Source organism: Geotrypetes seraphini, chromosome 18 (genome assembly GCF_902459505.1).
Source record: "Geotrypetes seraphini chromosome 18, aGeoSer1.1, whole genome shotgun sequence".
NCBI lineage: Eukaryota > Metazoa > Chordata > Amphibia > Gymnophiona > Dermophiidae > Geotrypetes > Geotrypetes seraphini.
In genome coordinates this window covers 5,418,980-5,482,378 of record NC_047101.1, presented here as the reverse complement: position 1 = coordinate 5,482,378, position 63,399 = coordinate 5,418,980, and the positions used below count along the sequence as shown (strand labels likewise).

Below are 63,399 nucleotides of genomic sequence, written 5' to 3'. Positions count from 1 at the left end.
GCAGGAGCGTCCCTTCCTTCGCTCCAGCCCATGCAGAGCTGCTAGCTGATTGGCTGCCATGAACTCATGGCAGGAAGGTCGCTTCTGCCCGTGCAGAGCTGCTGATTGGCTGCTGCAAGTTCACAGTTCAAAATTTGTTTTTTTAGAACTGGCTGGGACAGGAGGCGGGAGGGATCCTTCCTGTCCTGGCCACCTCTGGACCATCAGGTCTCATGGTCTGGCAGGCTTGGCAGAGGCCTGCAACAGGTTCAGGTGGGGGCGGGCCAGCACTGACCTGAATATAAACAGACCCCCCCCCCATTTTTGGCCCAAACGTCTCAGATTATATTTGAGTATATACAGAAATTACATATGGTTCTGCGGAATGCAAAACAAAGCCAGACCCTCCGAAGTGACCCTGCACGGCTTGAATGGACATAACAAGAACACAAGAGAGATTATTCTTTTGTTGTATAGAATAATCTAAAGACCGACAATTCTACCCTGTATATATATATATATATATATATATATATATATATATAAAATACTGAAATATTTTCCAAGTAAAACTCACAAAATTAGTTACTGTATTGCCTTCTAGAGTATTTGCATATACACAGAACAGACGGGGTGGGGGGTCTTTCTACCCCTGCTGAGTCCTGCTCAAAAGGTTGAAACACCCCTCATCCCCCCCCAAAAAAAACACAACAAAAACCCACAACAAATTCAAGCCAGAGATTCAGCAATTCTGCCTGACCACGTAGACAAGGCCAAGCATCCTTCAAGGAGGACAAAGCTTCAAATCCGTTAACCCTTTCACAGCATGGTAAGATTACAATATGAATGTTAACACGTCATCAAGCTACTGTCAAGTTATAAGAGATCTAGTCTGTTCTGCTTTCACCAAAACGACGTCATGCAAAGTCTGTACACAACTACTTTGTCTAACCCTGTAAAAATCTATTTCCAACACTTATGGCTACAAGGTGGACGTTTCATCCCCCCCTAAAGTGGTTCACTGTGCTTTATGTATCTATCTGTTGGTGTTGAGGTATGATTGTGCATGCATCGATGCCATCAAAAGACTGTGGAATATATCTTTTAAAAAATAAAACTCAAAGAACTTCAGTGCCCCATCTAGAAACAAAATTGACTGCTTCAATCAACACACATTTTCTTCGGCTGTACATCTCTTCACCTTCTCTCACCTTATTCGCAAATTTGAGAACTATGTCAACATTGAAATGCATTCTGAAGGGATTTGGTGTGGCATATTTTGTGCAAAAGGAAATTAAATAAAAGCCTTTAGAATTGTGGTTCCCAACCTGTTTGTCTGTGGAACCCAGAGGGGGTGGACATAAAGAGAAAGAAGCGAGAGATAGAGAGAAAGAAGCGAGAGAGAAGTGAGAGAGAGAGAGAGAAAGGAGAGAGAGAGAAAGGAGAGAGAGAGAGAGAGAGAGAGAAAGAAGCGAGAAAGAGAGAGAGAGAGAGAAAGAAGCGAGAAAGAGAGAGAGAGAGAGAAAGAAGCGAGAAAGAGAGAGAGAAAGAAGCGAGAGCGAGAGAGAGAAAGAAGCGAGAGCGAGAGAGAGAAAGAAGAGAGAGAGAGAGAGAGAAAGAAGAGAGAGAGAGAGAGAGAGAGAGAGAAAGAAGCGAGAGCGAGAGAGAGAGAGAAAGAAGCGAGAGCGAGAAGACCTAGCTCTAGGGAAAGGGACTGGAAAGGGAAGAAAAGGAGAAATGGCTGGGGGACAGCAGAAAGGGACTGTCTGGTAGGATCTGGTTTGGAGAGAGCGAGTGCTGAAGACAGAAGGGTAGAAGAGAAAGGTTGAAAATGCTTGAGTACCTGATTGTAAAACCGCTTAGATAACCTTGATAGGCGGTATATAAAATCCTAATAAAAACTTGAAAAAAAAAACTTGAAATGACAGAGTATATGTGTGTGTTGGGGGGGGGGAGGTCCAAGAACTTTCTGGAGATTAATACAAAGTCTACATAACCAAAAGGTTTGGGAACCTGTACTCTAGAATTTAGCAAGTGTTGATGGGTCAGGTATAGTGGTTGGATCCGGCCTTGCAAGTTCCTCCGGATCTCCTTTGCCTTGTGCTTTCCAGTCAATTGTAATGGAATTCTCTTTTGTCATGTAAACCATTTCGATATCTGCCTTTAAAGGGTGGCATTGCAAATGAAAAGAAACGTAAACCTATGAGTTTCATGGCCGTGAGGAAACTGCATCTCTCTCTCAGTATCTGTTTTGCTCACATAAAACACAAAAGGGTACAAAGACACTCATTCTTTGAGGCAAAGGGTCTCCATGAAGACAGATACGGGTAAGGCAGGTCTCGAGACAAATCATTTTGCTATAACTCTATCCAGTATCCAAAAGCGTGGTGTGGGGAGTGCGGATAGGGGCCAACACCTGTTGTGAATTTGGAGCATTTATGAGGGCACTGGGGAAAGGAAGATGCATTACCTGAGGTGAGCAAACAAGTCCCTGTTCCATGTGCTGCTCCCCCCCCTCACAATAAATTTATAGCTCCATTCAGACAGAAATCTTGGCTTCTAAAAATGAAATGCAAGAAGTGCACACTGATTTTCAGATTTCTTTTAAGCTACGGTGCCATAAGATGCACTGGAATTTCCATCTTGGCTGGGTCTAGAATAAGTTTATTTGAATTAAAAATGATCTCTCTTAGAATTAATGGTCCACCTTTCCAAATAACGCTCAAGGTGGCTTACGTAATTTTTAAATTCGGGCACAGGAAGACCTCATCCTAAAGAGCTTTCAATGTACGCAGCAACTTGTAGTGCCAGGAGATATGGTGACATGCTCATGGTCACATGGTGGAGGGCGTGGGATCTGACCTCAGCCTCATGCTCTAACCACAAGGCCTTTTCCAAAATATACAGTACCACGGGATATTCAAGGCTCCTTATTCTGAAGCAGCTGGAGCCCAATTTTGATTCTGAAATGAACGAGTCACATCTGCAAACGTAGGGCCGATGGCCATCTGCCAGTTCAGGTATGGCAAACTATGATCCCAATTACAGCTGGGAATTTTTTTTTTCTCCTTGCAGACAAAGCCAAAACGTTGCAATCACTCACATCGTCCTTCCCTAACCCTCTACACAAGCCCTGTGGTACGGCAAACCCAATGCATCATATCACACTGCTCTGTGTGACTGTCAAATTACACAACGGAAATTAGTGTAACCTCCTCCATTCGATAAATTCCTGAAAGCTTCGTTACTGAATATGTGCCACTGGGTTCTCTTCCTCACCCCAAAAAAAGGGGAGTGGTTACAAGAGTGGATAAAGCATACGTTTTGATCAATGTTCTTTAAATGTAAGACAAAAAAGTGACGGGGAAAAAAATGTATTAAAAAAATAAACCCGATGTGTTTATGATTTAAAACTGGTTTGAGAATGAGCTGGAATGGCGTTGTTCAGATCAAGTGACACAGTTTTCTTGCACCGATGTTACAATCCTTTATTGAAGTAGACCCGGTCACATCCCGGGCTGGTTTCTCTGAGCTTGGCTTGCAGTTCTGGTTCCAGGCGTGTTACCGACATTGAGCTGAGGGAGAAAAGGAGTAAATTCTAAATTTTAAAAAAACCCAAACAAACCAAAACCCCACAAAATGTACTGTTACACCCACCTACCCAAGACAACAATTAAAAATAAAAATAAAAATGATGAACTCATCTTCGGAAGCAACCAAGAAAGGCCAGCTGTATAAACTGTTCATTTCAGTGCGTTTATTTGCCAAATCAGGCGTCTCATAAACAAGAGGAACCGGAGTCTGTTATAGGGGAAAACACCCTCCAGGGATTCAAGACAAGTTCCTGCTGAACCAGGACGTACGCAGGTACAGCTAGACTTAGTCAGGGCACTGGTCTTTGACCTAAGGGCCGCCGCAAGAGCGAACTGCTGGGCACGATGGACCACAGGTCTGACCAAGCAGCGGCAATTTTTATGTTCAATGCGTGCACGGCTAATGGACTCCTTAATAAAGGCCTTATCCCGGTACTTTTTAAGAACTACTGCAACCGGGCACCTGAGGAAAAGGTCCAGTTACTTCAAAGCAAATTTAGCTGGAAATAAACTCTTTAAAATTTTGTTCACATCTGGCTTCCCATTTTGAGAGACCCTGGTCATAAAAATCTTCTCTGTTGGTATGGGTTGACATCTCACCTAACAAGAAATCAAAACCTTGACCGCAATCTACTGCATCATCACCATCTCGTCCACCTTTCTTGGGAGGGAGAGGGAGAGGTGAGCAGACCGTATTACTCGGTTTCTTTTGGGCAACAGCACCGTCAGGGAAATTCTATAAAGGGCAACTAATTTAACTGGCAAAATACCCTTAAGAGGCTCAATAATAGGGGAAATTTTTTTTTTAATTTTGGGACAGTGCCTAACACCTAAGTGAGTGGTTTTTATGGGTGGAGCGTGACTCAGCTACTGAGGTCTCCAGCTAGGATTCTGGCTCCCTCTGGTCAGTAGCAAGCAGGCATCCCAAGCCTGGCCAGTCGATGTGGAGCTGGCCATTGAACACTTCCCCTAAATGTCTCCAGTATCCCCGACCCCAAACTGAAGCCAGTCTCCTGGTATGAAAGCGCAGAACAGCTCCACGGAGCCACAACACTGGTTCCACTAGATCACGTGCTAATTTGTCCTCTGAACTGTTCTTGGCTGCTGGCGAAGGCTAAAACGTGAAACGTGGCAACCTGTTATATTTACAAGATGCTGCTAGTGAAAACTGTACTTGCACAATGCTCTTCAACATCTGAAGCACAGAAAGGCAGATTATGAGGTCATTAAAACGTTGTGTACCTCTTTTGAGGAAACAGTGCACAGCAGAGAGGCGTGGCGAACACCAAACTGTAAGAAAGAGAGAAGCCGATTAGGTAAACATTCATGGGACATGGCGAGACCCCACTCTAAGAAAGGAGATTTTAATAACCAGTTTCCATTCTGTGGTCAGCTAACACTCAAAACTCTCTAGTAAGAAGGCAAATGTTAACAGCAGCTCTTGAAGCTTTTAGAAGGAAGTTTATGCAAGTAAATAAAATATAGGCAGACAACCAGCTAAATCAACTCTTACAAATGTATGGTTGACAGAATTATTCAAATTTGTCTTTCTACAAAACATTTTTTTGGTTTCTTAGCCCAGAAAATTTCCTCCTGCGTTTTTGAGCTTTCTGCTCAACAGAATCAGTTTCTAATGCCCTATGAGCCGACCTGGGATTGCTCCCTACCTCATAAAATGTACCCCCCCCAACCCGAGATCCCAGTCACTACAGCATTGGTCCTTAGAGACCATGGACTGCGCCTTACATTGTAGCAGGAGTGCCCAACCTTGGCCCTTGAGGGCTGCAACCCTAACATGTTTTCAGGATTTCCCCTCATTGTGGAAATCCTGAAAACCCAGCTACATTGCGGGCTTCAAGGACCGAGGTTGGGCACTCCTGCGACAATTCGCTGCTCTGTAGCCTGGTACATGTACAACCAACAGTCAGCCTGTAGGTGGCATTCTTAAGAAACTGCTAACCCTCCCTTCCCCACTTGGCCATAAGTGCTGCTCTTGAAACATCCCTATGTTTTATTAAAAACGTGTTACTCGTATATCGCTTATTCCAAACAAATGAAAGGAACTCCAATATAAAAGAATAAATCAATCAGTCATTCAAGGCCATCCCTCCTAGAAAGCAGAACACAGGAGCACCGAGTGGCCTAGTTTCCAAATACTGTATTGACAACCCTCTCTCTTTCTAATTGGCCTGATCAGCTATCTATCCAGGCGTAAAATCAGAAACATTTTCTTCACAGAAAGGCGATGGATGTATAAGCATGGGAGGCTGCTTACCTCCAGGGATAAGATGTGCCTTTCCCCACACTTACCTTCAAATTTTATGAACTTTCCCTCCAGAAGTCGTCCAAAGCTTTTTTAAACTCAGCTTTGAACAAATCCTCTAGCGATGCATTCCAGAGTTTATGCATCGAATGAAAAAAATATCTTCTCCCGTCTGTTCTAAATATATTTCTCAGTAACTTCACGACATGCCCCCTAGTCTTTGCACTCAAACAACTTCACTGGTTAACCATCCCGTCCCGAATACTCTACGGAAACTCGGCCGCTCCACTCATTCACCTTTTCGCCAAGGCACGATCCACTTCATGGAGAAATCTAACAGGTTACAACTCAACCTCCCCACAATGAAAAAAAACCTCAAGTACAAACGAATATTCCACTCCAAGCTCACCTTTCTTAGGAGTGAAAACTTGGAACGACCTCAAAGAAACCGTCAGAAACAGGACCTAACTATACCACATTTCGGAAGAAACTGAAAAAAAAACCAAACAACTCTTCTTCTTGACCCTTGAACTCCATACGAAACTAAGCCAAAACTCGCTCGTGCTGCCAACACCCTCCACTATCCACGCCACCTCTCGCCAACCAAAAATCTCCGATGAAAATAATTCTCACCACAGGGAAACGTCTCTCTACTACTCACACCTCGTTTTGTAATGGACCAGTGCTGTCAAAATCGCAATTCTCCCCTCCCCCATCTCAACCCTTTAGGGCTCCTTTTACTAAGGTGTGCTAGAGTTTTTAGTGCAGGTACAAAATTACCGCGTGCTACGCTTCTAGAAAGCTAAGGTCTGGTGCACGCAGCGAATTTAGCCTTTGTAAAAGGAGCCCTTAGTGTTGTATTGGGTTTTTTTTCTCTTTCGCTTTGCTGGAAGTCACCTTGACACAAATGTCAGATAAGATTATTTTGGTTCTCACCTGGTTCTGACAACATAAATATAACAGTAGTCACAGAAGCCCAGGCGCGCTTCAGTTACTCTGTTATTACTGGAAAAATATTTTTTTTTTTTAATTAACAAATGCATTATGAGAATAAACAAAATCAAAACAACAAATGATCTTGCTTACCAGAATCCAACTAGTCCAACCTGAATAGGGGCGCTCATCCAGGGGAACCGCTATTTGCATTTCAAAAAAGGGGAGGAAAGAAAAAAAAAAAAAAAAGAAGATTTGTCAGTTTTTTGGATCTTCCCCCATCTACAATTGTGTTGATCATGCCACAATATATGTATCAGCAAATACATTTTCAAGTTTATTCTTTTCTTGATATACCAACTACTTGGGGGTGGGAGGGGGGCGGGCCAAGCTATGCGGTTTCCAGTATAAAATAAGCAGGATGGGGGGACAGGTGTCATAGACATAGACATAGAAATAGACGGCAGAAAGGGCCACGGCCCATCTAGTCTGCCCACCCCAATGACCCTCCCCTACCTTTCTCTGTGAATAGATCCCACGTGTCTATCCCATTTGGCCTCAAAATCAGGCACGCTGCTGGCCTCAATAACCTATTTTGTTATTCTGAGGGACTTCTCCGAGACTTAAACACATTTTCACTGGTGATCTGTTCCAGGACAGGACCCAGAAAATCAAGAAAGATAGCCCCCCCCCAACCCAACCGTTTGCCAACAGAACATATTATATACATAAAAAATAACAGATATGCCTATTATCCCTTCATTCTAGTTTCCAAGTTTATTCATGTCTTACTATCCCACTCCAAGGGTAAAAAATCTTCTGGGTGGTGACATTCTAAAATCAGTTCCAAAATAAAATCACATTACAGCAAACAAATAAGGTTAAAAGCAGAACTACAATCATTAGATATTTCCTCTTCCAGAGGCCAATTGTGATGCATATCTTAATTCAGGTATATTCTCTCCCGTGTTGTGTTTATTTGGCGGTATCTTGGGTATAGTTAAGAGTAGAGAATGACACGGGGACAAATTTTTCCCTGTCCCTGAGGGAACTCATTTTCCCGTCCCAGCAAGTTCTTTTCCCTGTCCCTGCCCCATTCCTACAAGCTCCGTCCTCATCGGCACAAGCCTCGAACCCTTGAAAATCCTAAGTAGCAACATTCTAGAGCTCAGACTGTGATGTCATAATGCCTCATCCCACCAATGCCTAAGCTCCGTCCTCATCTGCATGAGCCTCAAACCCTTTAAAATCCTAAGTAGCAACATTCTAGAGCTCAGATTGTGATGTCATCATGCCTCATTCCACCAATGCCTAAGCTCCGTCCTCATCTGCACAAGCCTCAAACCCTTTAAAATCCTAAGTAGCAACGTTCTAGAGCTCAGATTGTGATGTCATAATGCCTCATCCCACCAATGCCTAAGCTCCGTCCTCATCTGCACAAGCCTCAAACACTTGAAAATCATAAGTGTTCAAGGCTTGAGCGGTTAAGGCAGAGCTTACAGGAAAGGGACAGGGACAGTGACAAAACTTGCAGGGACAGGATGGAGAAATTAGGCAGGGACAAATTTGTCCCCGTGTCATTCTCTAGTTAAGAGTTAAAGGAGATCAGAGGTACAATGACTACAACTGTTTTTTGGAATTGTCTTATAGCTCTTACCAGGAGGACAGGATTAAAAATCCTGCTGCCATTGTTGCTTATTACTGGGGTTGTGTGAAAGGAAAGAACATAAAAACAGCCAAAGTGAGTCCGACCATTGGTCCATCTAGCCCAGTATCCTGCTTCCAACAATGGCCAATTCAGGTCACAAGTTCCCAGCAGCAACATCCACGCTACCAAGCAGTGGCAACCCCAATGTCTGTCTCAAATAGCAAACTATGGAGTTTTCCTCCAGGAACTTGTCTGAACTTTTTTTTTTCTTAAACCCAGCTATGCTAACCGCTATTACAACATCCTCTGGCAACAAGTTCCAGAGCTTAACTATTCATTCTGTGAAAAAAAGTTTCTTCCTATTGGTTTTAAAAGTATTTCCCTGCAGCTTCGAGTGTCCCCCTAGTCTTTGTAATTTTTGAAAGAGAAGCGTCTTACCTTCAGGAAGGCTTTCTTTTCCAATGTATTCATTATAAAAGGAGGAATGGCTGCAACAGAAGACAATATTTCAGAACCCTTTCGCACTATGTTCTACACTGATGCCAGCGCACAACCAGGTCAACCTACTACATATCACTTATATAGCGCTGAAAGGCGTAAGTAGCGCTGTACATTTATCAATGGTCCCTGCCCGGTAGAGTTTACAATCTAACATGGACAGACAGACATGACATACAGGGCTGGGGATGCAGAACCCAAGGTGAGAGGAGTTAGGAGTCGAAAGCACTCTCTTGAACACTGCCCGAGACAGAGCCCGCCATAGGGATTCGGGCAGCTTGTTCCAAGCATACGGCGCAGCAAGGCAGGAGGAGCGGAGTCTGGAGTTAGCAGCTGAAGAGAAGGGTACAGAAATTAGGGACTTACCAGCTGAGCGGAGCTCACGTTGGGGGTGGGGTGGATATTATAAGTGAGGGGCAGCTGAATGAGCGCATTTATACGTCAGCAAGAGGAGTTTGAATTGTATTTGGAAACGGATGGGAAGTCAATGAAGTGACTTTAGGAGAAGGGTAATGTCAAACTTTTTTTTCGATTCATTAAACTTTCCAGAGCTCTGTGTTCACTGCAGGATTAGCTACAATGTCTGAATACCCAGATAGATTGCAGGCTGGATTGTACTCACAAATTAAGTTCATAGATCTTAGAAAACACCGGAAAGGGGGAGGAATTTGATTCTAGGACAAATTTTCTTTGGAAAACACAGAATATTCAACACCACACAGATAGATATTTGCTGAAATGAACATCAGACAAAGCATCAAGCAGGAAGTATCAGGTTCTTAACATATGTGGCCATTTGCGACACCTCGTCCCCAGCCCTGGCAGTTCATCACGCTACCGTCAGGTTACCCCCCCTTATTTATTTTTTTTATAGTATTTATGAGATTGCAACTGGTAAGAGGCGACAAAGAAGCTGAGGAAATAACACAGCACAAAACTGGAATTAAAAATAAAATTTCTGCTAAAACAGTCAGTGAAATACTGAAACTCACAGCAACACATCCTGCAGAATAGAACCATTACCGAGAAATTCATCTGGGAAGGGGGGGGAAGGGGGAGTGTTAAAACAAACAAAATGTCTGAAAACTATTTCCATATCTTAACGCAGGGCTGCCCACGTCCGGTCCTCGAGATCTACTGGCAGGCCAGGTTTTCCGGATATCCACAATGAATATGCATGAGAGAGATTTGCATACCAAGGAGGCAGTGCAGGCAAATCGCTTTCATGCCTATTCATTGTGGATATCCGGAAAACCTGGCCTGCCAGTAGATCTCGAGGACCGGACTTGGGCAGCCCTGTCTTAACACTTCCCATTAACAAGAACAATGGCCTTCGCACAAATTTTGGCTGCATCATTCATTCCACAGTGGCCTGAATTCCGGTATCTCCATTTGCCATCAGGTGTAAAGCCTGGGCGGGGCTCGAGAAGGGAAGCATACGGTACTGACCCATGCCGGGAGCAGCCATAAGAATCCTGGAGATGACGACCTGAGCGATGGCCTGCTGAGCAGCGCTGGCGGATTCACCTAGCCTGTTCCCATTTTCATCTGTGACGGGGATGCCGTATTTCAACTCCCTAGAAAAGAGAGAGATCGACATACATACAATTCACAGGCTTCTGTATGGGGGGAGGGGGGATTGGTGTACCACCTTTTTATGGTTTTACAACCACATTCAAAACGGTTTACACACAGATACTTCAAGCGTTTTCCTTATCTGTTCTGGTGGGCTCACAATCTAGCTAATGTACCTGGGGCAGTGGAGGATTGACTTTCCCAGGGTCACAGGGAACAATACAGGGTTTGAACCCACAACCTCAAGGTGCTGAGGCTGCTTCCACTGCTCCACACTCTCCTCCCTGTGTAAGCGAGTGCCTTGCCCATGTGTATGCTGCTGCTGCTCCCTTCCCCCCCTCCTCCCCCCTTTATGTGTTTTGCCACTTATGCATCCTATCCTGGAATACCACTTGGGCATCCTGCTCTCATTTTTGCAGGTAAGTAAATATTTATTTGCTGAAATGGCATCCCGTTACATATTTACCCCTTAAAAGCCTGTGCTAGCACTGAAAGAATAAATCTAGGGGTAAAGACCTAGATCAACTGCTTTCGCCCACTACCTACGAGGAATTTAGGAAGCGCCTAAAAACACACCTGTTCCTGAAATACCTAAACAACTGACCTGCTCTTCCCTCTCTCCTCAATAACGGTCCTCCCGACCTCTTACCCTTTTCCTCTCTCCCCTCTTAAGTCCGCATAGAACTCTTGGTTCTGAGATATATATAAACTGTTATTATTATCATATCGAAATTTTCGCTGTACTTTTTAAATTGCACGGCCTTCTCCTAACAGGCCCACTTGGAAATTTCTTCCAATCTGTATTCCTTATACTCTCGCTCAGCAAATTGTATATCTATAATTTTGCTTCGTAAATGTTTCTGCACTCTGTATTTCCTCTGACTATCTGCACATTGTAACTCGCTGAATGTCCAGCTCTCTTGATTGTAAACTGCCTAGAAGTCGCAAGATTGTGGCGGTATAGAAGAATAAAGTTATTATTATTATTTAAATGCCTCATTAATGGAGGGTTCCCCCCCCCCCCAACGTCATGAAGTTTGCAGAAATATAATTCTATTAAAATCAATTCCTGGAGTTTGCGAGAAGCCCGAAAGGCCACAATTTTATTTCTCCATAGAAAGCTGCACGAGGGCCGATATTTTGCACTTCCCTACTGGAATCTAGCCCCATAATTAAACTTTTTCATCTTCACTTGTACCCCTCAGCAGTTCACACTATTATTTACTCGCTCACAGCTTTCTAGAATGCGCTATGTGAGAATGGGGATCTATAGTGTTTTTGCTGGTAATCCTTATTCAACCAATGTGTGTTCCAAGCCTCATTCTGGTGCTTCAATTGCCTCTCACAGTGCATTCCAAGCCTCATTCTGGTGTCACAGATTTTCACCACAGTCCTGCAACTTCATCCTTCCCCACAGAATTCCCATGGAGCTCTCTATTTCTCAGAACATCCTTTCAATATCTGTGAAATAACCTCTTCAGCCCCTCCCTGGTCTTCCAAGTCAATCCCCACCATTAAAGACGGAAAGGAAAAGAAAGCATTAGCCCCCAAACCAAAAATCGAGGTATCACCCCAGAGGGACAGAATTGGGATTTCAGATTTTGGGAATAGGGGAGAGAATAGAAAAGCGGGTCAAATGAAGGCCCTGTCTAACCCCCCTCCCCCATTCCATGTAAGGCACCTTACCTCTGCCTCATTAAAGGGATATTGATGCAATTAGCAGCAGCCACAGCGACAAAAGGAACGAAGCGTCCTATAAGGGGCGAGACATGCTGTAGACAGAATGGAAAAACAAACTCAATGTCTCAGGTCTATAACTGTCTTCTAAACGTTTACATAACGCTTAAAAAAAATAAAAAATAACACATATAGCAGCAATAAACATTTCAGAGGCTAAAACCAAGTGAAACTGCACTAAAACTTGTATTTTGCTTTACATTTTTCCATGCTGTGTCAGCACAGTTTCTTTCCCAAAATCTTAATATCTTTGGACTTTTTCCCCACTGCTGACGATCTCGTGAAATATCTAAGAAAAAAGGGACCATTTAAATCAAATGATTAATTTATGGAGCATGTATGGTTGGACAGACTGGATGGACCATTCGGGTCTTTTATCTGCCGTCATTTACTACATTACTATGATTCAGTGATTTGCAGAAAGTTTTTTTTTTTTAATGTCATCAGCGATTCAGACTATAATGCCAAGTCTGCCCTTTAATGGACCTTCACTCAGTAACCTTCCAGCAACGTGAGATTTTAAGTGCCCAATTTGAAAAGGCTCTTGACATCTTAATTCCAATATACAGTGTTCCCCGGTGAATTTGCAGTTCGTGAATTGCGGGCTCGCAAATCGCGGACTTGCTCATTTGCGGTCTGCTCCGACCGCCTCTTCCTGTAGCAAAGTCAGGCTATGCCAATCAGGAGCTGCGTGCCAAAGCAGTTCACGATTGGTGTAGCCCGACTTTACTACAGGAAGAGGCGGTCGGAGCAGAGCGCGATTGATTTTCTTCACCTACTGGCCCTCTTCTGCCTCCCCTGCCTTTTGACAGGCGTAAAACCACAGTAAGGTTGAGATAAAGACAAGTCTCGAGTATCACAACACAAAATTAAATCATTAGGATATGATAAGAGCATGTGTGCCGCAGCCAGACATAAGCAGACCCAGCAGTGCTAAAAAGCAATTCTATTTCACTGTCTTTCAAGGGCTCAATTCATCCACATGAATTCACGGCACTCCTCCTCCCCCACCACTGCGTGCACGCCTTCACTTCTTACCCATCGTACCTCTAAGCTCCTCACTGGCACGAGCAGCAATTCTAACCTGCTGCTCGCGCCAATGCTGGCTCCCCCCCTCCGACGTCGCTTCCAGGTCCCGCACCTAGTAAACGACAGAGGGAGAGCCGATGTTGGCAGCAAGTCGGCGAGGCTTCTCACGCCGGGTAAGTCAAAAAGGAAGGGGGGTGCGTGCACAGCGGCCCAGGCGCCTCTGATCCTCACTACGCTACTGTATACAGTATATACTAATTTTCACCCACTCCTTTACACAATGCATGGCTGCAGGAGTGTGCAAAAGTGACCCTTGGCGTGAATTTTTTGTTTGGCAGGTGTGTAAGGAAATAGGTTGTCTGTCTAGTGCACGGGTGGGCAACTCTGGTCCTCGAGGGCCAGAATCCAGTCGGGTTTTCAGGATTTCCCCAATCAATACGCATGAGATCTATTTGCATGCACTGCTTTCAATGCATATTCATTGGGGAAATCCTGAAAACCCGATTGGATTCTGGCCCTCGAGGACCGGAGTTGCCCATGTCTGGTCTAGTGCGTCATATTAATATTGTTAAGTGCTCCCGTAGGAACCTTTCCTTGCCTTTGGCTCTCAGCTCTAATGGTACACAGTGGCGTAGTAAGGGTGAGTGCCCCCCTCCCACGCCGTGCATATAAGCCCTTCCCTTTCCCCGTAACTTTTTTTTTAACTTCTCCGGCGTTAGCAGCATGCCCCTGTTGGTGCTGGCTCACCCTTTGACGTCACTTCCTAGAGAAAGCGCAGTTGCGGGCAGCAACCTTGCGCCAGGGACGTAAAAAAGGTACGGGGGAAAGCAAGGGGCGCACATGGCGAAGAGAGGAGTGGGGGATAGAAAGAAGGAGGGGTGCCATGCCCTTAGGAAGGCCGCGCCCGGGGGCAGACTGCACTCCCTCCTGCACCCCTCTTTCCACAACAGAGTTGACTATTTCACCGGGCACTACTTGAGTGCAAAGTCTGCCACCTGTAACTCCATTAGCAGGTCTTTCGCATATCAGAAAGGGATCACAAAGACCACCGTCCGCTCTAATGGAGCTGAATCCAAGGACAGGCTGATCGGAAAACCAGAGTGATTTTTCTAAGTCGTGAGTGTGGCTGAATTGAGCTCTCAGACAACACAACTCACGCGGCTTCTCTAGGTCGGCCATCATGCTTCCATTCTCAATCAGTTATTAAAGCAGAAGATCAGTAATACCTTGGTTAGTGCATTAAGTCCTAGAGCTGTTGCGACAGCCCCTGTGGTGGCAGAAACGTAAGCTGTTCCCAGTTGGCTAAAAACAACAACAGGGAACAAAAAAAAAAAGTGAGAACATTTGCGTCTGCAAAAAAAACCTTCATCTGTGTTTAAAAATCCCACTTGAGTGCAGCCGTTATACCCAGAGCATGCATCGCATCGATTCTCGACCGAAAAAGAAACTGATACCCACTAGACCAGGGGTAGGCAATTCCGGTCCTCGAGAGCCGGAGCCAGGTCAGGTTTTCAGGATATCCACAATGAATATGTATGAGATAGATTTGCATGCACTGCCTCCTTGAGATGTAAATCTATCTCATGCATATTTATTGTGGATATCCTGAAAATCTGACCTGGCTCCGGCTCTTGAGGACCTGAATTGCCTACTCCTGCACTAGACTGCAAGAAGGGGCAATGACGACTTGTCTTAATTCCACCATGCAAAACGTTAGACTCTGTGAACCAAGGGAATGCAAATACAGCCTTACTCTGGGGAAAGACTATAAGGCCCATTTCCCCTTTCTTGCTGCCATCCCACCGACACTAATCTCTAGAATTCCTCAAACCAACGACATTGATTAAAATACAAGAAAACAAGGAGAAGAACCAACCCATCTACATAAGGATCAGATCAGAGAAGAGCACAGACAGCCAAGGACATGGATAAATATGCCATGAGGGTTCTAAGAACAACACGCATTACTTAATTGGGTTTAATTGGTTTAATCGGTGCACTAATTAGATGCGCTGATTTAAAAACAATTAAAACTTTCATCTGGTATGGGGGATTTCATTTGGTGGGAAGGGTAGAGGGGAAGGGGATGGAATCAAGGGGGGTGTAGAAAGGAATGGATTGGTTCATGTGGAAATTTAATTTGGAGGAATTATATAAATATGAATGAATTATTATTATTATGATTCTTATTGCAATGAATGTATTTTTGTATTATCTTATTGTATTTCTTACTGGATTCTTTCAATAAAAATTGTTATAAATTAAAAAAATAAATAAAACGCTATTAAAAAAGGCCACCATTATCCCATCTACAGAGGTGCCTTACAACACCTAAGACCAGTAGTTAATGCATGGTTAATGCCGGAAGTGGCGTAAGGCATTGTATGGTACCTCGGTAGATACGATTCTCATGAAAAGGTAGGTGCTAGAAACGTAGGCCTTTAAAATCCTGGCTTATACTTCCGACACATACCTTTCACGTAGCCGCGATTCTGTAAACTAAACCACTGCATGATTGACACGTGATTGGCAGCTTTATAATTATAGGACAGTTAAGCCACTGACATCACCGATAAGGTTGGCTCTTAGGCATTGGTGGAATGAAGCATTATGACATCACAATCTCAACTCTGGAATGTTGCTATTGTTTGGGTTTTTGCCAGGTACTAGTGACTTGGATTGGCCACCATGAGGACAGGCTACTGGGCTAGATGGACCATTTTTATGTAGGCTATAGAGGCATATTCTCAGGGAGGTGTTTGGATACAGCCACGAAGGTATTCGGATACAGCCATGAGGTAATCATGACACGAATGATTAAGGGCATGGAAAACCTTTCATACACTGAAAGATTGGAGAAGCTGGAGCTCTTCTCCCTGGAAAAGCGGAGACTCAGAGGAGACATGATAGAGACCTACAAGATCATGAAGGGCATAGAGAAAGTGGAGAGAGACAGATTCTTCAAACTTTCAAAACATAAAAGAACAAGAGGGCATTCGGAAAAATTAGAAGGGGATAGATTCAAAACAAATGCTAGGAAGTTTTTCTTTACTCAGCGGGTGGTGGACACCTGGAATGCGCTTTCAGAGGATGTAATAGGGCAGAGTACGGTACTGGGGTTTAAGAAAGGATTGGACAATTTCCTGTTGGAAAAGGGGATAGAGGAGTATAGATAGAGGATTATTACACAGGTTCTGGACCTGTTGGGCCGCCACGTGAGCGGACTGCTGGGCACGATGGACCTCAGGTCTGACCCAGCAGAGGCATTGCTTATGTGCTTATGTGCTTTATAAAAACACACAAGTGGCAGCACAGAGCAAATGGAGAATATTGCATCTTCCTCGGAGCATGTGTGCCCTACTGGGACTTTTTTTTAGGAGCCTATTTCATAAAGAAACATTTTTAATATTTCTTAGAGACGCCCTTTATAAATACAAACGTACCTATGAGGGATGGGGGTAAATAGCACAGAAAACCCATCTTCAGTACACTGAATTCCACCTGGGTGTCATCTAAATAGTCCTACCTTACAGTAATTGGAGCATCTCCGCTTCTGTTCGTGTAATTTACAATTGCATTGAAGGACTGGTTAATCCACTGCCAAAACACGACAGCTGGAGTAGTTCTAAGTAAAAAGCAAAGGACAGTTTTAATCAGAGCAGCTTTCAATTAAGTGAAATCCAGAGAAATTCCGCTATGTTTTTATTAAAGCCTTCTAAAACAGGGCGCTAGTATTGTATTTTCTTTATAATTTGTGGAGAGTTTCTTGTAATGCATTTATTTCTGACTTATTATTAATGTATAATTTTATTGTTTTGGAAACCATTTTAATGTTACATGAAAACGGTATAGCAAGTAACTTTTTGCTTAGATACAAACAAGGATCAATACTATCTCCCCTTCTCTTGAACATTTTTCTTTCTCCACTTCTAAATTTAACCCAGTCTCTAGGCTTTACAACTTATGCATACGCTGATGACATACAATTAATTCATCCTTTAGACCCAGAAAGCCTAGACGATATTACAAGTATCAATAATAAACTCCTCTCAATAAAAGATTGGCTTACCACAAACAAATTAGCTTTAAATTTAGATAAAACAAAAACAATGTTTTTTTCCTGGAAAAGTGATCTAAATTTAATTTCTCCAATTTCTATTAATAATACAGAATTAAAACAGGTTTCCACTATCAAAATTCTAGGCGTCTTATTAGATAATAATTTCACTTACCATGATCACATTAGTAATACTGTCAAATCATGTTTTTTTAAATTACGTCTTATTCGTTCACTTACTAAGTTCTTACATTCTAAATCCATTAATATTCTTATCCATTCTCTAATCATTTCCAAATTAGATTATTGTAATTCCCTTCTCATCAATACCACTCAAAAGGAAAAAAGAAGATTACAATTAATTCAAAACACTGCTGTTAAATTAATTTATAATGCCAAAAAACTCCCCTCTTAATAAAATCTCATTGGCTTCCTGTAAACCACCGCATTACGTTCAAAGTATTACTTCTAGTTTATAAAGCCATAAATTTTAATGAGCCACAGTTTATAAATAGATGGTTAATCCCTTACAATACTTCTCGTTCACTTCGCTCCTCTTCTTCTAACCTTCTTACGGTCCCCTCTTTAAAGGTAATTGGTACTAGGCGTAATGATATGTTTTCAGTATTTGCCCCTCAATCATGGAATCTTTTACCTCAGTATATTAGGGACTTAAAAAACTTAGCCGTATTTAAAAAAGCATTAAAAACTTTCTTCTTTAAAGATGCGTATGATTCTTAAAGTTTTTTTTTTTTTGTTCTTTTTTTTACCAAATTTAACTTCCCCTCCTATTTGTTTTTTACCATAGTTGTAACCCTCTTTTTCTTGCTAAAATATTGTAATTTCTCCCCCATTTTTCCTCACAATTCTTGTATGTACTGTGTCTAAAACTAATATTTGTTTTAATATATAAGTATTTTTGTTTGTCATTTTTTTTTTTTGTTTTAATCTATAACAAAAATCAGTTTTTATATTATCACCATTGTTTATTTTACATGTTTTATGGTTTTGTACATCGCCTAGTAATTTATAATAGGCGATTCATTAAGAATCAATAAACTTGAACTTGAACTACAGGCCCTTCCTTCCGCTGTGCAGTGTTTAAGTGCAGGACCACCTGCACTGGTTACTCTCCAACCCCTAAAAAGTTTGGTACTTGCCTAAGGTGCCAGTATGGACTCTGAACTGGGGACATCCCGCAGTCAATCCCCCTCCCAGGGATCCAAGTGTCTACGTTTATTCGTCACTTGCTATATCGTGGAATACCTAAACAGTTTACAATATTTGTAAAAAGTAAAATTATGCTGAAAAGAAACATAAAAACGATATAAAAAAAAAGATCATAATTAAAATTATTGGGGTTGACAGTCAAATGGCACTCACCGAAACAGTGTGTGTGTGGGGGTGGATGACAGGGGAGTTAATAAATATATCGAGATTGAAAATAAATGAAAAAAGGGTAAGGAGAGTACAATAGGATGGTGCACCGGGGAGGGGAAAGCCTGTTATTTTCCACACGTGGGGCTTGGAGCTGCAGAAACTCGCTTTCCTCCAGCTTCCAACGTCTTGCAAAGGTACCGGGGGGAGGGGATGGGGTTCAGGGGGGAGCCTCCATTGACAAGAGGGAATGGGCATCCCTTCTGCCAATTTTATCTCGTGAGGGGGTGGTGGGGAAGTCATGGCAGGAGGGAGTTGGCATCTCCTGACAATTTTCATTCGTGAGGGGGGGGGGGAATTTCTGGTGCCGCATTTGTCGAGGATCATTGGGGAGAGCCATCATTGATGGTGGTGGTAGTGGACTTTTTATTCTTTTTACTGGGACAGATATTTTGCACGTGTAATACATGCAAAATATCTGTGCCATTGAGAAAAAAAGAAAAAAACCCAGGCAGACCTGTTGGTAAGTTACTGACAGGTCGATTGCCAAAACCCCATGGGGGGAGGGGGGGCGCGGAAATAGCCAAGCAATGTTAGTCCATCAACCACTTGGCTACTTTACATGGGGCTTTAGCTAATTTGCATGGCCGGATCGGAAAATGGGCAATCGAGGGGGAAAACATCGGGTCGGTAAAAGCAATCATCGCTAAAGCACAGGTTTAGCGACAATCGCCGACTTTAGTGCATCTAGCCCAAAGTCCTCTTAGGCTAGGGATTCAGCTTTAAAAAAAACAAAAGCCAGGCGTCACGTCCCCTCCCAAGTGCCTACAAAAATCTGCAGCAGAATTTTTGATTTCTAACGCTGAAGGAGAACCGACACAGTGGGTACGGCCAGGACAGGAAAAGCAAATTAGAAATGACCTCGTGATTATTTCTTCAATTGGGTCCAGAGATTTTGGCCTTAGACGAACCCTTTGTGTTAAAACTGAATTCTATAAGATGCATGTTCTTTGGTCTTGACCGCTTGAAGGTTTGTCATCATCCCCCTCTCTTTATGGTGGACTAAGGGAGAAGAGGGGATGGAAGATAGGGTGGGTAGGCAGACTAGATACAAACGGAAATACGAAGGCAGATAAAGACCACATGGCCTATGAGCGAGTTTAATTCTTTCCTTATTTCTATTCTCTCTATTTAGGACATTTCTTTGAGATAACCAAGGTAATACAGTGATCTGTGTTTATCTAATGTCATTCTGATAACTTTCAGGGAAAAAACAAATGAAATTTGATCAGTGGGATCCCTCACAGATCATCCTAAGGCCAGTCCTTTGGGAATTATTCCACGGAGCCGTCTCAGAGACTTCCTTGAGCAGCTGCTTGAAAGTTAAGACAAAGGATAACTCAAAAAAAACCACACACACGCCGACAACCTCACACACTCTGCTTAATTTCACCGCTATATAAGTGCCGCCTTCACTCACCTATAAAAGGTCATCATACATCCCGTGATTGTCATGTTCATCGGCACCTGAGCAGACATTCGACCAATAAGAATCATTTTCTCACCCGTGTCGGGGTGAAACGCCGAATCATATATATACTTTGCTCTCCACAGCTCATCTTCCGTCAGACCGGGGCTCACAACTCCTTGCCTGGAAGTAAATAAAACCGCATCATTAACGCATCTGTTGGATACACCTATCAAACGCAAAATAGCATGCCGCAACTATTTACGAATCCCCCACCCATGACGCCAAAGCCAGCTTGACCAAATACATCCAGCTGCTCTGCTTCCAATTTTATCAAGCCCGAGAAATATTCCAGGGAACCGCTCCCTTTAATGGCTCCCTGACACGATGATCTATCCAGGTGTGTTTACAGTGTTTGGATGATGCTTGCAGCAGTTGCGTAGTAAGGTTAGGAAGTGCTCGGGGCAGTGGTACCCACCGTGCCCTCCTCCTCTGTGCTCTCTCTCCTTCCATACCGCCATGCTCCCCCCCCCAATACCTCTAAACCTTCACCAGCGCAAGTGGCTTTTCTCTAGCATGCTCCTTGTGCCAGCACTGGATTTCCTTCCGATGTCACTTCCTGGCTCTGTGACCCAGAAGCGATTCAGAGAGGAACCAGGCTGGCATGAGTAAAAAGTGTTCGCTCAAAGGAAAAGTACTATAACTTCCAGGCCTTTGCAAAGCTGAGATAGAGGTTTAGGAAAATGCTCCGCCATTCATAGAATTCTTACGAGCGTCGGCAGCGGCGTAGCAAAAGTGGGAAGCTCCTGGAGCAGTGGCACCTCTCACCCGCCCTTTTCTCTGCCTCCCCCACCTCCATACGCTCCTTCCCTGCCCCTCCTTCCGCGTGCGCTCCACTTCCCTTCCCCTGTAACCCCTGTAATGATCCTGGCGTTGAGCAGCAAGCCCCCAGGCTCTTCCTCTAATGTCACTTCCTAGGTGTAGGTTCAGGAAGTGACATCCCAGGAAAAGCCAACGCTGATGTGTCAACAGCTTGGGGGTTACTGCTCGCTCAAGGAACGTTATAGAGGTACAGGGGAAGGGAAGTGGCATGCACGGGGAGGGGCGCCAAAGAGGACGACACTCTTGGTTTTCTTTTTGCCAAGGTCCCCCCTCTATGGAATTTATTTCCCATTGAACTTCGTTCTGAGTTTTCTTATCTGAGGTTTTGTAAGCTGATCAAGTCCAATCTCTTTACCCGCACACTCAGCTTGGATGATTGAGATTACTGGTTTGTAATCAGGTTTTTATATGCTCCTTCGTAGCTATTTCAAAGAAATATTCTTCTTTTTTCCTTTCTTAACTGATATAGTTCTTTTCCTGTTCCCCAATTGTAAACTGCCTTAATGTTCTACCAGGGACCCCTAAATTAACATAAACATACATTGCACAAGATGTAAACTATGTTGACGAACCGATAATTGTGTACTATTTGTCTCGCGTGGTCCAACTGCTCGTTTGGTAACAGGATATTCCTGGGGTCGGTGACAGTAAAAAAGTGCTTGGCTCTTCCCACAAAAGTGCCCTGATCCCAGCGGGGCTCCTTGATGTTAATGTTTAAGGGGATCGTCACCGACATTTTCTGGACTCTGGAAAGAGAAAGATAGAGAGAGTAAAACCGTGGAACTGGATTTGCTCGCTAGAAAGAGAAAATGCAGCCTGGATTAGGGATGGCCACTTCCTCCCTCATGGGCCAAATAGCTTGCTCTGTATTGTCTGCCGCTTTGCGTCTATGGTGTTGATGGTGGGGGGGGGGGGATATGTATGTTTTAACTGGAAAACTGCTTGGTAACAGGTAGTAAATATGTAAAAAAAAAAAATAAAAATAAACCTAAAAGTTAGCCTAGCTGACACCCATCATGTCCTCTTCCCGAGTTCAAATGTGGAGTGAGCTCAAATGCACTAGAAATATTTTTTTTTTCTTTACGTTACAAAAATAAAAATCATGAATAATTATTTATAAAGCTTTCAGGGGTGGGAAGTTTTAATTGAATAACTATCCAGGCAATTGTGAATTGTATGAATTTTTTGACTGCAAATCAAAATTAATAGAAAGGAAATCAGGAAATCTTTAAAACAACAGTACATTTCATAAAATCTCACTGGGATAAGGCAATTTTTGGGGGTTGGAAGAATATATCTCTCGAGGCTGTAACCAATCTGTTCCATGTTCAATTAAAGATTCCTTAAAAAGATGACCTGAAAACAGTCACCAGTGTCTGCTTGTCAAAATCAGATTAGATGTGTAAATGACACCAGTTAATAAAAGATAACACCCTGTTCTCAGTAGAACTGTGGCACTCCATGGTACCTGTCTGGTAAAGGAAGACAACCCAGAGATGGTTCCAGTTGAGCTGTAACTCCGATTTCCTGGAGGACACCTAATATCTGCAAAAAAAAAAAGCCCACAAGTTAGGAGCAGTTTAGAAAATCATATGTACTTACCCTGGTAAACTCTTTTCCAGGAGATAGGTGAGACATTCTAGACCAGGGGTGCCCAAAAGGTCGATAGCGATTGACCAGTAGATCACAAAGGCAACGTGAATCGATCGTTCTGTTCTCCCTGCTTCCCTGACGCCAGGCCAGGCGTGTACAAGTGCTGGGCCCAGAGCCTCCCCCCACCTGTCAATTCTGACGTCGGAGAGAAAGTTCCAGGCCTGCCAATCGCTGCCTGGCCTGCCCGGAACTTCCTCTCTGACGTCAGAATTGACATTGGGGTGGAAGGCTTGTGAGCCCAGCACTTGCATGGGCTTGGCTTTTGCGGTGTCGGGGAAGCAGGCTTAAATCGGCGGCAGCAGCTTAGGGGCAGGGAGAAAGACAGACAGAAAGAAAGGGGGGCCAAGGAGGGAGGGAGAGAGAAAGAAAGAAATATTGGATTTATAGTCAGAAGAAGGAAGTGCAACCAGACTCATGAAATCACCAGACAGCAAAGGTAGGAAAAATGATTTTATTTTAAATTTAGTGATCAAAATGTGTCCGAATTTATATCTGCTGTCTATATTTTGCACGATGGCCCCCTTTTACTAAACCGTGATAGCAGTTTTTAGCGCAGGGAGCCTATGAGCATCGGGAGCAGCGTGGGGCATTCAGTGCAGTTCCCTGTGCTAAAAACCACTATCGTGGTTTAGTAAAAGGTGAGGGAGTATATTTGTCTATTTTTGTATAGTTGTTACTGAGGTGACATTGCATATTTTAAAGTCATCTGCCTTGACTCTTTAAAAAAAAAAAAATATCCCCAAATATAAATGATAATTAACATTTTCTCTGCGTACAGTGTGCTTTGTGTTTTTTAAAATTTTATTGTTGGTAGATCATTTTGACTTGGTCATTTTAAAAGTAGCTCGCAAGCCAAAAAAGTGTGGGCACCCCTGATCTAGAATGTCTCACAGATATTATGCCCACTAAAAAAAATAAAAAATGCTGTGCCATACCGGCTCTCCGTCCCCTCAATGCTGCCCCCTGATAACCCCCCCAGAACAAAAAAATAGAGGCGGGAGGGATCCCCATTCCCTCCTGCCACTGCAAACTCCTCCCCATGCTATCTGAACTGCCCCCCACACACTGCCCACTCCCTCCTGCCATTGGATGTCCCCCAACCATCTCCCGAACCGCAAATCTGGACAACAGCAGGAGGGATGAAGGGCCTTCCCCTTGCTCGTGCATCCTGGGATGCACAGGAAGCCGATTGGCTCAAACGCCAAAGGCTCCTCTCAGAACGTGATTCCAACAAACCTCCATGCAAATCATTTGCATGCAACCTCGTTGGAACATCGGTCACTGTTTCAAAACTGGCCAAAAAAAGAGCAGTCTTAACGACCGTGTTTGGTGCATCTAGCTGGAAAAGATGTTGCACTCTGTGGTAGAGAGATTCTGCAAACCAGTAGAATAACTTAAGCCACGAATCAGATATATTGGAATATGTTTCTTGTCTCTTCCAAACTAGAATACCCGACAACTAATGTCTGTAGATGCAAAAAAAACTTGCAATTCCCCAGCGGAGAGCTTGATGAGAGCAATCTAGTTGAAAAAGAAACTAATGATCCATCTCTCAAACTACAACGCTTCAAGCAAAATTATGACTGAAATGCTGCACAGGGCAAAACGCGAGATGAACCATTTTACAGATGTTGCTTCTGCAGAAACAGCTGCAGAATTGTTTCCTAAAGAGGCTCCCACTAAAACCATGAACCCAAACAGACCGATATTCAGAAGGACGTCTTAGTAAGACTCCTGCAGCCTCTTCTCACTTTCCTTTCCGACTGATCTCAGTCCCTCGGAGCCGTGCCAGCATCTCTTGCTCTCTGCCACACCTGGGAGGAGCCAATCAAGCTTTCTTTCCATCAGCACTCTCAGATGAGTTGCAGTGAGGCGGCCATTACGTCAACCTTATACAGCACAGCAAAAAAAACAACAAAAAAAAACAGCCTTGCCTTTTTCTAAGAACATAAGAGTTGCCGCTGTGGTTCATCATGCCCTGCAGTCCGCTCACGCAGCAGCCCTCTTGGTCAAAGATCACCGCCCGGAGACTAGGCCTGCTTCCTGCCTGGCTGTGTACGTACAAACAAATGCATTGCAAGTACCCTGGCCCAAACTGGAGGTCACAGCACTCTGGTCCTAGTGGGGAACTTCACAATGGCATAGCGAGGGCGCGTGGAACTCAGGGCGGTGATGCCCTTCCCTCTTAATTTTCCCAGCGCGAGCAGCATTATGAACTTGCTGCCCACATCGTGTGAGCTCTCTCCAATGTCACTTCCGAGGACCCCGAAGCGATGTCAGAGAGAGCCGACACCAACATGGGCAGCAAATTCGTGATACTGCTCACTCTGGGAAAATTAAAAGAGTTAAGGGGGGGGGGCTGGGAAGGAGCAGGAGGATTGAGAGGAGAAAGGGTGCCAGCGTCCGGGGTGACCCTCCTCCCCCTCTTACTAGCCCACTGGACCTTCAAGTCCCAATGTGCCCAGTTTCCCCCCTCCCCAAACCTGAAGCATACCTAAAAAGAAAAATAATCCCCACAGTTTCACAACTAGCAAAGGCAAACCCTCTCGTAGGAATGAGTCAGCCTTGGCTTCTTCCTTGACCTCAACTTACCCTTAGAGTCTAAGCAAGGGGTTAATGAGGGCAGATGAGATCTTTTGCCCCAGCAGTTGCCTCTATAAATTTGGTTCCGGTAAACCCCTAGCAATAAGACTACGCTACTAGCACTATGGATTACCTCAGAGGCAGCCACTACAGCCAATCGGCACCATATTTGAATAAGCGGAACATCACACTGCCAGAGCTAAGCTGGGGGTCCATGAGGAAAGCGGGAGGTAAAGGAATCAGGGTTACCAGATTTTGTTAGCTGAAATACCGGACGCATAGCCACACCCCCATACGAACCTCCATGGCGTCTGGGCAGCATGTGGAGGACCTCCGCTGCCCCGACATCGGGGGACTTCCATCATCCGGGCAAACTGACGGGTTTTAGAAGTCCCTCTGGCCTAACCCTACATAACAGGTGGGACTTCTGTACATTTTAGCTCTTCATCCAGGCTGGACCATCAGGGATTGAAGCTCTTCCTGGTGGAGAGGTCCAGAGGATAGTGGGCCTTTTCGTTTATTTTTACTGTCGCTTGCCAAAAGGACAGCTTTGTGCAATGCTTAGAACATACACTTTTCACCTTGTTTTTCATTTTGTGATGCAACAGTAGGAAAATGAGTCTACGTCCTACTAAAAGTGTGCTTTGGTTTCTTGGTTAATGAAATTCAACTTTACACAACAGAAACCTGTGAAGGGAAAAGTCCAGCAAAATTACTTTTAAGCCCAACACCGATTTCAGAAGATAACAGCTGAGGACTTTGAACGACGTGCAAAGGTTCATGGAAAACTACAGACTCGGCTATTTTTTTTTTTTGCTTCTGATAAAACCCTCCAAGTTCAATTTGCAACTGTTGCTTTGTGGACCAGCCAGTGCAGGGGCTTTTGTAGAGACGGCAACCCCAGACATCACGCAACAGCGACACCTAGGGGTATTTTCAGGATGCGCGCACACAAAAAAAACTGCCTCCATCTGGAAGAGAGGCTCTCAACCTTCCTTCTCTTGCGACACAGACAGACAACGTTCCCCTATGTGACATACTGAACACTAATTCACAGCTATAACAGAAACGCTCCTAAATGCGCTATTGACTCCTTCTTTAACACAGGTACGCTAAGCTTTTTAGCACGTTAAATATTAGCATGCGCTAAACGCTAATGCGTGCAAGTTACCCTATGGACGTGTTAGAGGTTAGCGCAAGCTAAATCCGTGCTAAACCGTTTAGCGCGCCTTTGTAAAAGAGGGCTTAAATATTTAATTGCCGACAGTGATTTAGAATGAATTCGCCCACCATTCAGTCCCGTGTCAAAAAAACGAAGGGTTCCTTTTTACGAAGGCGCGGTAGCGGTTCAACGCACGTAATAGCCAGACGTGCTAGGCGCTACCGCCTCCTCTTGAGCAGGCGGTAGTTTTTTGGCTAGCGCGGGGGTTAGCGCGTGATGAAAAGTCGCGCGCGCTGAAGCCCCAAGAGCGACACATCAGTCAGACTTAAGAACTGCCTGAACCGGATCAGATCTGGGGGGTCCATCCAGTCCGGCGATCCGCACACGCGGAGGCTCAGCCTGGCGTACCCTGGCGAATACCTTAGTCACTCGTATCCCTCAACGTGTCCTGCAAGAAGATGTGCGTCCAATTTTCCCTTAAATCCTAGAATGGTGGTTTCCTCCACCATCTCCTCCGGGAGAGAGTTCCAGGCGTTCACCACTCGCTGTGTGAAGCAGAACTTGTTACATCTCACATAAAGCAAACAAGTATCCAAATTCCACCTCAGTAACAGCAACACAGAATCCCTCCGCTGTCGGACGGTCTGAAGCAACACAAGCCTTGGTGTAACACTGTGAAAGCTACTCAGCAACTATGTAGCAAAGAGAGACACAACTCGTGCTCGAGTCCTAGCGACTTGAAGGATTGCAGATCCAAAGAGAAATGAGGTTTCGTGCTAGTCCGGAAAGGTCCTCCAGCGTCATCCCCCTGGTCGTTTTCAACGTGTCCAGCCCCCTTCGCCTGGCTCCTTCTCCACTGATCTCTCTCTTCTCTGACGGTGTGACCAAAAATAGACGGTCATAATGTCATCATTTGGGCTTCGAGAGGCATAGCTGGTGTGGTCTCTTCCAGAATCGATTTGTTAGCTCTTCCGGTGCTCCACGGCACGCCTAAAATCCTTCTCCAGCACCAAAGCTCAAACGAGTCAATCTTCTTTCTGATCTTTCTTTGGAGAGTAAGAACGTAAGTAATGCCTCTGCCGGGTCAGACCAGAGGCTCACACGGCGGCCCATCAGGTCCAGGACCTGTATAGTAATCCTCCATCTATATATCCCCTTTTCCTTCAGGAAATCATCTAATCCCCTCTTGAACCCCAAAACTGTACTCTGTCCTATCACGCCCTCTGGAAGCGCATTCCAGCTGTCCACCACCCTTTGGGTGAAGAAGAATTTCCTAGCATTGGTTCTGAATCTGTCCCCTCTCAATTTTTCCGAATGCCCTCTCGTTCTTGTAGATTTTGAAAGTTTGAAGAACCTGTCCCTCTCCACTTTCTCTAGCCCTTTGTGATTTTGTAAGTCTCTATCATATCTCCTCTAAGTCTCCTCTTCTCCAGGGAAAAGAGACCCAGTTTATCCAATCTTTCTCTTTCTCTCTCTTTCTGTCCCTCTCTACTCTCTCTATGCCCTTCTTGATCTTGTAAGTCTCTATCATGTCCCCTCTAAGTCTCCTCTTCTCCAGGGAAAAGAGTCCTAGTTTCTCCAATCTTTCTCTATCTCTCTCTTTCTCTCTCTCCCTTTCTCTCTCTATATATTTCTCTCTGTCTCCCTTTCTCTCTCTTTCTGTCCCTCTCTATTCTCTCTATGCCCTTCGTGATCTTGTAAGTCTCTATCATATCTCCTCGAAGTCTCCGCTTCTCCAGGGAAAAGAGCCCCAGTTTCTCCAATCTTCCAGTGTATGAAAGGTTTTCCATACCCTTTATCAAGCGTGTCGCTCTCTCCTGAACCCTCTCGAGTATCGCCATATCCTTCTTTAGGTACGGAGTTACCTCCTTGCCTTTGAATACTTTAAGTGCTATTCTGTGGGGTATTTCTTCCCTGCTAGTTCAAGTTTCAAGTTTCATATTTCTCTTGATTAATCGCTTAATCAAATTCTAAGCGATGAACAATTTAAAATACATTCAATGAGAGACAAAACAATACAAACTTTAAATAATAACATTGGGTAAATGACTAATACATTATTCTCATTACACAAGGTAAGATAGTTGCTTCTTTGTTTACAAAAGAGCCCAGGATTTCAATCGCCTTCGAGCTCAAAATCTTCCATGATTTTCGTCTTTTTATGTTCGGTTCTAATCCCACGTTATAACTCTCGGCTTTGACTTTTCTCAGTAGATTCAGCATATTTTCTTTGCCGCTGTTAATAAGCGTTATATCATCTAAATAGCACAGGTCTATATTTCGACCACCAACTTTGAAACTGACAACTCTTCTTCCAAGTTTGCTTTTCTGAAGATGGTTCCACCGGACAGGCTGAACAGGTAAGGTGACGAGATGCATCCTTGCCCGACGCCACGTTTTATCGGAAGCCAATCGGTGTTGCCGTATTCAGAGAGCCTACGGACAGCAAATCTGTAACATTTTCAGTTACAGCTAGAGGGAACGGTTATGGTCGAGTGGCGCACGGGAGCAGAAATAGGAACCAATGATGGGAAGTACAGAATCTAATCTAATTTTCCATTTGTGCGTCGCAAATACCTATACGGGCTCAAGCCGACAGATCAAGGAGGAAGGGGGAAAGTAGTGGGGGAAGGGGGTCCGGAGAAGATAAGATGGGGGACACAGAAACAAAGACTGTTAATTGTCAAAGAGGTGGGTTTTTCCTGATTGTAGCGTTGTTTGTCTCTGTCAAGACCTCTTGTCTCTCCAGCTTCCAGGCACAGATGGCTGTTAAGAGAAGCACAGTCATTCTGTATATATACCAATTTTTTGTGACACACCTCATACCTCTTGGGGGTCACACTGGTTGAGAACCTAGAACAGGAGTTGGCCAACTGTGGCTCGCAAGTCACATGCGGCTCTTCTGTCATGTGGCTGTGGTTCTCCAGGCCTCAACCCTTTAATCTCTCTCAACACCATGATTCCCCCCCCCAGGCCTTCTGAAGTACCTGGTGGTCCAGCAGGGGTCTTCGTGGCAGGAGCGCGGCCCTCTTGCCTTCCAAAATGGCTGCTGTGACCTCTCGTGGCACTACAGGAAATACCACGACCACCTGCAAAAGGTGACGACAGCCATGGGGAGGCAGGAGAGGGCCGCGCTCCTGCCACGAAGACCCCCGCTGGCAACGAATTCCAGAGTTTAATTACACGTTGTGCTCTTCGTGGAAGCCATGAAGTTGCAGGTCCTGTATAGTCAAAGCAACAAAAAGAAATGGCCATTGAAACCTTGTCACGCCTCTCTGGAAATGGCATTTAAAGCCTTGGAGCACACACTCCTTTGATTTGAATATGCTGTGTGCTGGTGCCTAACACAAGGCTTTACAAAGGGTTAGTTCCTGCTCAAATCCTTTTTCCGACTCCGCTTGCGCATAGACCTGAGTGCTAAAGGTGTGCTCACCCAGCGCTAGCTGTGCAAAGCCTTACAAAACTGACTGCATCGGCCCCTCAGTGTTCCCCACGGATGCCCGAGGATAGAGAGAGAGGAAGCAGTGGGTATAGGGCCATTCTGAGGGCCGAGCGGTGCGGCCACACAGGGAAGACAGGGTAGGGGGTGTAAAAAAATCATCTCCGTTGCTTGGATGCAGCGCAGTAGTCTGGGGAAGGGTGCAAGTTCTGCCCAGGAGTGCATGTTGAGGAGAGCAAGCGGATAGCCATGCTGGACCCAAAGGAAGAAGGCCAGAACTTAAGATGGAAGAATTCTATCCAATGTTTAAAAAAAAAAAAAAAAAATACTCATTAACACAGTTTTCTACATTACTTCTTTAGTGATCAATGACTCCAAAGCATCGATTATAATCTGTTTTGAAGGCAAATCAAATCGAAAGAGTTTTGCACCACACTAACATACTGTGTGCACAGAATTCCCTGCGAGCTAAGGATTTTTGCACAAGACGGTTCTTGTCGAGGCACCATCAAACCTAGTGAATGCAAGGGAATTTCCTACCCCCGAGGGCTGTGCAACTCCCAATCCGGCCAGGGCTCAGGGACATCCAAAAAGCATGCATGCCCCAATTGACAGCTGCACCAGCAAGACAGGGCGGAAAGCGCCCCCCCAGCTAAGGAAGTGCCAGGGGAGCGATGCAGGGCGCCAGGGCTCTTCCCGCAGCCATCTTTGCAGAAATGGCATCGTGTCTCGCGCGGCCGGGGCCGATCACGCTGAGCGCGAGCTCCGGAGTCCCGGGAGGGCGTCCACGTGCATGTCATTCGTCCCAGGGCGCTGCATTTCGGGGAGGGGGGGGGCATGCAATCAAAAAAGAAGGGAGCCGAGCGCGCTCACCTGCTCTCCAATCCGAACCGGCCACCTGCCCAGAAGAGCTGCTGCAAAACCGCGCGAACCCACCTGCGCTGCGACGCGAATGACGAGCCCGGGGCACCGGATTTACGCGTCTCAGTGCCTAGGCTGCAAAACGGGCATCGCGCAGTCCGGGGGGGGGGGAGGGATGTTTGCAAACCCCCCCGTCCGAAGCAGCTCAGCGTTTGCATTAACCCGGGAGGGGGCAATCGCGCTTCCCCCCCCCCCCCCCCAATATCTCCGGGATCCCAGAAGGAGGGGCGAGCCAGTGCAGCAGAGGGCGTGGCTGCGGCTCCGCTTCTTGATACGCTCCAGGTTTTCGTTAGCGCACTTACGTCCCCGTCGCGCGCGGGGCGGAGCCCCCGCAGGTCGGGGGAGGGCTGGTTCTGGAAGCGGCCCCGCCTCCGGCCTCGGATTGGCGGACTCGGCTGCTGGGACCAATCAGCGTTCGGGGGCGGGGCGTAGGGCTGCAGAGCCTGGTTTAGTGGGGGAAAAAGGCTCTTACGCACTAGAGGCCAAGTTCCCCAGTCAGAAGCGTCTGAGCCTGCGCGTAAAAAAAAAAAAAAATCAGTTCTTTATGTCCCATAATGCACTTAGGGCTGGTCAGAAATCCAGGACTGGCCCTGAATGCCAGCCTAGAACTGGGTAACTTGGCATCTTTGCAAGGCAGATGAGACATCTGGGTTTTACTTCCGTTTGCTTTCAATAGAAGTAAAACCCGGATGTCTCAATCCGTCCTCCTATTTCTGGGACCGATGTAGGCTGATGAGTGACGTGGAGGTCTGTAAATGCCATATTCAAACCCACACTGCTCCTTCCAACCCTGGGCAAGTCACTTAACCCCCCCCCCCCCCATTGCCCCAGGTACATTGGATAGATTGTGAGCCTGCTGGGACAGACAGGGAAAAAAGCTTGAGTACCTGAATAACTCCATGTAAACCATTTTGAGCTCCCCTGGGAGAACAGTATAGAAAACTGAATAAATAAATAGTGTGAAAAGTTTCTATCTCTGGTAACCAGAGCTGATACTATGATGATAATAATAATAATAATTTATTTCTTATATACCGCTATACCGTGAAGTTCGAAGCGGTTTACAATAAAGATACATTTGACAGTACATGGGATACAAGTGGGTTACCATAAAGATACATTATGAAAAAGATCTCCTCTCTTTTAAAAAATCCTTAAAAATGCACCTTTTTAAAGATGCTTTTAACACCTAATATTTTTAGACTTTCATAATACTTTTAATTTTTTAACTACCCTGTTTCCTTCTGTTTTTCCCATATTTGTTTTTCACGATATAACAGATGTAACTTTTACTCTCCTTCCCCTCCAACTAAAGTTTGTCTTGTCTCAAATTTTATGTTAATGAATTTGTATCTTATAATATTCTCTTTTATAATCGTGTACATCGCTTTGTAAATCGATTCAGCGATTCATCAAATATTAATGAACCTTGAACCTTGAGTACATGAGATTCAAGGTGGAAAGTATAATTAGTTTCGGGCCTTGGAATTAGGGGGCGAGGTGGAAGGGTCGTGGCGAGGAAGAGTTGGGTATGGGAATTTAGAATTTGTTAAACAGTCGAGTTTTCAGGGATTTTCTAAAGTCTGCGTATGGAGTGGCCTCAAGTATGGGCTTTCCAAGCCATGTGTTCAGCTTAGCTGCCTGGAATGATAACATCCTATCTAGAAACTTTTTGTATTGGTAAGATTTCAAGGAGGGGTAATTAAATAGGTTTGTTCTGCGAGTGCTCTTGTTGGACTCGTTGGGGGAGAACTGGGAGATTAGGTAAACTGGAAGAATCCCAAAGACAGCTTTGTAGCAAAAACAAGCCAACTTGAAGAGGACTCTGGATTCTGTGGGTAGCCAGTGGAGTTTCTGATAATAAGGGGAAATGTGTTCCCATTTTTTTAAACCGTGGATTAGTCGGATCGCGGTGTTCTGAATTAATCTCAGCTTGTTGAGGTTCTTTTTATAAGCTCATTCCACCAATAAGAGCCAACCTCATCAGTGATGTCACAATGGCTTGATCTATACTTGACCCACTTTTGATTTCTAGGGTGGCTCAGGGGTTAAAACTACAGCCTCTGCACCCTGAGGTTGCGAGTTCAAACTCACGCTGCTCCTTTTGACCCTGGGGCAAGTTACTTAATCCCCCCCATTGCCCCAGATACATTAGATAGATTGTGAGCCTGCCAGGACAGACAGAAAAAAAATGCTTGATTACCTGAATAAACTCATATAAACTGTTCTGAGCTCCCCCTTGGAGAACGGTATAGAAAATGGAATGAATGAATGATAATGAGCTACTCTCTGAGACCTAAAAGAGCAACTCCAGGGATTCAGCCTGAAAGAAATATAAGTGAGCACTGGTACCTGCTTGTTTTTCATTCCAGATTTTATTGCAATATGAAACTTGATGTCACTGGAGTGTAATGAAAGCATATGCCCTTTATTTGGTAGGCATATCTGTAAATTCCTCAGCGGAGTAAGAAATTTAATTCAACTGTGATGGGATTCTGCAGACTGCATCACATTAATAAACCTATCCAGCACTGGTGATATATAGTGAATATTGTCATGCCCCTAAGCAGCTTTAATGTGCTTTACAATTTCATCTGGAGGAGATTGAAGCATGATTGAAATTGAAGGGAGGGAAAGAGATTTTCTATACGATATACAAGCTCCAGACAAAGTAAAAAACTTTTCGCCAACAACTCATGGCTCTTGCATTATGGACAATGCACCAGCTCACACGGCACTGTCTGTGAGGGAGTTTTTAGCCAGTAAACAAATAACTGTGAAGAAAGGCCTGGCGAAGCTTGAAGAATGGTCTGAAATTTGGCAGCTACAATTCAATGCTAAGAAATGCAAGGTCATGCATTTGGGCTGCAAACACCCGAGGGAGGGAACGGTACAGTTTAGGGGGTGAAGAACTTATGTGCACGACGGAAGAGCGGGACTTGGGTGGGATTGTATGTGATGATCTTAAGGTGGCCAAACAGGTTGAAAAGGTGACGGCGAAAGCTAGAAGGATGCTAGGGAGAGGTATGGCCAGTAGGAAAAAGGAGGTATTGATGTCCCTGTATAAGACTCTGGTGAGATCTCATCTAGAATATTGTGTACAATTCTGGAAATATAAACAGGATGGAGTCGGTCCAGAGGAAGGCTACTAAAATTTTGTGTGGTCTTAGTGATAAGGCGAATGAGGACAGACTTAAAGATCTTTGACTTAAAGATACTTTGGAGGAAAGGCGGGAGAGGGGAGATATGATAGAGATGTTTAAATACCTACATGGCGTAACTGCGCATGAGTCGAGTCTCTTTCATTTAAAAGAAAGCTCTGGAATGAGAGGGCATAGGATGAAGTTATGAGGTGCTCAGCAAAATAGTGAGCATCGCTGGCAAAATGTGAACCCCTCTGTGTTTCGGGCAGAACTGGGCGGGGTTATGGATCCGGATTTTAGTTCTGGAAAGTCTGGTAACCCTACACTGCAGCACCAGCCATAAATGCTGGTTCATTTTAAATCAGTGGTCTCAAACTCAAACCCTTTCCAGGGCCATATTTTGAATTTGTAGGTACTTGGAGGGCCTCAGAAAAAATAGTTAATGTCTTATTAAAGTAATGACAATTTTGCATGAGGTATAACTGTTTATAGTTTATAAATTTTTCCTTTTGGCCAAGTCTTAATAATAATATTGTAATTTACAGCTAAAGAGACAAATGATCAAGAAACTGTTTTATTTTACTTTTGTGATTATGATAAACGTACTAAGGGCCTGAAAATAGTATCTGGCAGGCTGCATGTGGTCCCCGGGCCGCAAGTTTGAAACCACTGTTTTAGATGGTATGTTAGGTGACCTCTTTTGGGATTGTAGATTACACATCTGAGTCCCTCCTGTGCTACTGTGTTGAACCAGCTGATAGAATCCCCAGGAACCAAATTCCCCATTTGCTCCACTGTGTTTGTGTATTTCATGAACCCCAGTGTTTCAAAATGAAAAGCGTTTTTGCTTTCACTTTCACTTTCACCTTGTGGTCAGGCTTTGCTTGCAGATATGGCTCCCAAATGTCTGGAGAGTGAATTACAGGTATTTCAGACCCAATATGGCTATTCTTATGTTCTTATACTGCTTTACTGCCATATTGACTATATTTTCTGTTACAAAGCGCCGCCGCGGGAGCAGACAGCTGGGCACAATGGACCACTGGTCTGACCCAGCAGCGGCAGTTCTTATGTTCTTAAGAGGTAATTTTTCAAAACTATTTTGTTGGACGCAGATCTTGGAGTCCTCCAACATTGTGGCCCCTGGACCTTGCATGGGGGATCAACAGTTTCCACGAGTAAAACCGTGCTTTACCTGCTAAAAAATGGGTTTTTATAAAAATTGCACTGCCACCAAAATACCAGCGAGAAAGTAAAAATTAAACACACATTTAGAAGAGAGAATGATGTAGTTGGGTTATTTGTTGCAGTTTGTTTTGTTGTGAAGATTATGTGAAATATTCTGTGTTGGTTTTATTGTAATCCACTTAGGTTTTAGGCAGAAAAGAAAGTTTTTAAAAAAAATAAATATATAAAAGGCTGGAGAAAAAAGCCTGAAAAAAATCACCTTTATCGTTTGTACTTCAGCAAATTGTAATTGCAGACATGAAAAGCCTGAATTGGTATTTAATCAAACAATGCCTAATTAACCACCTACTTTCCTTCTTCAATCAGGGAAAATGTTTTAAAATGACCTTTATTGTGTCAGCGTAGGGGGTGGGGAGCGAGAATTGGGTAAAGATAAGCTAATAAAAAGGGGGAGATGGGCTTAGGGATTTTGCATGAAATATTTTAAAACATTAAATATAAGATAAGGGGAGGGTAAAGAATGGGAGATTTTAGGACAATATGAAGAACACAAGGAAAACAAGGAGAAATCCTTGGGAGAAGTTTTTGGTTTTATGAATATGGGGAGCATGATCTGTTGATAGATAGATCTCGGGGTGCAGAGAGAGAGTTTCTGGATGTTGGTGTCATCCAGAAGAGATGTCCAGCATGGGATCCAAGTTGGACAGGTAAAATGCATTTTCTAAACGGTTCTCTCTGGAATCGCTGTAACATGTTATCACACTTACTAATTCAAGAAGGGAGGTTAAGCATCTTAAAGTTAATTAATCTGAATATGTGTTGGACCACTGTGTGCTTTCAGCTGTGCCAGGTCCTCTGCTCCCTCCTAACATCTATTCCTGTTCTGGGGCAAAGGACCTGGCATAGCTGAAAGTGCGCCAGAGCACAGTGGTCCAATGCATATACTGTAGGTAGGAATGCCTCACGCTCTTCTCGACGCTCATAGGAACTCTATGAGCATCGGGAGCAGTGCGGGGCTTTCAGCGCTGCTCCCTGCGCTAAAAACTGCTAGCACAGTTTAATAAAAGAGGGCCTTAGTCACTTCTTATAGAATCTGGCCCTTGTAGCTCTATTCTTGCTGCAGTTGTTTATAGAAAGTTTCTTGGGCCAAGTCTTAAATTTGCCACAAAAGGAAAAAAAAAATAAGTTATCTCAGAAATTACTCAAAAGGAAGAACTGGTTGGATGAAAAAAAACAACAAACCAACAAATTGACAAATCTTTCTGTGGGTTGCAAGATCACAGATGGCCTGTAAGTGGCGCTGCAGGACTGCATTACTGTGCCCTGCAGCTCTGAAGCAGATGGGTTGTGGTATTTGCTGGCTGTGAAACAGATAAACAGCCTTTGGATTATTCAGTTTAAAAATGAGATGTCCAAGGGGGAGCTCGATAGGGTTACCATATGGCTTCAGAAAAGGGAGGACGGATTGAGACATCCAGGTTTTGCTTCCATTCTTGCTATGAAAGTAAAAACCCAGATGTCTCAATTTGTCCTCCTTTTTCTGGAGCCATATGGTAACCCTACTCATAAAAGTTTATAAAAATGATGAGTGGGGTGAAATCAATTAACAGGGAACGAATGTTTAAACTTACAGACAACACAAAAACAAGAGGAGCTCCATAAGAACATAAGAATTTCCATCAAGCCCAGTATCCTGTTGCTAACAGTGGTCAACCCAGGTCCCAAGTACCTAGCTAGATCCCAAGTAGTAAAACAGATTTTATGCTGCTTATCCTAGGAATAAGCAGTGGATTTCCTCAAGTCATCTCAATAATGGCCCATGGACTTCGCTTTTAGGAAATGATCCAAACCTTTTTAAACCCCGCTAAGCTAACTGATTTCACCACATTCTCTGGCAATGAATTCCAGAGTTTAATTACATGTTTGAAGAAATATTTTCTTTGATTTGTTTTAAATCTACTACTTAGTAGCTTCATCGCATGCCCTCTAGTCCTATTATTTTTGATAAGAGTAAACAAGCGATTCACATCTACCCTCTCCAGTATTTTATAGACCTCTATCATATCACCCCTGAGCCGTCTCTTCTTCAAGCTGAAGAGTCCTGGTCGCTTTAGCCTTTATTCATAGAGAAGTCATCCCAAACATTTTATCATTTTGATCACCCTTTTCTGTATCTTGTTTAATTCCGCTATATCTTTTTTTAAGATACAGTGGCCAGAACTACACACAGTATTAGAGGTGCGGCTGTACCATAGAGCGATACAAGGGCATTATAACATTTTAAATTAAAGAACATTCTATTTGCTTTCTTAGCAGCCACCGCACATTGAGCTCAGGTGTTTCAACATATCCTCAACAATGACACCAGCAGACTGAAAACCACTGATGGAAAGTATTTTTTTATACAGTGCAGAGTTAAGCTCTAGCATTTGCTGCCAGAAGGATGTGGTCGAGGTGAGCAACAACAGGTTTCAAAAGAGGTTTGAATGAATAAGTTCCTGAAGGAAAAGTCCATTCAAAAAAATTCTTAGCTAGGTCCTACCTCAACCGGACTGTTGCAACTCCGCCTACCCTGGCATCAACAACACTTCTCTCGTCCACAAACTACAACTCATCCAGAACACAGCCGTTAGACTACTCTACAAATTAAAGAAATTTGACTCAATCACAACCTTCACCAGGCAATTACATGGGCTCCCATTATCATCCCAAATAATCTTCAGATCGTCATGTATCCTACACCAGATCCTATACGGAAGCTCAGCAGCCCCTCTCATCCAATTATTCTCTAATGTTTGGTCGACATCAAAAAGAATCCTTAACAGAATCCAACTAAATCTACCATCCACAAAATGTGTGTTTGTACGTACGTTTCCCCAGCGTTCGGGCCACCCATACATCGTTCAGTTCATTGTCGGAAGCTGTAGTGAAAGCATCTCATGTGATTTTCATCTTTGTGTAGTGAGGAAAATACTGTACTGTATTATTATTATTTGTTAATATTTTACCTTAAAATTTGAGTTTGTGGGACCCAGGAGCAAATTAATCCAGTTTCTATTATTTTAAATGGGAAAAACTGTCTTGGAACTTGAATGATTTGGAACTCGAACGGGGTTCTGGAATGGATTAAATTTGGATTCCAAGGTATCACTGTACTAGAACAGAAGACATGTACATTGCGTATGCAAGAGTCTATCAATGTTACGAGCGCCTGTTTGCATAAGGATACAACTGCCCAATCAAGCATCATTCTTTGGCGTGATTTCCATTTTACTTTTTATGCAGTAGTTGAGCAACAAAGCAATCAAGACTTTGTTACCGGTTGGATCTTCTTATCTTTGTGAGCTTGGATTTTCAGCTCTGCCAGAACTGAAATTGAAAAAGAGAATGACTGCAGATGGTGGATGATGAAATGTGTGTTTGCTTGTTGAGTATCGAGCCATGTTTTGAGTTAATTTGCACATCCATCGCCTTGATTGGCAATTCTATTCTATCTACTTTAGTTTCACCATTGTTACAATTACCCAACGCAACGCCGCGCTGTGAGCATTAGATGGTTTCTCCTCCACTACGCTCAGAGGGGCCTAGTTGGTGAAGACTCCCCCGTAGAGATCGAAATGTCTGCTTGTGGATTTCACCGAGGTTGGGAGCTTTATAAGCCGCACCAGCGCTGGAACCCTGTGGGATTATTGAGATAAGTGCCCTTGTTACTGAATGAGGAATATATTGATACATATTTTTAGAGTTTTGAACAATTAAATTTGCAGAGGTTACACATTTTTTGCACATTCACCTGAGTTTTATGTGTGCCTATAGGTGGTTGGAGGAGAAGGTCACATGATTAGAACTTGTCACAAAGGAGCGGGAGCTGGAATGTCATTGGGCTATAAGAGATCACATGATCTGATCCATGAAGTTCCATGATGCCCTTTTCCTCCTTTAATTCTAATTTTTCTTTTTCTTTTAGTTTGGTTTCAGTTCTTATCAGCATTGATGATTGTAATATTGATATAAGTAACAGAGAAATAATAATTTGTAAAAAAAAAATGGAATTGATCTATAGATTTACCACTATTTTAGTTTTTGCCAGATACTAGTGACCTGGGTGGGCTTCTGGACCATTGGTCTGACCCAGTAAGGCTGTTCTTATGTAGCTTATACAAAACAGCACTCCAAATCTAAATGTAGGTATTTTTTTTTGGGGGGGGGGAGTTTTAAGGGAGTGATAATCTACATGGAGCAGCAGTAACAACCCTAATCGGCCATTTCAGTGTTTATTTGTCATGGCCTACTAGTAACACAGGGCATAATCCAACAAGCAGTGGTGTAGCGAGGCAGTGGCGTCCCTCCCCGCCCTCTTCTCTTCCCCCATACCTTTTTAATTTTCCAGGCGAGAGCAACAGTACAAACTCGCTGCCTGTGTCATATCGGCTATCCCATGATGTGATTTCTAGGCGCGGGGCCCGGAAGTGATGTCAGAGAGAGGCGACACGCGTGCAGGGGGGGGGGCAGAGAGGAGGATGGGTGGCTTCACCAAGGGCGGACCGCTCCCCCCCAACCCTCCTTACTACGCCAGGGTCAACAAATGTAGTGGACAATGCTGGGGAAAGGGTTGAAAGGAGGAGTGGGGAAGGGAAGATGAGCCTATAGCAAGTCGCCATCATCCGCTCAAATTGGATGAATATCGCCACACGGATTGGTTGGTGGCAAAAGCTGAAGGGTTTACTGCTGTTTCAGGAGATGTTAAATAGGATCATGGTGGGTCTTTCTATCAATCACGTCACCCCAAACATTGGCAGTTTCTGCGTTCCTTTTCACACCCTTGTTTTGACGTTCTTTTAGGGCTCCTTTTACTAAGGTGCGCTAGCGTTTCTAGCGTGCGCTAACCCTGCGCTACGTGCCAAGAACGCTAGTGCAGCTTAGTAAAACGAGCCCTGAATTATTGTTTGCTTCTGTAGTTTCCCGTAGATTTTACGGCCTCTTTGCATGTAAATCGCCTTGCACCGCTTTGGTATAGTGCGATTAATAATAAATTGCATTTTAGATTAGATTTCTCCTCTGTCCCTGCTCAAACCCGAGCAATTTCTTAGTTTTGAAGCCTTAACTAAAATCGGCATTTAAGTTCCTTCCTTTATTAGAGATTAGGTCTAGTCCCCAAGCATCCCCCTCTTCAAGGGACTTTCTCCTAAAACCACCCTTCTCGCTGGGATGCTCGCATCTGCTCCTCTTCCTGTTTTCTTCTCTCTCTCTAACTCTTTCTGTATACAGTGGCTTTTTCCCCCTTTCATTTGCAGCCTACGTAACTGGCACCAGGTCCTTATTTATCTCCATCTGGGCTTTGAGCCTCTGTTGCTTCACTGCTTTCATAGCTTTGTTACATGTGCTGGAGCGTCCTCTGCTGTCCAGCCTATGAAACAGCAGTGACTCAGTGTGTTACAGTAAGCAGACCGAGCGGGCTTTTCATTTTTTCTTTGCTCCTGCGCTGAGTTATCTTGCACTAAATTGTCTTGCGCTGAGTTGTCGCTACGCTCAATTGTCTTGCGCTCAAATGTCTTACGCTCGGTTGTCTTTGCGCTTACTTGTCTTAACGCTCAATTGTCTTTGCGCTGAGTTGTCTGCGCGATTTTGTCCGCGCGCGATTGTCTTGCGCGCTTTTGACCTGTCACCCTTCATGACAGTGGGATAACTTGGAGGATTAGAACCGCAGCTGTCACTCTTTAGCACGCAGCCACAGACCTCTTATTCAGCCCAAATTTGCCACTTTCTGTACATTTTCGCCCACCTAAAATGTTCCGTACATTTTAACGGACTCCTTTGCACACGTATGTCCGGATTTCCCCAGAAAGGAGGACATGTCCGCGGGTCTGGACAGCTTCTCAAACCCCGGCGCTTTGTCCAGGTTTTGAAAGCTTCCCCTGAAATTGTGTTGGCCAAGAGGGCATCCGCGCATGCATGTCACGCACAAGTGCCCTCCTGCCCGACCAGAGCAAGCAGCGGGGGTGGGGCTAGGGCGGGATTGGGTTCTGGATTTTACAAATGTAAAATCTGGCAACCCTACACAAGAGGGTTACAATACACACAAATAGGAGTTCTCCCTTGTCTTCACTTTGTTTTTGTTATGCTTATGGACACGGGTTTTTTTGGGACACTAACCCCCCCCCCTAACCGTAGCGCGGTGGTAACAGCTCAGACGCTTATAGAATTCCTCTATGGTTTCCACACTATGGTTTTGTCAGAGGGGGAGGTAAATTTATTGTGCCAAAAATTATCTCTTCAGGGGGGTTTCTAGGCACTTTAAGTAATTTTAAGCTCCCGTAGTGTTTGGTGAAATTCTGTTTAGAGGAAATGGTTGACGGGATGAGTCCTAGAATGAGTTGTCTGAGCTCCTGGAAGGTTTAAAAAAAAAAAAAAAAAAATGCTAACCTACTTATTATTCACTGTACATTGACCATTTCCTGCACATATTTCTGTCATAATAAGTCTGCAGTGTCGGAGGAGCTCCTGTGGGGACTATTTAAAATCCAGTCCAAGTAATAGAGTAGCCTGATTTCTTATGTTCACATCTCTTTATTCATTTATAACCTTCATTCTTCTATTAAATTAGATGAAATTGTGGTGGGAGATAAGAAAGGACTCACTCTCTTGAATTTGTTTTTTAAGTAGTACATTTAACACTATGGTCAGTGGTGTTTTAAAGGGGGGGGGTAGACTGCCCAGGGCACCATGTTGGGGGGGGGGGGGTTCCGGAACCCCTCCACCTCTTCCCACTCCTCCCGAGAGAAAGAAAGAAAGACAGACAGGCGGAAGGGAGAGCAACAGAAAGAAAGACAGACAGGGGACCAGGAGAAAGACAGACAGGGGGCCAGGGAAAGAGACAGAAAGAAAGACAGACAGAAATAAATAAATAAATAAATGCCTAAGTCTACACATTTATTCTAGCACCCGTTAATGTAACGGGCTAAAAAACTAGTCTTATATTTGCCTAAAGAGAAGCAAATGAAGTGTGGTAATACAAAACCACCAGGGGGCGCTAAACAGTCACAGTTACTGCCTAGTTTGACATTCCTAATGAGAGGAACGAGGAGTGAATTTGGACTTGCTCAAAAGAGAGTATGAGGGAAGAATGAATAGATGGTTAAAAAAAAGAAAAGAAAGAGGGAACAGATATCCTTCAGAGAGAGACTTCATGACCATCTTGTGCAGGACAGGACCAGCTCCGGAGAAAAGGGTATCTTTAGAAATGGTCGTGAGTAACTGGACGCTCTGTTCAGCATTGCTATATTTTAAATGAATCTTTCTTTGCACTTTACAAGATCCACCGTCGCTTCCCCCCTCCCCCCCCAGGATGGAGAAAACGTGGGGAAGGAGTAACAAAAAGTAAGCGGCTGGAGGAGACAGAGTCTGCAGTTTTCAACCGGACCCCGACAGGTCAGCAGCTAAGTGGTGTATGAAGCGTTCAAGGGGAAGTTGAGAAGGACCCCACGGAGCCCACGGGAGCAGCAGGAGGAAAGGGACACACCGCAGAGGGTAAGTCTGAAAACAGGTGAAAGGAAATGGGGATAACTGAATAAACAGTGTTATGGGGGGGGAGGGGATAGAGGGATCGGGGTATTAGAGAAGAATGTAATAATGAAGTTATTTTATGCTGATGTCTTGTTAACTATGTAGAGGAGCTATCATGGAACATAGACAGGGCTAAGCGGCGGCAAAGACTCAGGCTGGGGACTGTGGGGTCCAATGAGTAATCAAGCCGAAAACTAGTAAAGAGAGAAATCGAGATGACAGTTCCGTGAATAGGAATAGCTCGGCGTGTATCCGGAATCGCTTATACGCCCATCAGTATTTAGCAAAAATGAATCAGTAGATGAGAATCGTTTTCAAGATAAGCTTGCCATGTTGGAACTTGGGAAAGCCGTGAGAAAGAGAGCTGTGTCCAGGGAAGAGTCTGACCCCGTGGGACCTGCCACGCCGCTGGATATTATGGTACAGTGGGACCATTTCAGCAGAGATAAAGCGGTCCAGCTAATTAGAAGAGGGGCAGAGTGAAATTTAAAGTGTTGTTTTGACTCTGGCAGTCCAAGAGGGATGGCCAAAATATTCTTAGTTAATCGTAGAACAGTGTCTTACTTTATTTAGATCACAGCAAGTTTTTTTGTCTAATAGTAAGGACAGACCTGATATGGCTAATTTCGGTGCTATGTTTCTTTTCTGGGGAGCTTTCAGGCTGACTTTGAGTACTAGGGGTCAAACTCTTCTGTTACGGGACATGTGATGCGTGTTGGATTGGGGGTGGGGGGAGCATTGAATTTAATCCTCTTCTAAGCTTAGCTTCACAGAAGCCTTAAACTAGACCTTCCTCTGTAATCAATTAAATTTCAACTTTACAGAGCCCTCCAGTCCAACCCTAATCCCCCCTAAGGTCCATCTATGCCCCCCTCCCCAACTTAGTCCCCATCTATGTAGGCAGGCAACCTCTTCCCACTCGTGCAGACAAACGCAATTGAGAGAGAGAAATGTCAAATACGAGGCGTATGAAAAACGGCAGGATTTATATTAACTCAAAGAACTGCAGCTGAGCTTTTCCACGGCAGATGTAGTGAATCTTCACGTAGTTTTGCCGCTCTTGATTTGCCTGGAATCATTATAAGAGCAGACCCGCAATCAATTTTCTGATGCAGACTTGATCTAAGTAGCACAATAATTATGAGAAATATTTGCAAATGGATATTATGGCTCTCTGAGGCTTTTAATCTTTGTTTAACGATATGAGTAGGCGTGAATCTAATCCAGTTCGCTGGAGAGAGAGAGTACAGGAGTCAAGACTAGAGAGTTGCGCGGGGACAGAAATCCCACCCGTCCCCACCCGTCCCCGCCAAAATCCCACCCATCCCCACCCGTCCCCGTGAGGAATCCCTCCGTCCCCACCCGTCCCCGTGAGGAATCCCTCCGTCCCCACCCGTCCCCGCGAGGAATCCCCTCCGTCCCCACCCGTCCCCGCGAGGAATCCCCTCCGTCCCCACCCGTCCCCGCGAGGAATCCCCTCCGTCACCATCCTTCCCTATAAACTTCAGAAATAGTTATTTTATTTAATTATGCTACTGAATTAAAGGCTCTGGTAGAGACCCATTTACAAATAAGCAAAGAGACTATTAATTTGGAAATATTAATTGGGAAGAATACATACTTTGTAAATGGGTTTCTACCAGAACCTCTAATGTAAATATAAAATATAAATACTCAGCTGATGAGAACCCACAAACTGTCAGCTGAGGACTTCCTTTGCAGTTGGCCTGGGGTCCCTTTTGCCAAGCTTGGCAGGCAGCAGTAGCGTCCCTGAGTCACAGATGCTGGCACCTCAGTGGCTCATGGATGCTGCCAGCGACTGCTGCGCTTGGTGGAGGGGAGTTCTGACCATCTCTAGAGGAGGTCCTCTGCTGGCGGTGCTTGGGGATCCCCACCAGTCACAGCAAGGGCCAACAAGTACTTCAACACTGTAGAAATAAAACCAGAAATGCATTTCCTTTTCTTTTGAACACAAAACAAAGATATCTGCCATATACATTTCCCAAGGCAGATGACTCTATGCAATGTCACCTCGGTAACAAAATACAAAAATAGACAAATACACCCCCTCCCTTTTTACTAAACCACAATAGTAGGTTTTAGCACAGGGAGTTACGCTGAATGCCTCGCGCTGCTCTCAATGCTCATAGGCTCCCTGCGCTAAAAAACAATATTGCGGTTTAGTAAAAGGGAGCCATAGTGCAAAATATAGACAACAGATATAAATTCTCAAAACAGACACATTTTGATCACTAAATTGAAAATAAAATCATTTTTCCTACCTTTGCTGTTTGGTGATTTCATGAGTCTCTGGTTGCACTTTCTTCTTCTGACTGTGCATCCAATCTTTCTTCCTTTCTTTCAGCCTCCTGTATGTTTCCTCTCCTCCAGACCTCATTCTCTCCCCCAACTTTTTCTTTCTGTCTCCCTGTTCCCCCTTCTTTCTGTCTCTCTGTCTGCCCCCTTTCTTTCTTTCTCCGTGCCCTCCCCCAAGCCACTCGGTTTGCTGCCACCGCCATCGGGGAATAGTCCCCAAGCCACCGCTGTCCCAAGCTTTCCCTGCAGAAGCGTCGCGCTGACCAGCATTCCGCTCCCTGACGTCAATTCTGACGTAGGAGAGGAAGTTCCGGGCCAACAAGGCATTTCTCCTCATTCCATCCAGCCTGAGCCCCATCTCTCCTTGATCCAGCATTTCCCTTCTGTGTCTGTCAGAATTACCATTCCACCTATTTTCCAGCATCACCCTTCTTTGTGTCCATCTCACCTATATCCCTATCTCACCACTTTTTCAGAATCTTCATTTGTCTCTGTCCTTGTCTTTACCCCATATTCACCATTTGCCCTTTCAATGTCTTTATCTCCCCCCCCCCCACACACACTTTTTCAGCATTACTTCTATGTCTCTATTTCACCTCCTCTTCATGTCCCCTCTGTATCTCTATCCTTATTCAGAAGGTCCTGCTTACCCTTTCTCTTCTTTGTGTCACTATCTCCATTTTCAGCTTTCCCCCTTTTTCCTTTGTTAATGCACCCTGTAGCCAGAATCTTTCCACCCTCTCTCCACTCCGGCCCAGCCCAGTATGAAATATTTCCTTTTGTTTCTCTCCCCTCTCTCTTCTCCTCCCTCACCCACGAGTCCTGCATCTGGCCCTCTCCCTTCTACCTGCACCTGGCAACACCCCCCTGCTCTCTTAAGCAACTCGTCAGCAGCGGTGATCAAGACAAGCTGCCGACATCGAGGCCTTCCCTCTACGAGTCCCACCTTTGTGGAAAAAGGAAGTTGAAACAAGCGGGACTCGCAGAGGGTAGGCCCCGACGCCAGAAGCTTGTGTCGATCGTTGCTGCTAAGTTGCCGAAGAGAGCCGCAGGTAGAAGGGAGAGGGAGATAGGAAGGCTGTAGAAGCTCCGGAGCATGACACCGAACCCGGCCAGGATGATTTCTTTTTCAGGCTGCTGCTGCCGCTACCATCCCCCACCCGAAATGACAAAAAACAGCCTAATGCCCGCGTCGGGAAATAGCCATGCTGAGCAGTGAGCTCAGCACGTACACAGATGAAAGCCTTGCTTGCTGATTGGTCCGGCGGCACGGTGGGGCGGGGCCGCCGGACCAATCAGCAAGCAAGGCTTTCATCTGTGTACGTGCTGAGCTCACTGCTCAACATGGCTATTTCCCGACGCGACGCCAGACTTGCATCGCCAAAATTTAGGTAGGTTGTTTTCATCCCCGTGGGAGTCCCGTGGGCAAGGGGGCGTCCCCGTGGGAGTCCCGTGGGTCAGGGGGGCATCCCCGTGGGAGTCCCGTGGGCCAGGGGGCGTCCCCGTGGGAGTCCCGTGGGCCAGGGGGGGAACCCGCGGGATCCCCGCGGGACCCGCGGGATCCCCGCGATCCCCGTTCCCGTGCAGACCTCTAGTCAAGACCAGGACATATTATTAAGCCACAGGATGATACAGGGGTTATCACACCCCCTTTACCTTTTGGACTCTTCCTTTTTGTTCTCCGCCGTAATATATTGCAAATCTTTCCTTCCCTTTATAGCCAAATAGGGTACATCAACCATGAGAAAACAGACACAGTTTGTCCTTACTGACTTTATGAGTTTTAACCCTTTTCATTGTAAATCGCTTTGGTTCAACAATCTTGTTAATAACCGTGGTAGATCAAATATAGCTACTGTAACTTAGTTATTAACAAGTATCCTAGCTGAAGAGTTAGGTGATGCTGGCGTCACACTTCAAAAAGAAGCTAATTATCATCGTCCTCGTACGGAAGAACAGGAAGGTGCCATTTTCGGACTCTTGACTTTAATTTCTGCAATGAGCTGTCCTGAGCCCATGGTGGATGGACGGATACATACATTTGGCATATTGAAGGGTTGTAGTTTTTATACATAGCAAAGGGCCCCTCCCACCCCGCCGCACACGTCTCTTCCTCGTACCTGTTTAACTTCAGCTCTAGCAGCCACCGACTTACTGCCCGCGTCGGCCTTGGTGCTCTCTCTGACATCACTTGCTAGGTGCAGGTACCGGAAGTGGGTGGCAAGTTGGTGGCTGCTTGCGCCAAAGTTAAAAAGATACGGGGAAGGGCGCAGAGAGGAGGAGGGGTGCCGGTGCTTCCTAAATCTGTGATATTCCGGGGTGCAAGAGAAGCAAGACGAAATCATTCTGTTGGGCTGGCAAAGTGGCTGTTACTTAAGCAAGACCGGCATTAGTCGCAGACCTGGATTACAAGTGCAGAAGAGTCCTGGGAGTTGCTCGACGGCGTTAAATCCCCTGGCTTAAGGAAATTTGCCTCTTTTGAGTTGCACGGAGCGCTGCTGCAGACTGGTACATTTGATATCTCTTCTGTAATTGTGGGATATCAAATACAGACTAACATAAAGATGTCATATTAACCCTGTTGTTCATGTTTGCGCTGATGGGCCGGCCACTTCATGGTGGGTTGGCTGAATTGCAGTCACTGCGCAGGTAGGAAGAGAAATCCGCGTCAGTATGGTTAGACATCAACACAGTCAGCTCGGAAGTGTGGGAATGGGCATGGAGCAATCAGATGTCTGATACCAGCTGGATAGGAGGGAGGTGAGTTTTGTGAATAGTTTATCAGTCTGATATGAGGTAGGGTTGCATATCTATATATAGCATTCAAAACAAAAACAGACGATTAACAAATTTGTGAATGAGAGCTAACTTTTCAAAATGATTGGGAGTGCTAAACCCAGTGGAAATTCTCTTTCCCTGGATACAGTCATGAAATTTGTTCAATTTTTTTTTTTTTTTTTTTTTTGGGGGGGGGGGGATGCTGGCTCCTATGAATTGGTGTACAGATGATAACCATTTTTTAAACACTGGACTAGCAGCACGGTTGACTTTTTAGAACTGCGGCTGTCTTCATCAGGTCAGAATAGCGGCCGTGCTAACGTGGCCTCACTTCTAGTTTGCTGACCATTTATTTCTGGGTATCGAAGGACAATGAGAAACCAGCACAGTATTTTCTAAGGAATGTTATCATCAGAGAGGCCGGAAAAGACATGGGAAGCCTGCAAAACTGTTAAGGGGACGGAAGTGTCCAGTAGATTCATTAGAAATTCTGTGCTGGACAGCAGGCTGTCTTCTGTCTGTCCTCTGAGGCGAATCGGACTTTCGGGGAGGCTTAGCTTACCTATAAGCAGAGAGGATGGGAAAATTTGCACAGATCCCATATGCCGACCCCATCTCCCCCCAAAAACAACCAATATACCCTCCCCCTCCCCCCCCCCGAGAATCTAAACTCAAGCACAGAAAAAGAGAGGCCCCCCAAACTAGCCTTTAGATGCAGAAACCCCAATCCACACCCCCCTAAACAGAAATCCCTCCCTGTTCTACCTCCAATGCAAACAAGAAAAGGTCTTGAAGCTTCAGGGGTGATGCTGGAGAAGGCAGAAGGGGATCTGCCCGCAGAATGTCCGGCTAAACTGTTCTTTGCTCTGTAGAGAACCACAGTCATTGGGGAATATGACATCATCAAAAAAGGAGGGCTTGCTTGCTTGACAGAAGACGTTAAACTGGGCCAGATAAAGCCAAAGTAGGTCTGAGGTCAAAAGTTAAGAGTTGCTTTTTAATGTGTTGGAATCACAGATTACAACTGGCTTCCTGTATCAGCTATGCATAAGTTTAAGATTTTGCAGCTTACACTCGTTTGTTACACGGAGAGACTGGTAGCATTTAATCTGGCATCATGGATCCTACTTTACTGTTCTTGAAGGATCCTAGTGGTCTTCTCAAGAACAATTACTGAGATAAGAGGGACTCAGGATGATAGGACCCTTTCTTATAGGGCCCCAAAGCTTTGGAACTGTTCACGATATAATTTAGGGACAGAAAAGTTCCCTGCAAGCTTTGAGGAGGCTGTCAAAACTTGCTGTTGGCCAAATAGGTTGGTGCTGGCAGGCGAGATTCCGTATCTACCAATATATTGTAATCCTTTATTATGACTTTATCTGTGCTTTCTCCCTGAATGAGATTGCAAACCCCTCTGGGATAGTTGTTGTATCGAGAGTGGTCTATTGTAGAGAGTTGCACGGGGATAGAAATCCCACCCATCCCCGTCAGGATCCTCTCCGTCCCCACCCGACCCCGTCAGGATCCTCTCCGTCCCCACCCATCCCTGTCAGGATCCTCTCCGTCCCCACCCGTCCCCGTCAGAATCCTCTTCGTCCCCACCCATCCCCGCAAGGAATTACCTCCATCCCCGCCCATCCCCATAAAAAGCAGCAATTACTTCTGACAGGATCATCAATTCCACAGTTTCTTTTGCTGTTTTCCTGGTGGAATCTCTTTGGTGGAACCCTTTTTTTGTTTTCTGTTCAGGTAATTAACTTATAAACCTCCTCTTTTACTAAGGCTGATGTGTCCATTATATTATATGGACGAACCTGCTCCCAAAGCCTTCCATCCCCGTGGGAGTCCCGTGGGCCAGAAGGGGGTCCCCGTGGGAGTCCCGCGATCCCCGTTCCCGTGCAGACCTCTAGTCTATTGTAGGCTTTTAAATAAACAAATGCAATAGAAAAGGCCTCAAGGGGAAAGTCCCAATGAGTGATGATTGTGGTGAGTTTTCATAAATTGCTAATCTTAAACCTTAGCGGGGACCTCAGTCCAATAAGGCTTCGCTTCTCAGCCTCTCTTTGGCTGAGACGGACAATCCACGCAACTCAGAAGGTTAAGTTTCAAAGAGCTGATAACAAGTTCAGCTAATTGGTGTCAATTAACTCAACTGGTGCTAATTAACAGCCAATTATTCAATTACGTTGCATGTGCGAGTCACCTTATTTTATTAAGTGCACACCCACCTTTGCACACTTGGGGGGATTCATCAATGGGGCCTGATTGAACCACATTAGCGCGTGCTAACGGTAAGCATGTGCTGAACGCTAAGATGCCCAGTATATTCCTATGGGTATCTTCTCGTTTACTGTGCGCTAATCGTTAGTGTCATGTGATGAATTCCACCCTTTGCATAAACTTGGGGACCCTTCTTCTTAGGATTAGGGGGTTGTTGTGCCCGCAAAATTCAGTAAATGTGATCAGAAAGCTATTTTGAAAATGTACTCGTTAAAATTGACCATTGGGTTTCACTTTGTACAGTAATACTACAGCCATTTTATCAATTTTCTCTACCGTTCTCCCAGGGGAGCTGAGAACACTTTACATGAATTTATTCAGGTATTCAAGCAGTTTTCCCTGTCTGTCCTGGTGGGCTCCCAATCTATCTAATGTACCTGGGGCAATGGGGGGATTAAGTGACTTGCCCAGGGTCACAAGGAGCAGCATGGGATTTGAACCCACAACCTCAGGCTGCTGAGGCTGTAGCTTTAACCACTGCACCACTCTAGAAATCAAAATGTAGTAAAAATGAGCCAAGTATAGGACAATGGAGCCATTGTGACATCACTGGTGAGGTTGGCTCTGATTGGTGGAATGAGGCATTATGATGTCATAATACCAGCTCTGGTTATCAGAGGCTGAAACTTTTCATACTATATTTATTCAATTTTCTATACCATTCTCCCAGGGGAGCTCAGAACGTTTTACATGAATTTATTCAGGTACTGAAGCATTTTTCCCTGTCTGTCCTGGTGGGCTCACAATCTATCTAATGCACCTGGAGCAATGGGGGGATTAAGTGACTTGCCCAGGGTGCTGAGGCTGTAGCTTTAACTGCTGTGGTACAAGAATCTGAAGGGCATGAATTAGTACAATTAATCTACAGCTTTCTGTGGGCTACAGAAATCCACTTCAAATAAGTGAGCACTAAAGATGAGCCAGATGTGGTCATAAACATTTGAAATACTGGATATCAATATTTGTGTGTGTTGTTGTAATATACATAGGTTAATATTGTATACTTTATGTTTTTAAAACCAACTTCGTGTATAAGTAAGCAGAGAGCGAGACATGAAATATTTGTTTACATTTCTTTCCTTTTTCAATTCGCTTTAGGACACATGAATTATCTGTAAGAAGCTGGATGCATTGACCAGGCATTTTATTCTGTACGGGACACCAGCAGTCAGCGTAAGATGTGCGATTCCAAAGGTTTGCCGCATCACCATTCAGCATGAAATGGAAAAGCTCTTCAGAGTCCCAGATTGACCTCTTAAGCGACGGCGGAGAGAAAAGAGGAAGGGGACGCCTGGCTAGGCGATATCATGTTTGCAGCTTCACCAGTGATGAAAGGTGGAGAGCAAATAGTTAGGGTCATCCTCCCTGGACACACGCATAAAACCACACTGCTCGTATTTGAGGGGAAACAGCACATGCTGGACTTCTGTGGGGACCTTCCTTTTAAATAATCATTTTAAAAAGCATCGGGTTTCTGCACTCCTGCCCTAAGCCTTTCTCATTATAAGAGCAGCATCCCGGAGGGTGCACCTTGACAGCTTATAACTACCGGCGGCAGGAAGGGCTAATGTGTCACCCTAAAAAGGAAGACATGACCTGCTCCCTCAGGGCCTTTATGACTTTCCTATTGCTTCTCAGGTTCCAGTGTTCTCATCCAACAGAATCTGCCACTCCGTACATCTGTGACTGGGATTTATTCTAATGAGGTCACCTTCTGGGAAGGAGAAAGCCCCCAAGTCTTGGAGATATACTGTGCCTTTTCTGTAGGAGGCATTTGCATAAAATGGGAATATACAGCTACCTAAAAGTGTTTTAGGCTCATTATTTGCTGAGAATAGCTTTTAAACCAAGTTTGCAAATTACGCCTTGCAAAAATGGGAGCCCTGGAAAGTCGAAAGGCTGCAGCCATACCCTTCCAGGGTTACATGCTTATCTGAACAATGGCACCAACTCCTAGTCTACAAACTTACCACCGCTCCCCACTGTCTGCTGAGATCACCTGCTCCATGTGTTAAAAGCAGGAGGGTTTTTATGCTGTTACTATGCAATCTGCATGCAAAGTGAGGAAGACCGAGAAGAATTAAAGCCAAGAAAGGTATGCTGTGGAATATTTGGCTACAGCTATAGGTTGGGAATTCATTTCTATATGCTGCCACACCCAAACCAGATGAAAAGGCCCCAGGCATTGAGATGCAGCCAAATTCACAAATATAACTCGCCAGTGGTCAGCAGATTTATTTCACCCGCAAATTTGGACCTGCCAGCTAAGTAAAACAGGTAATGAGCTTCCTAATTATGCAAAGCATCTCATTATCCAGCTTCATGTTGCTAAGCAGCTTTTGCATTTTCATGCAAAACAACTAAATCTTGGGAAGGTGAAATCTTTTTTTTTTTTTTTTTTAATTGTATGTTAGTTTGAATTTCTTGCCTGAACTGTAAGACAAAGAAAATATAACGCATTAGTAGTCCATTTCCTTGGGAAGGGGTAAAACGCGGCCCTCGCGGATCTTATCTGCACCTCCTTAAAAATCTTCATTTATTGACAGCTGAGATTTCAGATTTCATGTCTGCAGGTCCATGTTTTAGCCCCTCATTCCACCACTGTATCTGTTGCCGTTTCTGACCCCATGGATCTGTGCCGACAGTCTTTTATTAATAATAATTAATTTGAGGTAATACTTCAGCTAAGGGAGGTCTGCGTTTTACCCCAGAGCTGTGACAGGAAAATGTATTTTTTTGTTTGGTTCAAGCCGGTCTTGAACCCGAGTCAGCAGGGCCCAAGACAGCTCTAGGCTACTTTCTTAGCTTGTGAAATGCTAAAGTTTTGCCACTTGTAATCTCAGCATAGGTCATGGCTCTGACAGACCTTCATTACACTTTAGCTCTGACAGATCCAAATGCTTCTCCCTCCTTATGCTGAGACTACAAGTAGGTAAATTTTTGCCGTGAAGTCCGTGCCACTTGTAGTCTCAGCATAGGGAGGGAGAAGCATTAGGGTCTGTCAGAACCATGACCTATGCTGAGATTAAAAGTGGCAAAACTTTGGCATTTCACAAGCTAAGAAAGTAGCCTAGAGCTGTCTTGGGCCCTGCTGACCTGGGTTCAAGACCGGCTTGAACCAAGCAAAAAATACATTTTCCTGTCGCAGCTCTGGGGTAAAACGCAGACCTCCCTTAGCTGAAGTGTTTCCTCAAATTAATTATTATTAATAAGCACAGATCCGTGGGGTCAGAAGTGGCAACCGTTACAGCGGTGGAATTGAGGGGCTAAAACGCAGACCTGCAGACATGAAATCTGAAACCTCAGCTGTCAATAAATGAAGATTTTTAAGGACGTGCGGTTAAGATCTGCGAGGTCTGTGCTTTATCCCTTCCCCATTTCCATGACCTGTCCTGCAAGCCACTACACGTGCCTCTCAGACTGAAACATAAACCTCTTTTTCTTGCATTGTAGGGCACAGAAACAGCTTGAAACAAATAGGAAGGGAAGAGTCACTCTTAACAACCTCCTGAAATTATATTTTCGCTGCCCAAATGAAGACGAAACAAAAGTTTGATGACGTGCACCAGCAATTGAATGAAAAGGAAAGCTTATTCTAACAACTTATAGCAGACAACAAGAAGCTGGGATTGCATTGAAAAGCTTCCTGTCATAGGACTGAACCACGTATGAGTTTGGACGCCCTACGCAGCCTGCAATAAAGTCTGTCCGACGTGCTTCATACCATCTCAAAACCAGTGCCGCGAACACCGTATTGCACTTCTCCGTAAGTTAATGCTGCTTTGTTGGCAAGAGCTGACCTTTTCAATCTGAGGTCGACGAAGGAGAAAGTTCTGGAAGACTAACCCTCAATGTAGCCGGCAGTGGATCATTGGATGCTGGCTACTGTCTGGATCTTCTTTCCCTCGCTCTTCTTCCTCTGCACAAAGATCAAAGTCATCCTCGGTGACGCCATGAGAGGAGAGATCGCTGAATGATGACTTCGAACAGCACGACTATGAACGGGGCTGGGCAGCTGGGTGACGGGCATTCCTCCTTCCGCGTGGTGACCGGCTGCATCCTTTCAATGTTGATACTCTCCACCCTTCTGGGCAACACCTTGGTTTGTGCCGCGGTCATCCGATTTCGCCACCTGAGGTCCAAAGTCACCAACTTCTTTGTTATTTCGTTGGCTGTGTCTGATCTCCTGGTGGCCGTTTTGGTTATGCCCTGGAAAGCGGTGGCTGAAATTGCTGGTTTCTGGCCCTTTGGCTCATTCTGTAACATCTGGGTGGCGTTTGACATTATGTGCTCCACAGCCTCTATTTTAAATCTCTGCGTCATCAGCGTGGACCGGTATTGGGCCATCTCCAGTCCCTTTCGATATGAAAGGAAGATGACCCCCAAGGTCGCCTTCGTTATGGTTAGCGTGGCGTGGACCCTGTCTGTGCTAATTTCCTTCATTCCAGTGCAGCTGAACTGGCACAAGGCAAAAACCACCAGCTTTTTGGATCTAAATGCCAGCTTTCAAGGTAACACCCTGGACAACTGTGATTCCAGTCTAAATAGGACCTATGCCATCTCGTCTTCACTAATTAGTTTTTATATACCAGTGGCGATCATGATTGTGACCTACACAAGGATATACAGGATAGCCGCAAAGCAAATTAGGCGCATCTCAGCTTTGGAAAGGGCGGCGGTGCACGCAAAGAACTGCCAGACCACCGCAGGCAATAGCAGCACTGTGGACTTCCAGCAGCCGGAAAGTTCTTTTAAGACATCGTTTAAGAGAGAAACAAAAGTTTTGAAGACGTTGTCGGTCATAATGGGGGTGTTTGTGTGCTGCTGGCTACCCTTTTTCATTCTGAATTGCATGGTGCCCTTTTGCGACCCCAGCTTGGCATCCGGCGGGGCCGAGGTCTTTTGCATCAGTTCCACCACCTTTGATGTCTTCGTATGGTTTGGCTGGACAAATTCTTCGTTGAATCCCATCATCTACGCCTTTAATGCCGATTTCCGCAAGGCCTTCTCCACCTTGTTAGGATGCTACAGACTCTGTCCCGCCTCTCACAATGCCATCGAGACTGTCAGCTTCAACAACAATGGCGCGGTGGTTTCATCTTGTCATCAGGAACCCCAGGGATCTAGCCCAAAAGAGTGTAATCTGGTCTACCTAATCCCTCATGCCATCATTTGCCCAGAGGAAGAACTATTGAGAAAGGAAGACGAAGGGGGCGTGTCTAAAAGCTTGGGAAAGGCGTCTCCAGCACTTTCTGGGATCCTGGACTACGAAGCTGACATATCGTTGGACAAGATTAACCCGATCACTCACAATGGACAACATAAAACCTGAAAGGTAGTGTTGAACTTATCTGATGTCCAGATTAGAAATACAGTATGATGAAAGATCTCGGATGCTGTAAACAAAGACGTTTGATATATGTTACCAAAACACATTCCAACCTATTTAACGTTATCTGTGGATAGATCTCTGTCCTTCAGGTGAGAAAGAGTATGCCCTCTCCTCTCCAGGTCGTTGATGAAACGCTCATCTCCACATTCAATGACCCAAACCAAGACGAGAAAAATTGATCATGGACACTGGTAGGAAAAGTCAAAACTGACAGTATTTGAATGAATACTACCCAGTTGTGGGTAATGTTTGATGACTTTTATGGGGAAGTACTGTAAATTGAAAAGTAATTGAGCCTTATTACAAAGAGGAAGGGTATTTTAAAGATGCTGGGAAGATGTTACCCAGTGCTGTTATTTATTTATTGATTTAAATGGATATTTTTAATATGCTTATTACAAGTGTAACTATTTATCTTGTTCAAAGTAAGTAGACGAGAGCACGCGGCTTTAACAGCTGCTCTGTGGCTCGCTATCTGGCTTGCTGGCCTCCTGTGGGTAGGACAAAGTAACTGTAAAGCCTGAAATTCTAGCACATGTTAACTGGCGATTCTGAAGAGATACTTTGTTACGGTGTGACAAAGCAAAGAATGAAATGTGTCTAGATACAGTTACCAGAAAAATATTTTTCCACAGACTTCCTGTCACTGACTGATGGTGCAATGAAGGCCCCAGAGACCTAGAATGTTCTATTAGTAAAGGAAAAAAACAAAGTAAAGACAATTTGCTGCTCTAAGTTTTCAGATTTGTCCATGATACACTGATGTTCAAATACCAATCTATTACACACCTTGACTATGCATCCTACTCTGAGGATCTGGTGCAGGGTCTTGCAGCTTTGTCAGCATTAGAATATAATGTTCATTTGTGCATTACAATAATCTGCCTTCTTGATCTCTTCATACTTCAAGCCATGGGTCTATATATTTTTCAATAAACACAAAAGTGATGTAATTCTGGTTAGAATGTGTGGCCCATATTGGAAAGCTTATTTCATAAATGTTTTATTTAGAATATGCTCCATATCGTATAATCAGATAAACAAGCCGTATCTTTTAAAAATGCATGCAGATTAGCGATTATATATGATTATGACCTGAGGAAAGGAGGGGGAGGGGAGATAAGATATGATACAGACATTTAAATACTTAAAAGGTAGCAATATGCAAAGAAATCTTTTTCAGAAACAGGGAAGCGATGGAACTAGAGGACCTGGATCGAGAGTACAAGGTGGAAGACTTAGGAGTAACATCAGGAAATACGTTTTTCAAAAAGATGGTCGTGGATGCCTGGAATGCCCTCCCAGTAGAGGTAGAGAATGACATGGGGACAAATTTGTCCCCTCCCCCGCAAGAGCTCATCGTGTTGTGTGTTTGTCTTAGATTTACAATCTTCCTGCTGATTCTAGCGATCTGTGCTTTATCATATCTCCTGCAATTCTGGGTATCTCTACTATGTTGACCTTATCGTGTTCCTAGTGGGAACAAACCAGCTATCTCCTCTATGTTGCATTATTAGTTATAGTAGTCTGTGAAGAGGATGGTCTTTATCCCTTTCTTGAACTTTCCAGTGTCTTTTTCTAGTTTTAACCCCTTCAGAAGGGAATTCCACAACCTGGGAGCCATCAATGAGAATATTCTTGTCTTGATGCTTTTGGATTTGAAGAAGGGTATTTCCAGCAGGTGTTCTTGGTATCTTTGAGTTTGAGATATGGCATGTAAAACAAATCCCTTCTCCCCTCCCCCCAAGTAACAGCAAGGCAGCTCACAACTTGTGGATATGCCATGTAGCTAGAGGTCAAGTCATGATATTACTCATATAATTCATGATCATAGTTGGATGTGCCTCATGACTCAAGCTCATCATGGCTTCAATCCACATTCTCATAGTATTAGACTGCCACTTAAAACATTTATTCCTTTTAAAGAAGATTAATTAGACCTGTCTTCTCTGTGTTTTATTATCCTGCTAATTAATTGCTAGAGAATCCTACAGTTAAGGGTAGCTGGATTAATTATTACTGCCACTTACCCACTGATGTTAAAAAAGGGTCCCTTCTCAGCTGGCATTATAACGATCTTATATAGCAAAGAAAGCAGTTATGAGCGATAAATTCGGTTTGATTCTAAGCGACTGGATTAATTAGAGAAGAGCAAAGGAAGTTCCTTAGAAACTCACCAGAGCTTTTGGATTCTCGGGGTACCTAATTCCAGTCCTGGTTTTATCCCATCATCTAGTCAGACTTGCAGTTCTGGTATCCTTTCTGAAATGCCTCCCAACCATGCCTGAATGTAGCTGGCCCTGCAGTTTCTAGTGAAAAGGGGTGAGCTAAATACAAAAGAATAAACAGACAGAAAAGCAGGATATGGGGGGCAAAATCGGGGCTGAATCCAAATTATCATGAAAACATAGGGGGGAGCTGACAACCCAAAATGCAAAGTCAACAGTTGAAATATGGATGATTTTTCCTCCTAATTCAGTAGCTTTTTATACTTTCTACAAGATCAATCAAAAAAGATGCGGGACTTGAACTTTCAAGATGTGCATTTGGCATCTTGTGATGAAAAATAAATCCTCCACATTTTCTAGAGAGAAAGAATTCATTTTCTAGACTATGCATCTACTTGTAAATCTCTTTCTCTCTTTTTTTTTTTTTTTTTTCTCCTGGGACCAAACCTGTCAGAGCTCTGTTTTAGAAAGCCCTTGGGCAAATAAGGCACTAGAGGTCAAAATTACCCTTCCAAATGAGTTTAAAAAACCAAGGGGCACTTTGAAGGACAAGAGCGAAGGTCACTCTAGAATATAAGGGTATATAATACCCGGGAATCGGTGGCATAGTTTTACTCTGGCATGGAGTGGGGCTGTGCTGTTTTAAGTAACATGAAAACAACATGGATGTGTGTTTCCCATCGAAATGATGTACAGCGACAAAAAAGGAGAAAAGCAGCAAACCTGCTTTGATAAACAACAAATTTCAAGTTAATTATGTCTTCTTAACATCTTTACAGTGTTAAAAAATTAATTAAAAGTCGTGAGAATAGAGAAAGATTCAAAGAGAGGCATAAGAACATAAGCAGTGCCTCTGCTGGGTCAGACCAGAGGTCCATCATGCCCAGCAGTCTGCTCACGCGGCGGCCCATCAGGTCCAGGAACTGTATAGTAGGCCTCTATCTATACTCTTTTATCCCCTTTTCCTTCAGAAAATTGTCCAATTCCTTCTTGAACTCCAATACCGTACTCTGCCCTATCACGCCCTCTGGAGGCAAGTGAGATGTCTTAAACCAACCAAATGCAATGTTTTTGTTAGTCTATGAAACAGTTCAAAGAAGAGAAACCTGTCTTCTATATGCTTCATACATTTGTCTTTATATGTTTATAGTCCCCCGAGGAAGGCTTTTCGCCGAAACTGTTGGGACCATATAGAAGAGAGAGGTTTCTCTCTTCTTTGGACTGTTTCATGGACTAATAAAAATGTTGTATTTGGTTGGTTTAAGGAGCAAACAAAAACAAACTGCAGATGTGTACAAGATGCAGGCGAAATTTATTGTGACAAATATAAATATATAAAAACATTTTTTCCAAACAATGGACCTGACACGGTCCGTGTTTCGGACAAACCTTCGTCGGGGGGTCCAAAATGAAAAAGGTTTAAAAAAATATGCCACAAAAAATTGTAGAGTAAAATTTCATAAACCAAAAGGTCCGATGCACCGAGAATCGCCAACTACTGTAAAGCGTCTCACGATTCTCGGCGCATCGGACCTTTTGGTTTATGAAATTTTACTCTACAATTTTTTGTGGCATATTTTTCAAACCTTTTTCATTTTGGACCCCCGACGAAGGTTTGTCCGAAACACAATAAACACAATAAATTTCGCCTGCATCTTGTACACATCTGCAGTTTGTTTTTGTTTGCTCCTGGTTGGTTTTTTCTGCAGATAAGGTTGGACCTCCTCCTTCCTTTTTGTTGCTCTTTGGTTGGTTTAAGACATCTCACTTGCCTCTCTTTGTAAGTTCCCATCGAAATGACACAGAATATCATTTGTATCTTTTATGAGGTTGTAGCCCATCCTGAAATCTTTCAGCTCATTAATGTGTCCTAAAAAATGTACTGAATATGATTAACACACATCAACCCACAAATCAATGTGCGTTGAGGTAACTAGTACACATTCGATATTTTTTTCTTTATTAAAATGAATGTGTGAAATTAAGAGAAAAAAAATGGTCCAAAATCTGAAAAAAAAAAGCCAAGCAAACCCAAAGTTTGCCCTGTGCACATCCTTAGTTCTCAGGGATTGTGAGATATCTGCTCCCAGCCTGGAGCTGCTCCTCAATGCTGCTTGAACCATGGAGTCCATTGAAAGGCATGGTAGACGTCTATTCAGCCAATGAGAAAATCTTTATTCATAAGTATAGTCCCAACTAGGATCCAAGTTTCGGTGTAATCACAACGCCTACATCAGGGGACACTCATATAGGGCTCACTAGCCTCATTGAGTAGCTGGTGTGCGTGGAGCGTTGCTACTAGACGTCTATCTTGCCTATCATCAGACTGTCTGCACATCACCTGCTTGAACCACGGAGCCAGCCCTGGTCCTTTCTCTTCTGTAACCTATCAAATGTGCAAAATGGGATAAATAAATCCCCCACAGAACTGAGTCCCTGATGGTTTGGAACCACCAGCACAAGGATCAGTCCTTGTTCCGGTTGGAAATGACAAGACCGCCTCATAAATACATTAGACAACGCGTCTTGTCTTGTTTATTGCTCATCTGTATAATTTAAAAGCCTTGTGCTGCTTTGCTTGATTGCATTTTGATTTCTACCTTTGTAAATGCTCTTCATTTCCATGTTATTAGCTGTAATGATGTTGTTGCATTTTATTTGGACCTTGAAGCAGTCCTCTAAAAGCTGATCAAATGTGTCCCCTGAGAACGAGGGGTTGGGGGGAGAGATTTTGAATTTAGCTTGCACCTTTTTCAGTTCTAGCTCAAGGATATACTTTTGAATACTGGGGTTATTCCTTGTTCCTTGACAGCTCACAATCTCGAGGCAACGGAGGCTTAAGTGACTGCTTAAGGACACAAAATGGGTCAAACTACTTGAACCTTGATGTTTCTGGAACTTACAACATAAGAACCTAAGAATAGCCTGACTGGGTCAGACCAATGGTCCATCAAGCCCAGCAGTCCATTCTCACGGTGGCCAATCCAGGTCCCTGGTACCTGGCCAAAACCCAAGGAGTAGCAACATTCCATTCAGAATCTTAAAGAACAGCAGCATTCTGGATTCCAACACAGTAGCAACATTCTAGAATCCCAAAGAATAATAGATTCCATGCGGAATCCCCAAAGTGTAGCCAGATTCTGGAATCCAAAAGAGTAACAAAAGATTCCGGAACCCTAAGGAGTAACAAGATTCCATGCTGCCGATCCAGGGCAAGCAGTGGCTTCCCCCATGTCTTTCTCAATAACAAACTATGGACTTTTCCTCCAGGAACTTGTCCAAACCTTTCTTAAAACCAGTTATGCTATCTGCTCTTACCACATCCTCTGGCAATGCGTTTCAGAGCTTAACTATTCTCTGAGTGAAAAAAAATTTCCACCTATTGGTTTTAAAAGTATTTCCCTGTAACTTCATTGAATGTCCCCTAGTCTTTGTCATTTTTGACGGAGTGAAAAATCGATCCACTTATACCCGTTCTACTCCACTCAGGATTTTTGTAGACGTTCATCATATCTCTCCTCAGCCGTCTCTTTTCCAAGCTGAAGAGCCCTAACCATTTTAGTCTTTCCTCATACGAGAGGAGTTCCATCCACTTTGCCATCTTGGTTGCTCCTCCATAAATTTGTCTAAGCCCTTTGTGAACTCAGTTGTTCTATTTGTTTCTGCAGTTGGTGCGAAGAAGTAATTTCTTTTCTTCCTAGATTCAGAGCTAGAAGGCAGGTTCCAATAGCGCAAACATCTCCTTGTATTATTGGCAGATAATTAACTTTTGATTGTGCTTTTTATTTTAAATGATTCATTTCTTTCATATTTTTAACCTTCATCTGCATTCACATCAGTGGGTGGACGTGACATTAGATCATTTTGTTCTTGTCGTTTTCTCGTAGGCACTTTGTAACAATCGAAAATCAAATAATTATATTCCAGAAGCAAGACAAATGGAAGAATGATAGCACAGTGCACATAAGACAAGCCAGTGACAGCTTTTATGCTTTAGATGACTTAAGAAGTTAAAAAAAAAAGTGCTGTGAATTTGTTTCTGAAGATATGAACATGCATGCAGAGATCTCTGAGGCTACCGGAGAGATTAAAAACATAGCTTCAAGAGGAAAGGATTTTAATGCAAGGAGTCAAATCAGGGTCCTAACCCTGAGGTGGCGATCAAAGACGGTGAGCTGTGAATATGAAATAGCACTTAATATCGACTCCATACTGGGTCAGACCAATTTAATTTATAAAAATTTATATACCGCCGATTCTCAGCGGTTTATAAAATATACACATAAAATACACAGCTTCATACACAAATTTCATCAAACATACACATACGGCATCAGTAATATATACAAATCAGATAAAGCTTGATTACCTGAACACAAAGCAAGACAAAAAGGTTGTTGATCATGTAAAATCTTGAAAATTAATGCCAAGATCTTGAACTGAATACACCAATGAACAGGCAACCAATGCGGTTTTTTGTTTTTTTTTAAAGAATTGGTGTAATGTGTCCATAACGAGGACATCTTGAAATAATGTAATGTAATTTATTTCTTATATACCGCTACATCCGTTAGGTTCTAAGCGGTTTGAAGAAAATATACATTAAGATTATAAATGAGAAGTAAGAAGGTACTTAAAAAATTCCCTTACTGTCCCGAAGGCTCACAATCTAACTAAAGTACCTGGAAATTAATAAAGAAGAGAAAATAAAGATGGTTGAAAAAAGAAAAATTCTATGTGAATTTATAGGATGGAAATTAAACTGACAGTGAAGAACTGTATGAAAAATACATATGGAATGCAGTTAGAGAGGGTAGGTTACAATCTATTTATGGTATTTGTTTAATTGGAAGGTGTTAAGGTGGGTAATTTGGGGGAAGGTTATCTGAAGGTAGGTGAATCTTCTGGAGGTAAAAGAGGAGGGGTTAAGATATTTGGATGAATTTTTTGAAAAGCAGGGTCTTACAACTGCGTTTTGCGCAACCTGTACTGTTCTTATCTCTTTCTTAGGCGAACTAACTAATAGTGAATTACAGTAATCAAATACTGGATAAATATCAGGGCTGTGGAGTCGGTAGATAAATGTTCAGACTCCGACTCCTCAGTTTTTTGTACTTCAGACTCCGACTCCGACTCCAGTACCCGAAATTTCCTCCGACTCCTCGTCTCCGACTCCGACTCCACAGCACTGGTTAATTTTCAGATCGTTAAAATGGAATGTCAAGTTGAGAGAAATGAGCATTTTCAACACCACCTTTTTGCTTTTAATCAAGGTTCTAAGGCCGCAGAGGCTGCTCGCAACATTTGTGCTGTGTATATAGTGGGTGCTATAACTAAAAGAATCGCTCGTGATTGGTATGCCAAGTTCAAAAATGGAGTCGGTAGATAAATGTTCCGACTCCTCAGTTTTTTGTACTTCTGACTCCGACTCCAGCCCCGAAATTTCCTCCGACTCCGACTCCTCGACTCCGACTCCGACTCCACAGCACTGATAAACATAGGTTTGTACTACAGTTTGAAAATTTATGGCACTCAGAAGTTCCTTTAAAGGACGTCTCCCCTTCAGCTTCCAGAAAACTTTCTTGATCATTGTTTTATACTGTATATGACTTCATTGATAAAGAAGAATCAAGAAGTACTCCAAGATACTTCATTTCTTTCACAATCGGAATCATAAGATCTCCAAACAAAAAGAATTCCGGAAATGAAAAATT

General features: G+C 44.0%; 2 protein-coding genes across 5 annotated transcripts; one reads left to right on the top strand and one right to left on the bottom strand.

The window, feature by feature from the left end:
- Positions 1 to 2,715: 2,715 nt before the first annotated feature.
- SFXN1 (sideroflexin 1) lies at positions 2,716 to 30,998 on the bottom strand. Of its 4 annotated transcripts, none has more exons than XM_033927407.1 (12): positions 30,750 to 30,998; positions 22,508 to 22,584; positions 21,612 to 21,785; positions 20,170 to 20,340; positions 16,782 to 16,880; positions 14,482 to 14,557; positions 12,176 to 12,261; positions 10,364 to 10,491; positions 8,855 to 8,904; positions 6,922 to 6,971; positions 4,815 to 4,862; positions 3,458 to 3,554 (listed from the first exon to the last, which is right to left on the bottom strand). In XM_033927407.1, the coding sequence occupies exons 3-12, from the start codon at positions 21,773 to 21,775 to the stop codon at positions 3,458 to 3,460; spliced, it is 969 nt and encodes a 322-aa protein (XP_033783298.1). In that variant the 5' UTR covers positions 21,776 to 21,785; positions 22,508 to 22,584; positions 30,750 to 30,998. The 4 variants fall into 4 exon arrangements, with proteins under 4 accessions (XP_033783300.1, XP_033783298.1, XP_033783299.1 ...); XM_033927408.1 differs by having other exon boundaries at positions 30,813 to 30,998; XM_033927410.1 differs by lacking the exon at positions 30,750 to 30,998 and adding an exon at positions 30,417 to 30,611.
- Positions 30,999 to 46,361: 15,363 nt separating this feature from the next.
- Positions 46,362 to 56,362, top strand: DRD1 (dopamine receptor D1). The gene is made up of 3 exons (XM_033927528.1): positions 46,362 to 46,398; positions 51,164 to 52,342; positions 53,519 to 56,362. The coding sequence occupies exon 3, from the start codon at positions 54,039 to 54,041 to the stop codon at positions 55,395 to 55,397; it is 1,359 nt and encodes a 452-aa protein (XP_033783419.1). The 5' UTR covers positions 46,362 to 46,398; positions 51,164 to 52,342; positions 53,519 to 54,038; the 3' UTR covers positions 55,398 to 56,362.
- The last annotated feature ends 7,037 nt before the right edge of the window (positions 56,363 to 63,399 follow it).

Excerpts from the sequence above, each read along its gene's own strand:
- SFXN1 (XM_033927407.1), bottom strand. The coding sequence starts at position 21,775 with ATGTCGGTGACGATCCCCTTAAACATTAACATCAAGGAGCCCCGCTGG. Across the intron at positions 10,492-12,175 it reads ATCCCTTTAATGAGGCAGAG|GGAGTTGAAATACGGCATCC; the intron begins GTAAGGTGCCTT and ends TCTCTTTTCTAG. Across the intron at positions 3,555-4,814 it reads GCACTGTTTCCTCAAAAGAG|CTCAATGTCGGTAACACGCC; the intron begins GTACACAACGTT and ends TTTCTCCCTCAG.
- DRD1 (XM_033927528.1), top strand. The coding sequence starts at position 54,039 with ATGATGACTTCGAACAGCACGACTATGAACGGGGCTGGGCAGCTGGGT.